Raw genomic sequence first — 60,948 nt, 5'->3', positions numbered from 1 at the left:
ACTGTAAGATTGAGAGAGGGCGACAGTATTTTCTTTAGTATCAAGGGCAACGCGGTTATTTCAAACCTCACAACGAGAACCCTCTTACTAAATCGGACTGTATCTTCCCAGGCGGAAGGGCAGAATCTTCCGTCTCCCTTATGGAATTTTCAGTGCTTTGTAAGATTTTCAGCATTCCCACTGTGTAATGGTGAAAGGCAATAAGACATTCAGAGAAGAATCAGGATTCCGGTGGACTAGCAAGGTCGAAGAAGTGTCCATAAATAACCCCTGCCTGCAGCATCGCAACAACAAAATCACTGTGAAAACGAGGAAAGAAATCACTGGTTACACTGTGTCACCCAGACACAATGATCAACTCAGTTTTGCCCTAAAGAAAAAGAAACTGGGGTGGAGGAAAGAGGACACCATAAATTAGAGAGGAGGGTGCCTGAGGGTTGGCTTGAAAAGGCGGGAGAAAAACAGCCACGCCAGCCCCTCCAGGTGTTGACCCTGGGGCGCAAGGAAAGACCCGGCCAGCACAGGGCCTCTCGGTCTCTGGCCGCCTGGCGCCATCTGGTGGAAATTTTTCCGTGAACGCCTTATACCGCGAGGGGCTTTCGGAACGCGGCAGTTTGTTCAATCCGTCTAAATACTGCAAAAAGAGAATCCTTAAACAGCGTGAGACGAAGGGAGAGTGGAGGGGTGCGGGCCTGGGCAGAGATGGCCGGTCCGCTTCCCCCAGCCCAGCCCCGGGCCACCTCTATGCTCGGGTTCCCCTTGTGTGTGGAGCGGCGCTCGTGCGTGTTATTAACCTTCAGATGTGATCAATCAGGAGGACTCCTTTCCCCATCACCAAGGGAACAGAAGCTAGGGGGGAGCGTATAGTGGGTTGGAAATCGGACCCTTTTCTCTACGGAGGCACTCGGTAGTGTGCGCCGGTGGAGTACTTGGGGAAGCTCCGAGCAGGATGAGAAAACTGAAGTGAAAAAGAGATGGAGTCCTCTACGGGTCTGCGAGTTCTCTTCTCATCTCTGCGTCCTTTGCTTTTACAACGAACCTGGCTCAGTAGAGAGCCAGCAAGGACATGACCCAGGGAGAGGTTTCCGCTCTTGGAGGCATCAGAAAGCTGGGGGAGCCGCGGGGCAAGTAACAGACGCAAAGCTACAGCTCCTGTCTTCTCGAGGATATGGTAATGGGGGAGAGGAAAGGGAGGGAGAAGCACTCAGCGAGGCAGAATTCTTCACAGAATTTCTCTTTTCCTTCTCCTTACCCGACCCTCTGCCTAGCTCAAAAAACAGAGCGTGTTGAGTACGTTCTGGATTACTCATAGGGCTTTTTCTTTTCTTTTTTTCCGGGTGCAAACCCGTGATCTGGGTTTATAATCGCCCTATAAAGCTCCAGAGGCGGTCAGGCACCTGCAAGGAGCCCCGCCGCTCTGCCCACGAGCTGCCCCCGCGAGCAGCGGCCTCGTGATTCCCCTGCTGAGCCGGTCCCCGCCTCCCCACTCCGCCTCCGCCTCCCCCAAAGCCAAGCAGCCGTCTCTTCGGATCGCTCTCCTCTCTTCCAGGAGCTCGCGTGCGGGACGGTGCTAGCAAAAGAGAGGCTGCATCTGGAGGTGACGCCGGGCAGATTACGCCTGAGGCAGAGCCGGGCCGAGCCGGGCAGATCGCTGGGCGCTACGCAGAAGAGCGGCAGGAGCGCGCGGCTTGCTGTCTCCCAGCCTAGGTGGGTAAGCGCGCAACCGCCGGGACCTTCCCAGTGCCCAGTTGTGATTGTTCAGCTGGGTCCTGTTCAGCCGCGGTTTCATGGCCAACCCCCACCCCCAGAGTCTGTCGTCTATACCCTCCTGAACCGAGAGCTTCCCGCCCGCCCCAGTCTTAGCTCCCGGTTCCTGCGCGATGCAGAGACCTCAGCCTTCACAATCATCCTATCCCCATCAGCGAGATTCATGCCCCGAGGACGCACAGAGGCTGAGGCTCACGCAGGAGTGGAGAGAGAGCGATTTTCTCCTCCGCTTCCCGGCTGCGAGCACCGGTCTCACCAACGGGCTCCTGGCCAGCAGCAGCCGAAGGCGCGACTCAGAGCGGTAACCTGTTACTTCCCCAGAAACCGCTGTCTCCCAGCTGCCTACGTTGCTGTGCGAGTGCGCGCGCGGGGCTAGGTGTGGGGGTCCTATGGAGAGTGTGGAGGCGGTGGCCTGCGGGCGCTACTCTGCAGGCTCTTGTATCTACCCAGCTTTGCCCGCACTCTCTCTGTTCCCTGGCCTTCGGAAGCCATCGCACCAATGCTGAGCGCGGAGAAGGGACGCCGCGCACCTATCCTCATCTGCCGCCTCCCGCCCGCTGGGCACAAGTTGGTTTCCCCGGTGATATTCCCCTTTCTTGCCTCCCTCACCCTCCCCAGGTCTGTACAGCGAGAAATCCGGGGTGGAGGGGAAATACAGAAACAAGAATGGAGCCCGGTTCTTGGCTTCGAAATGGCTTAAAGCGGGTGGGGCAAGAGGGAGACGAGCGAGGTTCCGACTCGCTGCTTTCTGGCTGTCTGGAGTACAAGGTGACTGTATATCTTCCCCAGCCAAATCCGAGGGAGACCGTGAAAAGACAAACCCCTTTTTCTCCTCTCACCTTGTCTCACCAAAGTCCCCGTTCCCTGGAGCAGTTAGCCTCCTTCTTTTTAGGGAATTAGCCAGACACAACAACGGGAACCAGACACCGAACCAGACGTGCCCGCCCTGTGCGCCCTCCTCCTGCTCACCAGCCCCCCCACCCGCCCCGCGCCCCTCCCGCCTGCCCGCCAGCCGGCTGCTGAGACCCAATAGGGCTTGTCACGGCTGGGCTGGAAAATCGCGCACTGAGTCTCCCTAGCCCTCCTAGCCCAGCCGCCCGAACCCGCGCGACCTGCACTGGCCTTGGGTTCCCCTAGTCTCAGCGCTGCGCTCCAGGTCGCGCCACCGCGCCGCCAGACTGGAGAGGAGCCCGGGGCTACGTTGCGAGCGCCCGAATCCCAGAGCTCGCGTGCACGTCTCCTCCTCCCCCAGTCCCCAACCTGGCGCTCCCCCAACCCAGCCCGCCAGCTGCCCTTCCTTTCGCCTCTCCCTAGCCCAGACTTAAGCGGGAGCGTCCGCGCCCCCGCCCGCTCAATCGCCTCTCGCGCTCCTGGACCCCGGAAGCCCTCCCCATACAGCTCTCGAATCTCTTTGCAGCCTTTTCTAGTGCCCGACCGGCCGAGGACCCCGGACAGCAGAGGCCTCGGGACGACCGAGCTGATGGCGTCTTCGACCCCTTCTTCGTCCGCAACCTCCTCGAACGCGGGAGCGGACCCCAATACTACCAACCTGCGCCCCACAAGTAGGTCCTGCTCTAGTTTCCTATCAAATGATGGGGGCGCTGGACCTGAGGAGTCTGCGCTGGCGTAAAGGGAAGGGGGAGCGCGGAGATGATGGAGGCTAGAAAGAAATGGGGCCCTGACCCAGGTCTCAACCAGAGGTCGTTCGACTGCCAGGGATGCTAGGTGATTCCAGGGCGCTAAGAGAGTGGGAACCACACAGGGTCGGAGCGGCGGCGATCTTTCGCTACGGGTGAAGGACGCGCGGTGAGTGTTGTGTTGTGTTGTGTTGTGTGTGGTTTCTTTGCTAGGTGAGACGACCGGGGTCGGTGCACGGGGAGATGTGAGGAGCTGGGAGACTCAGCGGGAATAGAGTTTTCTATCTCCAGATTTCGTTGAGCCGAGATCTGACCCCTCCCCCTCCGTCTTTCCCCCTGGAAGTCTATAATCAGCGGAAATTTCGACGTTAATTGCAGCTTTTAGAAAACTCGGGGTCCCTAATTGCTCCAAATTTGCGTCGAGCTATTGACGAGTGAGGGAGAAGCCAGTGGCGAAAAAGGAGCATAAAACGTTCTGAGATTAAGCCTCTACATTTTAGACAATTAATTACATTTCAAAGACCAAAAAAAAAAAAAGTGGGCCACATTCTGAGTGGCAAGAAGTGGGGAACAAGGAGGAGCCCAGAAGGTTTGCCAGGGAAGAAGGACAGAGCAGCCCTCTCTTTTTTCCGGGCCAGGAGACCTGTCAGCAGTGGACACCTCCCAAAGAGTGAAAGGGGGAACGAGATAAAAGGTGGTGGGAAGATTTATGTTTCCCCATCCCTAGCTCGGCGTGGCTCTTCAACCCATTTGTAGAATCTGGGCATAATTCGGATTGATTTCCTACCTCTTTGTAGAGGTGGGAAGATGGAGAAATTGTTTTCCGTTTTCCACTTTAGATTGAAATGGTCTCCCTCCAAATCTATCAGCTCCAGAGAGTAAGGGCCCCAAAATTTTTGTATAAAAAGGGGGCTTAAGGGTGGTACTGTGATTGGAAAGAGGGCTCATTGCTTCGCTTTTATGGCACTTTCTATAAGCTTGAGAAAACATCAATTGTTCTCAACAAGGAAGGTTGGCAGGGGGCGGAGGAGGGAGTGGTCAGGTAAGCCCTTTATCCTACCCATAGGTGCTGCCCTTGGCTTCTTGGCAGAAGACCTCCTCTTAAATTTTTAGACTGCTTTCCAGTTCCCTTTGCAGCTCCGATGCCCCACCCCCAGGGAAGCTACAATTACCCACACAATAAAGAGAGACTCAAGAGAGCCGCCAGCCTTGGTGGCTCATGAGCTGCACACTGGCCACCAGAGCTGCTCGGAGGCCTGAGTGCCTTTGTCTGTTGCTGAGGCACAGATGGATTTCTTTTCCAGTTCTCTCCACATTTCCCGCCCCTTTTCTGCTGCCTTGGCAAGGGTGGGTATCCATAGTGTTCATCCACCCTCGAGTCCTGCACCCCCATCACGCCCCTACTTCCCAGAGGCAGCCCCCAGTGGAGCCCATGTGCCCAAACCTAGGTCCAGACCCAGTAGAGGCACTGACCTGAATTCATTTGTGGCCTGGAGGTCGCGCCCGGAATTCGCCAAGGCAGAGGGAAGATCCTGAAACACAGGTTCTGAGAAGCACCTGTCTTGTTTCCCGCCCCAACAGCCCAGCTGCGGTGAGCATCCCAGGCTGCACTCACTCACCTGGCTCTCTACCCACTCTTGCCTGCCCAGCTGGCTCCGCTTCTCTGCCCCTCCAAGGTCTCCTGGGAAGTGGCTTTGCTTAATTCACACAATTTTACACAACCTCTTACTGCAGCGACCCCGCCTCTTTGCCCTAGACCACTCAGTCTTCCCTACATCAAAGGGGCTCTCTCACTTCCTCTTCCCATCTCACTCCCTTTCTTTCACTGTAATCCCCAACTCTAAAAGGCAGTGCAATGGGTCTGAACTCCAAGCCATAGCTGAGTGACCTTGGAAAACTCTCCTCACCTCTCTGAGCCTCACTGTTATTATTTGTGAAAATGAGTCTTAGATTAACACTCCTCTTGCTTTATAAGATTATGAGGATTAGGTGGGATGAAAGCAGTTTACAGTGAAAGCACTGCACCGGGTGGAAATAGCACTTTACCTTAAAGGTGCTGTTACTGGGGTTTAGCTTTCGCACTGATTTACTGTCTGTTGCAGGAACTCCATCTGTGACACGCTGTCTCTCTGACACGCTGTCTCTCTGACGTTGGGCTAGTTCCTCTCCCCGCTGAGGCTCTGTTGTGCCTCGGGTTTAATGGATGTCATTCTCCTTATCGCAGCCAACATTCGTGCGGGGCTGAAGGCACCGGCCAGGATGGGGTGGGGGATGGGAGGGACTGGAGACGCCTTGCTATGAGGAATCTGAGAATTTCTCGCTAGGCCCACCACACCAGGTCGCACGCGGGCTCCTCAGGCACCCCTGCACTCCTAGATGGAAGTTGAATCCTGAAGGCAGGCTAGACACTGAGGAGTCTGAGAATACGGCAGCTCCTGAGTCCCCGATTTAGACCTCGAGAAAAAGTGTCTGATTCCCTTTACTTCTAGAGATGCCGGAGGGAAGGGTTAATGAGGGGCAGGTTAGGAAGAGGGGGCAGGGATGAAGACCCCAGGCGCACTATTGTCTTACTGACTCCCCAGTCCCACTGAAGAGCAGCCAAGCGAGCCCGATCATCTAGTCAAATACTATTTTTCACCCAATTAATTCCTGAACTCTTCCGCGACCCCATTTCATGCCAGTTTATTTTAAGCTGCCACTCGGCTGGAGACCCGCCAAGAAATTATGAGACGCGTTGGTCCCAGATGTCTCTTGTGTTCCCTTTCCTGGCTGCTGTGGTCGCCCTTCGGGCAGAGACCAAGGGACAGGGCCTGCGGGTGGGTGCTGGCCAACTGAGGAGCCAGCCCTGTCCCACTCCGCGACCCCTCGGCGGCCACCCGACTTGAATGGCTGGGGTCGCTTGGAGGCCCAGCAGAGCGCGGGGCGCGCGGCCTCTCAGAGACACTGTTCCCTATCTGAAGTAGAATCGGAAAGGGACTGTGGTGGGTTCTCTGAGGGCACGAGTCTCCCTGTCAGCCCAAAGGTCAGACTCAGCTCGTTGGGGAAAGAGCTATTTAATGAGGCGCACTGGCAAAGACTTGCCCCCACCCTCCCCAGAACACCTTTGCCTTCGAGCGGGTCCCAGACTGTCCGAGCCTCACTGAACGCACGTCTCTTGCTTTCTAGCGTATGACACCTGGTGCGGCGTGGCCCATGGATGCACCAGAAAACTGGGGCTGAAGATCTGCGGTGAGTGAAAGGGCCCGCTGGGCCCCAAAGGGCTTCGAGGCGAGCTGGCTTGGCGGGTTTGGGAGAGTGGGATGTAAGCGGAAGGGAATCCTGGCTTCTGAATGTTTTCGGAAGTGTCTACAGCCCCGACGCCAGGCGGAGACGCTCCTCTGCGGCTCTTGACCTTCATCTGCCCTCTTCTGACCTGTTCCCAAGGGATCTTTTCCGATAGGGTCCAGGGGTCGGGGCTCCCCTGGCTGGGGACGAGCACAGCGCCCCAGCACTACAGCCTCGCTCGCTCTTCGTGCCCCGCGCTGGGGCAGTTCTGACCGGAGCGCTCGGCCTGTGTGTCGCGAAGGTGGAGTAAAAAGGTCTGGCTTTCCTGGAGAGCAGGCTTAAGACGAGATACATGGCTAAGACGGTGGCTAACGCGTCGTACCTGTTCCGCCTCCACCATTGCGGGTTGAAAGTGGGCTTCTCGGCTGGACATTTTTGCCCCGAGATGTCAAAACGGATTCAGCTTGCGTTCTTTGAGGCCTTGGAGACCAAAAGAAAGGATTGCCAGCAGCCCTAGGTGGCCTGCCTGGAGGAAGTGCGGGCAGTGCAAGCTAGAGGTTTTGCGGAGCTTGCCCTTGAAGGGAGAGGGAAGGGAAAGGGGGCCAAGGGGGCGTGGGGCCGCAAGAGGGAAAGAGGGGGTGTCGGGCACGATTCGTCAGAAAGGAAGGAACAATAGATCTGGGAGCTGGAGGGGAGGAAAGAACAGCTCTCCAGAGACGTGAGGATCCGAAATGAAAACGCCCAATGGGGTGTGCTTTTTTTTTTTTTAAGGAAAAAAAGATTTGTTCGAAGGGACACAGCTGAGTGGCTCCGGCTGAACAATGAGGACTTGCTTTCCTTGCTACATTTCACCGTCTAAAATCTCTAGGCTTATCGGGCCCAGAAAATACGGACGTCCCCGGGCAGGGGCTGGAGAGGCGGGGGAAGATTAACGAGGGGCTTATTCAAAGGCAGTCGCTCAGCTGCTGCGCTCGGGAGATAGCAGCGGCGCAGGCGTGGGCGCGTGCGCCCACCCAGCCCCGCGAGCAAGCCGGCGAGCCCGTGGCCTCTGGGACAGATCTTCCTGGGGCCCTGCATCCTGGGGCCCCAGGGCGGCGGCAGTTGGTGGCCTGAGCAAGAAGACTTATTTAGCAGTTTCTGGGAGAAACCCACTTTCCCCTGCCTGACCGCGCGGCGCCCTCCCTGCGATTCTGGGGCTTCGTCCCCTTGATCCTAGGAGCAGCAATTACGGCGAGGAAGGGTTGCTCAACTCCAGGACCTAGGCGTTCTGCGGGAAAAGCCCAGCCTTGGCTTTGGCCCTCTCCCCTGCACGCGAGTCCTGGGGCCGCGTCCCCGCACGGGGGCACCAGGCGGCGGCCGAGCTTTGTTCTATAAATAACCCCCTCCCCCCGCCGCCATTCCCGACTTAATAGCCCGTTTCGCGCCAGGTCCCTTCGGCGGCCGCGGCGCTTGGCTTCGTCAGCCGTCATTGTCATGCAGCTGGGCAAGCAGAACTGAGCGGGCCCTGGGCGCCCGCCACGGTCGAGGGCGGGGTGCGGGCGGCTGGGGCCGAGAGCTGCTTTCCCCGCGATGCAAGCTTTGCCTGGAGGGCGGCCCTCGTCCATCCTGGTCCTAGCTTCCTGGCCTCGGTCCCGGGCGGTGCCCCCTGTTGCCCCGACTACAGCCCTTCGGAGTCTGGGAGAAAAAAAAATCTAAACGCCGCTTCGGGAGACACACCCGAAGTGCCCCGAAAGGGTAGAGGGGCAGGAGCATCCCTGGATCCGGGATTAGGTGTCCCGGAACTGGGGTCCGCGAACTGGGAAGTAGAGGCTTGCATTAACTTCCTCGGAAGAGGAGCTCTGGCGGAATTTGGGGGCTAGCATCCTCTGGGAGTTTCTTCTGTTTTTACCCTCCTCCCCAACACTAATTTCAAGAAAGTTGCAACCCCTGTAACAGGAGAGGGCTGGCAGTTTGCCCACGGGAAACTGGCTTCTGCTAGTATGCAAGCTTTGGGGGCCACAGGCTAGAAGGCTTTACAATAAGTTGGATTCTGAAAGGCAACACCGAGAGGATTTGTTTTTCCGTACTTTGAGCCAGCTTGGGCTTTCCATTTTAGTCTAGCTCCCGGAGGCAAAGTGCAGTCTTTGGTTTTGACCTGAATCCACAGCCGGTCCCCTCCTCCTCACACAGATACCCACCCCGCTTTCATCCCAGGCCTTTGTGGGCTTGTAAGGTGCCCTCTTGGCCTGACACTATCCAGGTTGGTTTGACCTTTCACCTTAAGATGGTTGAGGGGACTAATGGTCATTTTGTCATTTCCAAATCCATTGCCCTGGGTAACCCCTATTAAACGTTTCAGTGCCTTGCCAAGATTCAACCTCTTTCACTCTCCTATCCCCATCCCCAACCAGAAAAACAAAGCTGCTAGGAAGGCCCTTGGTCTCACTGGTGGGACCCTTAGTTCTGGAGGCAGAATCACCTGGGAGAGCAGTCAGCCAGGAGAAACCCCAGGACTTGCCAAGAGGTGGAAAGCAGGGTGGTTGTAGGTACGATGGTGTGACCTAAATAGAAGGAGATACAGGGAGCCCTGAGTTCTGTTACTGTGCTCTGCTGACTTACTGGTGAGTCCTTGGGGCTCAACCACTTCTTTATGCAGAGCTCCCAAACTGGCTCCCAGTTACAGCCCCTGAGCTGTTTCATTTAGCCCCGTGCAGTGTGTTTACGTGTGTGTCTTATTTTGTGTCAGTCACCAGCTTTTAAACATAGATTTCGAATTCTCTATGCTTATGTTTCTTGAAACTAAAAAAAAAGTGTTTGAGGTGGGGGAGAGATCTGGCAGGGTACTCATATCCCAGAAAAGTCAGGAAAAGAACCCCGTTCTCTGATTTACTGCTGCTAAGTCACTTCAGTCGTGTCCGACTCTGTGTGACCCCATAGACGGCAGCCCACCAGGCTCCCCCGTCCCTGGGATTCTCCAGGCAAGAACACTGGAGTGGGTTGCCATTCCCTTCTCCAATGCATGGAAGTGAAAAGTGAAAGTGAAGTCGCTCAGTCATGTCCTACTCTTAGCGACCCCATGGACTGCAGCCTACCAGGCTCCTCCATCCATGGGATTTTCCAGGCAGGAGTACTGGAGTGGGGTGCCATTGCCTTCTCTGACCCCTTCCTCTAGGGAGATGCAATTCCATGCTATAGCTTGATGGGTGACAGCATGGGCTTGGGCTTCAGGCCTCACTTGCTCCCTTGGCCAGGTAAGCCTTATGCCAGGCTCAGTTCAAAGCCCCACTTGGAAACAACCAGCTTGAACCCAGTGCTTTCTAATTCCTCACACTTCCCCCAACTCATGGGGCTGATTAGGCCTTTGAGTGTGGGGTCGGCTGTGAGGAACCAGCAGCAGAGCCCAGAGAGGCCCCACTGAGGCAAGTGGAAGAGAGCCGAAGCTGCGGTCAGCTTTGATCAGGTTGTAGCACCTCTTTGCCTCCTAAGACTGTTAAGTGACCAGTTGTTCACAGGCTTAAAGTGAGTGAAAATCGTTCAGTTGTGTCTGACTCTTTGTAACCCTGTAGACTATACAGTCCATGGAATTCTCCAGGCCACAATACTGGAGTGGGTATTCCCTTCTCCAGGGATCTTCCCAACCCAGGGATCAAACCCAGGTCTCCTGCATTGCAGGCAGATTCTTTACCTACAGTCTGAGCCACCAGGGAAACCAGGTCCTTATAGCTGAGATATAGAGCAAAAGGGAGTACAGTCTGCATCAGTCTCAGGGGCCTCTGCTTCTAAGACCACTTGCTAGCCAGGGAGGTTGTCAAAGCACTAACCTCAGTGTCCTTGAGGACATTGTCCACCACCTCATCATCCTTGGAGAAGCATACAGTTCCTTCCAGAACCTCTCAGAGCCCAGAGAGGCTGGGGCTATTGACCTTTTTTTGAGGCTCCCAATACTTTAGAAAACATATACCTTCCCAAAGAAGTGTTATTGTGCAAATCATATCCATTAAATGTTTACATTAGCAAATTAATGGCTTTTATCATGGATTATAATGTAGTATTGGCTCAGATGGTAAAGAATCCGCCTGCAATGCAGGAGACCTGGGTTCAGTCCGTGAGTTGGGAGGATCCCCTGGAGAAGGGAATGTCTACCCACTTCAGTATTCTGGCCTGGAGCATTGCATGGACAGAGGAGCCTGGCAGGCTACAATCCATGGGGTCACAAAGAGCCGGACACGACTGAGTGACTTTCACCTTCATAATGTAGTATAAGTTGTGCTATGCATGAGATAATTACAAGATGTATAGAACACACTAGTTCCTAGTGCACTCCAGGAAGTGTGGTTCAGGAATGGGATGCAGGTTTAAAGTTGCGTTGTAATTGTCATCTTCCATTCCTATTAGGACACCTCTGGGAATGCCTGTGTCAAGAAATCCTTGGGAGATAATCCCCAAAGCCCAAATGCAGGTCCTGGTCCTTTCCCAGAGGAAAGGAGATGCTCAGGGGTTTCAAGGCAGAGACTTTTCCAGGGAGTGAGTCAGAGCCAACCAGAAGTCAGAGACCTGGAGAGCGGGAGTTCAGCAAGACGGGACCTCATCTCCATTAGGGCACCTGGACATGGTCTTTTCAGCCTGAGAGATTCCACAGCTGCCAGTTCTGGGCGTAGGGGAGCAGTCTTACCCAGGAGCCAGGTGATCCTGCACCCCTCTGGTAAGTGAATGAGGGCTTCTCGTTTAGGACTCTAAGGGTTCGAAGGAGGAACTCAAAGTAGGAGAAGAGGTGAGGGAGAAGATGCAACCCCTATCTTCATATCTAAGTGTGGAGCTCTATTATAGGGTATCCCCAGCCTTCTGATGTCCTTTGGAGCTTTAGTGATACTTTTAAAAAGTGCTGGGAACAGTTGAAGTCCTGGTACCTCTGCCTTTCTAGTCTTCCCTCCAAAAATAGACCCTGCTCCTGCATGTGGGAGGATTCTAATCACCCCCGCCTTCCCCCTGCATTCCTCCTTCCTCCACCCCTCACCACTGAATTGCAGTCCTGGGGAAGTAAAGCTGAATTTCCCAGAATAACTTGCCTCTCTTCCAACCTCTTGGGACTTTCCTCCAAGCTTGCCTTGTGACATTTGTGGCTCCCCAAGGATCTTGGAATCTACAAATACAGCTTTGGGGTCACCAAGAAACTTAGAACTTTCTTCCTCTTTTCAGGGTGTTGTATTTCTGACTAAGATTGAGACTGAGTTGAAGGAGATGAGGGAAGGAACAGAAGCAGGGATGGGTGGAGGTACTGAGGGAGGAAATAGTGCTCTTGGCTGGCAGAGTCTCCAGCCCTTTCAGTTCAGCCTGCTTCTGGGTTTGCCGCTGCTAATGTTTGCACTGCTCTCCTCAAACAGGAGAGACTTCCATCCCTTCTGAGAGGCAGAGGGGAGGGCTTTGACTCCCCCCTGGACTCAGAGTTCATCTCCATGGAGTTCTTCTCAATGTATTACATTGTTGGTCACCAGCTGCCAAACTGTAAGCTCCTGGAGAAGAGGGGATCTCTCTCATTTATCTTTATTTGTCCACCATCCTAAATGCTTAGCTTAAGTCCTTTTCCACAATAGGTGCTCAATACGTATTTATAGAATTAAATGTCACCAGACATAAAATTTTAGGCTTTCTTGTCTCTTTATCCAATACCTTTATTTAAGAGGGGAGGGAACAGGGAAAGCTGTACTTCAGGTTTGGGTCAAAAAATTAAACTTATATTCAATCCTGGTAGCATTTACCTGGTGTACCCAAGGAAAGCACCTTCCCCAGTGCTCAGTGCTGGTCCTCACCTCCTCCTCCCTCTGGCTGCACAGCCCGTAAACCCAGTACTGGCAGCATCCTCTCTGTTTGCATCCCTTCCCTTAAAACCCCATCCTGGGGCTGGTTACTGGAGTGGAAGCTGTCCAATTGACTTAATTCTGCATTCACTGTCATGTTCAGAGAGGAGAATGGGCTTCACTTACTGTTTTTCTCTCTTGCATGACTGGGTCTGTACCACTGATGACACTTGACACTGCCCCCTCCCCGCCTGAAGGCGAGCAGTGCCAGGGCCCTTACACTGAAAACACAGACACGTGGCTTCTTCTCAGGGGATGCGAGGATCCTGCTTGGAGAGTCAACCTGGGCCGGCAGCTAATCCTGTGAGGCTGGGAGTTCGCTGCCCTTCCTCTGACCCAGCTTCTTGTGCTACAGGCTTCTTGCAGAGGACCAACAGCCTGGAAGAGAAGAGCAGGCTTGTGAGCGCCTTCAAGGAGAGGCAGTCCTCCAAGAACCTGCTTTCCTGTGAAAACAGTGACAAGGATGGCCGCTTCCGCCGCACAGAGACAGACTTCTCCAACCTGTTCGCCCGAGGTACTCCCCACCCCCACCCCAGCCCCAGCGCTAGCCAGTAGGCTCCTTATTGGAGTTTCTTTACTTTCTCCTGAAATTTTGCTGATCTTACCAAAAGAAGTTATTATTCCCTCTGAAGCATCATGAAACTGCTTTCCCAACATCTGATTAGAATATTCTCCCTCCTTCCATACTGTCCAGGTCGCCATCCTTTGAAAGCTGGATGAGGATAATCAGTAAAACAATCAACTCTAAAGATACTTGCAGGGACAAATGTAGATTCATAGAATCTGAAAATCCAGAACAAGCTTACATATAAGAAAATCCAGTGATTCTCTTAATAGCGTTTATGCTGCAAGAGTAGTGGCCACTACAACAACAAAATCGCCCTGTGGAGAGCTGTGTAACTGGGCCTCATGACCAAATTGCTGTCCTAAAGCTCGTTTTTCTTTTGAAGATCTTTCAGTCACTATTGCTGCCCCTACAACAGTCTCAGCAGGTGCTTTCCCAGTCTTTCTCGATGAGCTCAAAGGTAAACCCATCACCACACCCTTCCATGAGCTCCCCACAAGCCGTGGAGGCCAAACCGGAAGAGTAAACAAGACTCACAAAATATGAGGGGGGTAATCTGAAGAATAGACAAAGCCAGTCTGTTCTTGAGCTGTGACTGACAACTTCAGCTTTTCTCCGTGGCTGCCTTGCCTGTATGACTCTGCCTAACAAAAATTGGAACACAGAATCATGTCCTGGCATCCCAAAGGCCGAGCTGCAAAAGATAAGGTCAAGAGACAGGCAGGAGTTCCCTCTCCCACCCTCCTAAGCTTCATCTTCCAGTTCTAGTTTTCAGTCTAAGGACATAAAGAACCACCGTCTTCAGGGAGTCCTCAGCCTCTACCCACAGAAGCCTCACCTTCCATCAGCAATAGATCAAGCACATCATAATAACACCAAACCAAAAGCCCAGTGTCTGAGCCAGATGTACAGAGACATACCTGGTTCTAGGGCAGCAAGACAGAAGCCCTGTACATCACACGCCTGACAGGTGCCCAAATGAATAACAGTGGTATTGAGCAGTGGTAGGCTGCTGATGGCTTCTCAAAGCTCTCTATTTATGAGCATATTAACTGTCAGAAAGTCTGTGAACTCCCAGGGAGTATAAGCAACACTTCTGTGTATGCGATTATGTACATTTTTCTGCAAAGACGGTACAACAGATAATGCACATATGTATCCTGGAAGGAAATTAGGCCTATATAAAGATACCATGGATATTAGGGATTTCTAAGCTGAGGGAATCCAGATAGGAGTCAGGTGATAACCACTCATTGACTTTTCCCCCTCAGATCTGCTTCCGGCTAAGAACGGGGAGGAGCAAACTGTGCAATTCCTGTTGGAGGTGGTGGACATACTCCTCAACTATGTCCGGAAGACGTTCGATCGCTCCACCAAAGTGCTGGACTTCCACCACCCCCACCAGCTGCTGGAAGGCATGGAGGGCTTCAACTTGGAACTCTCTGACCACCCCGAGTCCCTGGAGCAGATCCTGGTTGACTGCAGAGACACCCTGAAATATGGGGTCCGCACAGGTAATGTTGGGGGCCAAGTGGACCTGCAGAAGCACCTTTGCCCTGCGGCAGACCTTTGCCAGTGGTCAGGATGTCAAAGTCATGTTGAAAGAGAAACATAGACCCTGGTGAAGGAAGCAGCAAAGTACTCCCTGACCACAGAACCTCCAGAGGCACCAGCAGTTGGGGGAAGGCCCAACCCTGGCCTTATTATTATTTATTGTTGTAAAAGCCCATCTTTATTTATTGTCGTAAAAATAGACTTAAAGGATACAGATACATGGTGCTGTGTCAAGTTCTATATAGAGTTTCATTGTTGATTTTAGGTTCTTCACAACCTAAAGAGAGCAGAATGGTCCATCCCTCACTTCTTTTCTCTCTTCCATTTTCATCCCTGCCTCATTTCTGATGAATCTTACGCTTGCCTGTCCCTGAAACTGGGGAGTATTGGGCCCACTTCCTTTTCTTTCTATACTAGTTTCCTATGGCTGCTACAAACTGGGTAACTTAAGACAACAGAAATTTATGTTTTCTCACAGTTCTGAAGGTTCACATTCTGAAGGCTAGAAGTTCAAGATCCAGGTGTCTGCAGGGCCATGCTATCCCTGAAGACTCTTGAGTGGGATCCATCCTTACCTCTTCCAGCATCCAGTTGTTGTGGGAATTCCCTGGCATTCCTTGTCTTGTAGATGCATCACTCAGTCTTTGCTTTCACCTTCACATGACATTTTCCATGTGTGTGTCCAGATTTCTGTCTTCTTTGGATTAGGGGCTTCCCCAATCCAGTGTGGCCCCATCTTAACTTGTTTACATCCACAAAGACCCTATTTCCAAATGGAGTCACAGGAATCAGGGGTTAACACTTGAACGTGTCTTTTACGGGACACAGTTCAACTCACCGCACCTTCTATTTTCCAGGCCCCATGGTCACACACTTAGACACTCTTCTCATTCTGTTCCATCCTGTGGAGTTTAGAGGTTCTGAGGCACCAAATGCTGTCTCCAGTGGGGAGCCCTGGAGGATACCCTCTTTCCTCCTTTCTGTGTTATAGGAGCTCTCTCTACTTGGTAATCCTGGCCAAAGTACCTCAGGTTCAAAGACTTTGAGGATCTCTGTCTGGCTCTTTCTAAGCCTAGGAATCAAGCAGTGGTTTCTTCTTCCTACCGTCTTTCCCCACTGCATCCTGGCTTTCCTGAGCTCTTGGGCAAACAGATGGACAGGAATTGGCAGTCGGTGGCATAGTTGTCACCACAGGGAAGTCCCCGGGGCCATGACTGATAGCATCTTGTTCTCTCTCTCTCTCCCCTTTATTATCTTGCTCACTCTTCCTAGTCATTTGAAGATATGACTGGGGAGGGTGTGATAATAGAGCTGAGTAAGACTACTGGATGTTAAAAACAAGGGTTATAATGAAATAACGAGGCTTGCCAAAGAATTCCCAAACAGCTTTTGAAGTCTGCCAACACCACTGGTTATAAGGGTAGCTTCCTTGAATAACTGCAAAATGGCCAAGACTCAATTATATTACAAAGTCTGCGTTTGATTTTTAAAGAAAAGTGTGTTTGTCAGTTCAGTTATATCTCGCCTTGGTCTGATGGCTAATCTGTTCCTGGATATTGTTTCTCTTTTGTCTGAAGGCATTTGTTAGTCTGTGTCCATCTTTTGTCTTTGCTATGCAACATGATTTGGATATATTGTCAACTGGTGTGATTGCATTTATTTATGATTCAAACCTGTATTAAAATGAAATATTTATTTTCAAGTGAGTATTAAATATATACATATGTACACACACACACTTATTTAAATGGACTTCAACAAAATTAGTTATGTTGTAGGAGATACAGATTTTGTTGGCACTGACATAAGTAGAACAAAATGAACTAGTTTAAGCTATTTAGAGTAATCTACATGAATGTCTGGAATCTGGCCTTGAACTTACACTAAGCTTACTATTTATGCTTCTTTTATTTTCTCTAAAGATCAGTATTATTTTTCAAGGACTCTTGGAGTGCAGGGATTGGTATATTCTGCTATAAGAAGTCCTAGTCCAGATGTTCTGAATGAGTCCTCGTCACATGGAGGGAAGGGCAGACTTTCAAAGAGAAGGACTCAGATCAGGAACATTCCAACATTAGCTCTCTGACAGTTATTTCAGAAGCACAAGCAATTTCCGCTGGAAGCACAGCAGTCAGCACATCTTTCTAACACCAGTTCTCTGTCAGACACCCCTAGGTAATCTATTGCAATGGCTCCTTCATGACAGCCAAACCTGCTGTGTGGGGTTGAGTTTTCCCATGAACACCAAATTGGCCAAAATTTGGCAATAATCCTGAATTTGCCGTTGGCGAGAACAAAGCCTGATAAAGCATGTGGTGGGTTGAAAATGGCTTTTAAGTTATATAATAATGTAAATTATTCTACCAACAAGTCAGTGAATGAATGAGGCTGTGTCTGCCCCTGTTTCACAGAGCAGATGCCAGGTCACCTCAGCAACATATGTAGTTTAACAGTCATCCAACTATATGTGGGCAAAATACACCAGTGCCTGACATCATTTTGGACTGACACAGAGGCCCAGAGAGTGATGGCATGCCTTGGCACCAGCCACAGAGCTGGCATCAGCTCTGCACAGGCACAGGCCCCCTCTGAGGCCTGCAGCCTCTTCTTCTCCATGAGTATACCTTGACTTGGGGATTAAAAGCTTGAGATGTTAAATTAAAAATTGAAATATTTATGGAGAAAAATTTGACCACCACATCCAGATTTGTATTTTTTTTTTTTTTTTTAAAACACAGCAGCAGAGCTCATCTGGAAATCAACAAATAAGATACTGGACAGATTTTTCTTTTTATGACATTGGATTTTTAATTTAAAAGCATTATGCTTTAGAAACATGAGTTTGAGAGCCATCTTCAGTGCTAAATGTTGATAAAGTGTGGGTCAACCTCCCCTTCCTTCAGTATTCTTGGGCAACCCTATTAGGCCATTGGGATGGAGGTCCCATCACTGTGGCATAGTGGAGTGGAACTTTTGAATTGAAGACAGAGTGAAAAATCTGAGTATGCCTTGATACTTGTCTGTTACTCACCTCTTTAGGTCATCCACGATTTTTCAACCAGCTCTCCACAGGATTGGATATCATTGGTTTAGCTGGCGAGTGGCTGACATCAACTGCCAATACCAATATGTAAGTCCCACACATTATTTTCATGTAAGCAACCATGTTGTCTGAATATGGCTTGTTGGGGTAAAAGTCCAATTCCAATGGTTCTATAAAAATTTTTATGACACTTGCCTTCGTCATCTTTTCTCTTAAAATCTTAGGTTTATCACAGTTCTGAATTAATGATGGATGGTTGATAAACTATATTTTAATTGAATAATGCAGTTTAATAAGAACATGGTCATAAGAAGTAATAACTCTAACTTTTAAAGTTTAGTGTGAAACTTCATGTTAAAAGACTTAGCATTTCTTAGTGATATGTTTAAAGAAGTCATGTTTTGGGGTACAATCTTGGTCCATTTTCCCACCCAAGGATATTGCTCCTTATCATTTAAGTCATATTTTCTTCAAAATTAAAGGGGACTGTAAAGCCACAAACCAATTTGATCAGCCTATGCTGAACCAGAAATTCTAAAACAATTCATGTAGTGATAGTCCTTTGAAAGGAATTATATATGCATTTGAAAGGAATTGTATATTGCTTTGAAAGGAATTATATCTTCCTTTCAAAATAATTGATTGTTTTTCTGAATGTGAAATTTTTTTCATATTTATTTAAGTAGGCAAAGCCAAAGTCTTCCAAAGCCTTTGCTTCTAAGTTCTTGTAAATGTATTTGAAACTGATCTAAAGTCCTGGTGGGTATGAGGGGTGTGTGTGCAAGTAATATTTGGGTACTCTTCTGGTAATCACCCTACAGTTTATTCTTACATGCACATGCCCTCTCTGAAGACAAGGACAGATTACTAGTTGATGGAAAGTCATCATAACCTACTGAGTACTGTCTTTTCTTTAACTTTATGATAATGTTTACCACTCTCTGTATATCCAGACAATGGTACTACATTCTATGAAAGTATCCAGAGGGAAATAATATGGTTATTGCAACAATTTTTAAGTGACTTTATAAGAGTTATATGGATTTTAATCACTAGAAATATTTGGAAAATAACTATCTACTTTTTAAGTTTGTGGTAAAGTAGGCTTGAAAATTAAATTTAGCTTAAAGAGTGGTATTATTTAAAAAGATAAATTTCATTTGACATCAAGATAGAATGTAAGTTATTAAAGTTCTAGGTATTCTATTTTTCTTAAATAAACTACTACCAGCCACAAAGCCTGAAAGGGCATTTTAAACTTATATTGATTTGTGTGTGTTCCAAAGCTGTTTAATGATGTGACTCAAAATACTTAACTACATTCAGAAAAATTTCTATTAATTAAGGATTCCTTCTTTGTTTATTCATTTAAAACAATGACAAAATTTAAAAAGCAAATGTGATAACCAAGGCCATTAGTGCTAAAAGGCATAAAAGATTAAATTGATTGAAAAGCAAAATGGTTTTCCTGCTCCCTGCTTGTAAATCAAGTTTAACTTCATGGATTGTCCGTGTTGGATCACTGAGGCTCTGGAGAACTGGGAGGAATTCGGGTCAAAGATACAATCACCTGTATGATCTCCTCAACAAAACCTCCTCTTCCAGTCTTTATAATCTTTGTGGTTTGTGAGATAAAAAAACATATCAGCAAACATAGACATCATAATATATTAATTATAACTTGAAAAAGATGCTAATGCTTAATTGAACATCTCACAGTAAGGAATTATTTTAATTAGAAAGTTTAGCTTTTTAAAAGAAACTTAAGTATTTAGAAAATAAATGAGAAAAATAGAGTAAAAGGTATATACACATTAAGGCCCAAGGACCCTTAATTATATATAAGCACCGAATTTTCTCAGTGTCTTTAAATGTGTGTTCTGTAGGCCTCTTGGCTGTGATCTCCTAATATATATATATATATATAGCTCAATCTCAAGGTAAATAAAAGAAATTCACCCTGTTGAACCATTTAGGACCACATATTCTCCTAAAAGGCTTTCCTTTAACCAAGGCGATCTCACAAATTCTTTTTTTTTTTTTTTTTGGTATGTGTTCATAAAATCAAAGTCCCTTACTCTTTCCTTAGCTCAGCCATGAAATGCTAAAATATTGCCCAGCCATCTGAGGTCAAGGCCAGTCCAACTAAATGGCACATAGTAATTGCAGCTGTACTGAACAGTGGATATTTATAAAATATGATCCGATTCCAACAGATCGATCGCAAAGGTTATTTACAATTGTGAAATCGTTTCTGTCAGTTCTCAAGACAAGGCATTGTCTGAAGAAGTAATAACTATTATCTAGAAATTGTTCTAAGCCAGTTCCCCTGGAAGACCATGAAATGTGGCAGCACTGTCAGGAGCTTGTGTAGAAATTGGCTCCCTTGTGACAGTACCTTCTCCAACTGGGAACAGTGTTCAAAATAAGTTTAGGAAAGAATGGCAAAAAGGTCTTTTCTGACTGAGTAGGATTTAATTAGGGATATACTCATTTTTTGATCTGCAATATTCATTGAGTTTGGGTGGCACTGGAAATACAGAATAATAACTACATTCCTCAGTATAGTCTCTTTAAAAGAACCATCCAATGTTTCCATCCCGGTGACAAAGTATAAGGCACCTGATGGTTAGAACAGAAGGAACATTCATGTTTATGCTTTCACACCTTCCTGTGCATTCAGCTTGGAGATATATTCTTCCAAGCAAAGGACTCAGTGAAGATTCAGAGAAAACATCACCAGTGTGTAGTTGGCCACAGCATATACAGCTCTTTTCTTCCAAAACATGGCCACTGGTCACAACTGTGCAGGTAGAGCAGTGCCCGGGTATAAACAACAGCCTGCCTTCAAGGACCTGATGACAATACATAATCCCAGTGGCAAGATCTATCACAGCCCTTTGTTATGAGGTTATGATTTCAAGTCTCTAGCACTTTATTTTCATAAAAATTACACAGATGGAATTTTCTGTGCGGGTTATCCGTCACTTTATACTAGTAGGCAGGTTGTTACAAAGGAGCCTGTAGTGAGTAGTTCCTCGTTTGTCATAGAAAAGCAGCTCTGATGTAAAGGACTTGGAATTCAGGCTGGAAAACACCCTAAACATGAGATCTTGGAACAACTCACTGAATTTCTCTGAACCTCAGTTTCTTCTTCAGAAAAAAAAAGAAGAAGAATTATATCCATCTTACAGAGTAGTTCTGAAGACTAACCAGGATGCCAGGGTTAAGTGCCCAGTGCGTACAAGGTACAATGCACACACCCAGGAAAGGCAGCCACCCCCCAGGTCACTGTTCCACATCTGCAACCCCTCCTCCCTTCAACCTTCCAGCTCTTTTCTTTCTGTCTCTCATCATCTCTGGACATCAGAGGAGCTCACTAAGCTCCCCCTCAGGTGTGTAACCACTTTTAAGGTAACCACTCTATCCAAAAGGAGGATAAAATCCAAGAGGAGTGTCAAGTTAGTGAGTCAACATAGAAAATTATTTCTTCCTCTCATTAAAATAGTTCCTGTCTTAGCAGTCACCAAGATGCAGCGTCCTTGTGCCTTTCTGATCCATACTGAGGCATGTGGCTCTCATCTTCAGTATCCGCACCTTCATGGTGCAAGCTAGCTAGTGGAGTTCTAGCCATCACTTATATGCTCTAGATCTCATAAAGGAGTGCAGGCAGAGGAAGGAAGGACAAAGGAAGGAAAGAAAGAAAAGAGGGAGGAAGGGCAAAAGGGAAACACACTCTTTCCTTCCAAGAACCTTCTCAGAAGCTCCATATGACATTTCTCATAGCATCTCTTTAGCCAGAACTTAATCCCATGGTCACACCTAGAGAAGATAGAAAATAGTCTTTGATCTGAATGAATTGCAACCCCAGATAAAATTGAATGAAGTAAGGGAAATTTTTATATTGGTTAGCAACTGGCAGATTCTGCCACCAGAGAAAATCAGCTTAACAATCAGTTTGCCTTGGTTCAGAGTTAAACCCACTGGGAAGGTGAGTTGAACTACTAAAACAGGCTGACTCACTCCCCTACTCAGAATATAGAAACTCTCCTTTAGTGTCACTCCTGAATGTCAAAATCATACTGTTTTTAAATCCTTACTTTGAATCCTGTGTCCTGTGTTCTTATGCTTCAACCTAGAGCTTTTGGCAGGTTTAGCTTCTTATCCCCTGATTCTGAAATATCATCCTGTACTATGACTTTGGCACCTGACCAGCTTCTTCTGAATCCATATTTGACCTTTGATCTCTTGACTTTATCCACTTTCATCTGTCATTTACGGAAAGGGTTACCAAACCTGGAGTCCTGGCTGCAAGAGCAGAGTCTCTTCCAAGTGTATACACAGTGATGTGTGTATCCTCGTTGCCTTCCTGGAGAGAGGGACTGTAGCTTTCCTGGAAGTCCTAAGAGTATCCATGATCTCAGTTAAGAACCACTGCTCTAGGCTGAACTTCACAGTCTTCTCTGAGGCTTTGGGTGGAAGCAAACTCCCAGTTGTAAACATGGCCCGGATGAGAAAGCAAGTTCAGAGGGAGTGTCAAGAATGGGGACGCCATGTCAGCCCATGTGACAGGCCTGGCTGAGGATCGACAACCATGGGGCAAGCTACCAGCTTCCAGGAGGGGATGTCAGGACTAAGATCATGAATCAGAGTAAGTTTCGGTGTTAGCTGTGGGGTTAAACTAGTCCTTCAGACCCAGGCAAGGGCTGTCAAATAGGATGAAGCTAAGGCCAAGATGCTGGATTCATCCTAGTAAACTTCTTCCTCAAGACTGGGAATGGTGTCTTGTGACAACTTTGTCTCCTCAGTATATAAAAAGCCACTTGGCAGAGAATAGTCATTCATTCATTAACTAGTTATTGAACAGAACTAAGGCTTTTGGAATAAAAAAGGAACCTGGCATAAATAAGGAACCTGAGGTTGATGAGATCAGATGGTCTCATGATCGAACTCTCTAGATTCTTCCTCCTGATCCTGAGAGTAATGGTCATATTCCTGGTAAGACTAGTTCATGCAAATCTGGGGCCTAAATTGATTCAAATCATGAAGTGGACCAACCCTCTGGTCTTCCACACCATCCTTTCTCCCTTCCCCCTGTGGTTCCTGCACTGACTTGGTTCTGGTCCAGCTTTCATCCAGTCCTTGACAAGGTTCTGATATTATGGTATATGATTCCACTGATTCCTTGCCTTACCCTAGAGAGCCTTCTCATTTGGTACTCTGAGACTCCAGCACACAGCTGGCCACCAGTACCTCTTTACCATGCATACATTTTTGCCAACAATTGGTGGCACTGTTTATAACGCATTTGTTCAAGAATGGATAGAACCACATCATGAGTTTGCCCCTTGGTACACTCAGCAGCACAGGCTAAATCAGGAATCCTTCTCTTCTTCTTCCTTTATCAGGCCATCAGACATGAGGGAGTGTTGGTTGCTACGGTGATGGGGCTCAGAGCAGAACCAAAGCATGATTGTGACCTCCAGAGGTGATGGTAACTGAACACATGATTTCCAAGGGTCTTCCTCCTAAATTTCAAGGGTCCTCCCAAGGAAAACAGACATATTCTTTTTGAAAACAGAATTCTTCCTCCAAGAGATATACCCTGAGAATCCTGCAGGATCTTTTTGTCCTCTTTTACCACCATGTGATTAATTGGATTGTTTAATTTTTCTCCATGTTTAAAACTTAGTGTCTTCACCTGTGTCTTTGTACAACCATTGCTATCTCATTCTTGCAAACAGCTTTTCTAAATCATTAAGCTAGCAAAAATTCTCATTAGTCCTCAGCATTGGCATTCAGCCTGAATACCCTAACCAGGGATAAAATATCCCCTTATCATTTGGCTGAGTCCATCTAGGAATCTCTCTTCAGGGAGCATGGCCTGAGCCGAGCCCACAAACTCCAATGCTTAAGAAGGCCAAGCAAAAAGAAGAAAGACAAAAAGCCTCACAGTAAATATCTTTTTTTTTTCTGGCTTAATTTTCTACAGACTGACCTTCTTTGATTTCTTTTAAGCCCTGTGCCTTGGTACCATGATCTTGTTTCAATGACTACTCACTACACTGTGCTTGTGTTTGAATTGCTTTGAGAAGAGCATGGCTTTCTACCTTTAAATAAGAAGTCAAAGCTAACCTACCAGTATATCTGATGCCCTCAGTCAGCTGTGTGCCAGTTGACATTCTTCTTGGTGTTTTGGTAATTGGTCATTAGAAATCATCACTTGTAATTATTCTTGACAGGTATTGACTTCAGAGAGTTATAGAAACCTAACTGTCCTTAGGGATCATCAGTAAAAAACTATGTAGATAATTATATTGAGATCTTTAAAATATGGTCCATATTTCCAATTAGCTTCATGGTTAGCTTTCGGATGTTTACATTGTTCTTAAAAGATAAACTTTGGTTCTGGGTTTTATAGATTCTACAAGTATGAAATTGGCAGTCTCTTTTTTAAAAATGTTGCAAGCAGATTTTATATAGAACTTAGAATATTTTTTCAATTAGCATTTCCATCATCCTATGCTCTTAGAAGTGAAAGGAACCCAGAAAAGTCATTTTATTTCCTTCTATTTCTCTGGGTGGACCACACCTAAGACATTCCTTTCAGATGAAAGTCTATTTTGTTGCTGAAGTATCACAGAGCAGGTATTTCCACCACCTCTCTCAGTAACCCAGGCTGGTTTCTGATATTTTGTGATTAGTGAGTCAATACCCTACTAGGAAATGAATTGTTTTAGTGGTTTTGAACATCTGTTTTTCAAACCTAAGTACAAAACTAAACCAGTGATCTGTGTTCTCCAAATAAGATTTGACTTCTTTATTTGCTTTTTTTTTTCACCACCTTTCCAGGTTTACATATGAAATTGCACCAGTGTTTGTCCTCATGGAGCAAATAACACTTAAGAAGATGAGAGAGATAGTTGGATGGTCAAGTAAAGATGGTGATGGGATATTTTCTCCTGGTAGGTTTCTGTTCTCTTTTCCAGACTCTCCTCAAGGTTTGCAGTATGGATCCTTAGGATCTTTGAGAACACTAAACACAAAGTGAGTTTGTAGGAGAACAATGACCTGAAAAATATGATTTTTCAATAGTTCTGCCTTCTTTGTCAGAGCAAAGGCTAGCAAGAACACTACATTCTTTGTGTTCTAACCAACCAAAGGCTGTTCTAAACCTGTACAAACTGACAAAGGCTGTGTCTAAACCGTGCTAAACAACTCTGGTCTGATGACAGCAGTTTGATTAAGCTGGGGATTAGGGAATCAAGATTATCAGTGGCTTGATCAATTTTGGCCAAAATAGTATATTTACTTTAAATCTGTAGTTCAGTATAGATACAATAAGAATCTTTAAAACAAGGACAGATAATTTTATAAGTAGGAGGGAGTTTGGAGCGGTGTCAGAGACAGCGTGATTGTATATGCTGTGCTTGTGCTTAGTCACTCAGTCGTGTCCGACTGTTTGCGACCCCATGGACTGTAGCCTGCTAGGCTCCTCTGTCCATGGAATTTTCCAGGCAAGAGTACTGGAGTGGATTGCCATTCCCTTCTCCAGGGAAATCTTCCTGACTCAGGAACTGAACCTGGGTCTCCTGCATTGCAGGCAGATTCTCTACCATCTGAGCCACTATGAGGAAAAGAAGAGAAATAAAAATTGCAATTGTCCAGGCAATTCATCCACAGAATTTGCCATTTAATAATAGGTAACTAATGCAAACATGGCTCATCGTTTGTTGTCCAGACATACCTGATGAGCTCAGTTCTCCTTGCATCTTGACTTAAGTAAATATGAGTTTGGTCTTATTTTAATACACTTGGAGTTCTCCTAAATGACTCAATAACTCAGTTGGGCTGTTCTTTCAGGACGGTACCCAGGCAGTGTCACTGCTTCCATAGGCTCTGTTACTCTCTCTTTCTCTGTCTTTCTGGCTCAGAGAAAAGATTCATCTTTGTCCAGTAAATAGTCTGAGCAGAATGTAGGAGCAGGAAGGTTGTAACTCACCTATCTCTGCAGCCGCTGCTGCTGCCATCTCTTACATTGCTGTCTAGGCTTCAGGTGGGACGGGCACCAGAGTAAATGAATCATCTCCAGCCAAATTGCCTTCATGGCTTTGTTAATGAGTGTGATTATTTGTATTTCCAGGCAAAGGGACCAGAGGGAAGCTCTGGCAATAGGGAAGCCAGCAAAACCTATCAGGATATTTTCCTTCCCCTTTCTGACTTCCCTTGTCTCTTAAGATACCACATCAGCCTTTGTTGTTAAAAACAGTAACGAGGGCGTCCCAACAGCTCCTACTGTGTCTTCTTGACGATAGGGGGAGCCATATCCAACATGTACAGCATCATGGCTGCTCGCTTCAAGTACTTCCCGGAAGTTAAGACCAAGGGTATGGCGGCTGTGCCCAAGCTTGTCCTCTTCACCTCAGAACACGTGAGTTGGGTGCACTTGCTCATGGACTGTGGTGTTTTCCAAGGAACTCTCTAACATCTAATGTCCGGCTTCTGTTTGTTGCAGAGTCACTATTCCATAAAGAAAGCTGGGGCTGCACTTGGCTTTGGAACCGACAACGTGATTTTGATAAAGTGCAATGAAAGGTAGGCAGGGGAGAGTGAATATTAGCTTCTTGATGTATTAAATGTGCTCATCTGTTAAATTTGTTTTATTGTGCTTAAGAACTGACTCAGTACAGTGTGCCAAGCTGCTAATGGTCTGTTGAAAATATCCGATTAAATTACTTTTTGCTGCTGCTGAAGTTTTTTTCCATGTGCAATCTCATTGATTCTTCATTTTAATTTCTCTCCTTTTATTATAATTACAGGGGGAAGATAATTCCAGCTGATTTAGAGACAAAAATTCTTGAAGCCAAGCAAAAGGTATGTACTCTATGATGTATCTAAATACTGGTGAATACAGATTTTTAAAAATAATCTTTCTGCCTCTGACAATAAAAGTCTTTGATGATATGAGATAATTTTATTGTGTTTCTAAAATTCTTTTCTCAGATGTTTGCTTATTTTTAGCCTGTGTGATGACTTGGCTTTAAAGCTGTGTCTACAAAGTATCAATTTTTTAATTTTGAAAAATGAGAAATTCAGTCATTAATCCACTGGTTCTATATTCATTGTGCAAAATGATTAGTTTGATGTACTTCAATAAATCCATTATCCAAGTCTCACAAAGATACAGCCTAATTGAGGTTTTTTTACATGCTATTTGTTAGGTGTAATCTCATTTTAACAAATATTATTTAAGGTTAGGATTCTATTTAGCAAATTGCTTCCATGCTCTGGCAGATGGCCCATGATAATTGGTGAATTCAGCCTCAATAAGTTCTATTAAACAGAAAAATCACACAGAACAGATATATCACTAGGCACTGCCAGGCAGCTGTCAGGCCATTTACCAACTCTTAGTTGTTTTGGTTACATTCTTGTACCTCTTTCTCTAACTGTGGTTGTTTGCCTGGGTCTCAGCAGAGGCATTCGGAGAAGGTGATGGCACCCCACTCCAGTACTCTTGTCTGGAAAATCCCATGGATGGAGGAGCCTGGCAGGCTCCAGTCCATGGGGTCGCGAAGAGTCGGACACGACTGAGCGACTTCACTTTCACTTTTCACTTTCATGCACTGGAGAAGGAAATGGCAATCCACTCCAGTGTTCTTGCCTGGAGAATCCCAGGGACGGGGGAGCCTGGTGGGCTGCCGTCTCTGGGGTCGCACAGAGTCGGACACGACTGAAGTGACTTAGCAGCAGCAGCAGCAGCAGCAGAGGAAATAGAAATGTCGCGAGGACTGAGCAAAGGGAGAGGAGGATCTCCTAGGATTCACAGACTTTCCCAAGCCTGTCTGAGTGCTATTACTCTGCTTTCTCATTTATTTCTTGTTCACACCAAAATTTTACTGTATCTATCCTTAAGGAAATAGTGCATAGATCTGTTTTCAATAACCAAACAATGCTTCCATACTATTATTACATCAATACACTTAGAACAGCACAGGTTCTAAAATGTAGTATTGTCCAGATGGCATTCAGATACCCGCCATCACTCCAGACATTTATTGTGACTTTTTCTTGTTTTATTGTTTGCCATAGAACTTGTCACTCTTAAACATACTATTTATTTTTCTTATTTAAATTTGTTGATTGTCAGTCACTCACCATTAAAGTGCAGACTCCACGAAGACAGAAGTCTTTGTCTTTTGTGCTCACTGCTGTGTTCCCAGCATCCTCAGCAGGGCCTGGCACATGAATGTCACTAAAAATATTGGTTGAATAAATGAAGGAATGAGTGAATGCATCAACGGAGAGTAGTCCCACATATAGTATCAGATACACACCAGCTTAGCTGATCTCTGTTGGAAATGAATGCTACTGCAGTTCGTTGTGTGGAAAGGAGGGAGGTTAGAAAGACTAATCAGCCTGTCCTTCTTATAGGGTTACGTCCCTCTCTACGTCAATGCAACTGCTGGCACCACTGTTTATGGCGCTTTTGATCCAATACAGGAGATTGCAGATATATGTGAGAAATACAACCTTTGGCTGCATGTCGATGTAAGTGCTGTAACTCAGAGTGGCCTGGGCCCTTCGAGGGGTGGAAGCAGCTCTGCTTTATGATTTTCCTCCAGCTTCTCCCATAGCCTCTCTCCCCACCACATTTCTTTTGTCCCCAGCAGGCTGTTCATGACAGGCGTACACCCAGGCCTGTCTGTGCCCTGGGCTTATTCAGTCCTTCCTGGCCAATTTCTGTCTTCTATGGTTCAACCTACAAGTTCAACTCTATCACTTTCCTAGAAAGCTTCTGAACAAATGGCTGTAGAGTAAAATACAACTGATTTCAAAGGGGAAAAAAATGTAAGATACAATGTGTAGAAATTGGCCATGAATCTGAATATGGACACTCAGCTGTCTGCCTTCAGTCCAACCATCTATGACACTTTTCTTAAAAAGAAAGGAAGGAACGAAAAGAAAAGACAGGCATATCTGGTACATGTAGGAAAAATAAGGCTGTATATGGAAGGTGGTATCAATTAAGAGATTTTGTTCCATTTCCTAGGAGCATAAGAGGTAGATTTTCACATGTGTGACTGTGTTTTTTTTTTTTTTCTCTCTCTCTCTCCATTCTCTCATGGGTTTAACTTCTTACAAGTGGACAATGGGATTATCTGCCCTGATATTGGACAAGTGATTACAAAGTCTGTTCTTATGTCACATGGTGTCCCAGGCTATTTGATCAACATGCATCAGGGAACCCGCAAAAATGTCCTGCTCTTGAAGGAGCAGTTGCGGAAAATCCAAGCCCACCAGGGCTGCTGCCTTCCAAGGTTTTCAGAAGCCCTTAGAGTTCTACTCTGGGTAGACTCAGATGGCAACCTCTAGTCCTGTGTGTTCCTGCTCCCAGAGCCCCCCAGGGGGTCATCTCAAGTGTCCCTGGCTTTCTAGAGCACTTTAGGCCTTGGATCTCAGCTCCACAGGTTCAGCCCCATTTATCTGTATTACTTGCATGGCGACCCTGACATTAATCTGGAGGAACTTTTGAAGAAGATGTGATAAATGATGAATAAGTACAATTGCCCTTGGTGGAACAGTCTGTGTGGGTTCTGTTTGTCAGAGGAGCTCATGTTTTTCACCATTTACATTCTCATCATGTTTTGCTAGAGGTGTGGTGTGACCGGGCTCAGACTCATCAGTGTTGCTCAGTGTCCCTTTCCCTCTCTTTTCTCTGTCCTCACAGGCTGCCTGGGGTGGCGGGCTGCTCATGTCCCAGAAGCACCGCCATAAGCTCAGTGGCATCGAGAGGTAAGGGCTGAGCACAGGGCCTCCTCCATCCAGGCCATGCAGCACATGGTGTGCTGGGTCCACTGATGTGTCTGCCCTGATTCCCAACATCTTATTCTGTTGAAGCTCACTTTTGTTCAGCAGGCACTGATTGAGCACTTACTGTATGCCAGGCACTGGGGAATCAAAGATGATGGATTTCCTAGTCAAATGAGTTTTCGCCTCAGTGAGCTCACAGTTTAGTAAAAGAGAAAGACAAACAAAGAGTTACCACACCCTGTGATAAGCTCAACAGCAGACTGATTGCAAGGTGCCTGAGCAGGAGAGACGAGAGACTTACCAGGGTGGGCATTTGGAGGCTAAATGAGAGTTCGTTGAGGGCACATGAAGAGGTGCTGATTTAGTTCATTCTTCTTTCTCACTAAGCTTACATTTCCCACTAAACTGAGGATAGGGCAGGACACTCAGCATGCCTTACTTACTTATTTTCTTGTTTAACATTCACATTCAGTGGGTGTTCTAAGCCAAATATGATTTTGACCTAACTCCTAAATATTGACCTGAAATGAACTCACATAGATTCAATGATTCGTTCAGCAACTATTTACCGAGCACCTGTCATGAACCAGGTACCTGTCTTCAGCCCAACCACCAGGCATTCTTCTAAAAATGTGTACCTGGCACATTAAAAAAAATAAGGCAATATATGGAAGGTGGTGTCAATGAAAAGATTTCCCCTCCTGAATCTTACTGCCCAGTGGCCTGGACATAAACAAGGAGGTGTTTCATCTGCCGAGGTGTGGTATTTTATACAGGATAGTCAGAGGCCCTTCTAGGGTGGTAGCGTTTCAGCAGATTCTGGGATAAATGGAGATAGAAAGACAATACAGGAAGAATGTTCCAGGTGGTAGGAAGGGCAAATACAAAGGCCCTGAAGAAGGATGTTCATGACAAGCTGGAGGAAGGACCATCATCGAGGCCACTGTGGCTGGAGCAATGAGAGAGCAGCAAGAGCAGATGAGGGTGGAGAGGCGGACCGGCAGCAGACGTCAGAGAGGCGCTCCAGGGGGCCAAGTGTTCTTACCTCTCCTGTGCCTCACCCCCTGCCTTTCAGCTTGGAGGGGCCAATATCTGAGTGAGTGGATGAAGCGTAACTTGCTGAAGCATAGTTATATGAGCCTTAACTTGGAGGACAAGATCTTATATGTAGATGGGCCGGTCCAACTGTACTTTAAATTTCTCAGGCAATTTCCATTTTCCATCTGTGAGTCAAGCGAAAACTTGAAACATTTTGCACTAGACTTTTCCTTTTCTAACATTTTAAAGCACGTATGTCTTCTGAAAGAAACTGAATCTACATCATATGTTACTACTTTCCACTTGTAGCACCGAAGAATGATTTACGTCAGTCCCTTAGGACATTCAAAAAAAATGTCAGATATTTTGTGAGATCTGTGTATAATTGTTTAATGGTTCAGTGCATGATAACTGTGAGAAACTGGATTAAATTCATTACCTTGTAAAATATGGCTTCATGCTGATGCTTTTTAATGAGATAACATTGAGTCACCTTACAACTTTTCATAAGTCTCTTTCATAAAGATTTTCTTTATTCATGTGGTGGAAGGTACTTCAAGCCTTTCCCCTCTTTGAACAACAGTATAGACTCCATAGTCAAGTATACACTACATTGTTTTCCCTCTATTGGATCTAAGCAAGATGAAGAGGTTAAAAATTCTCATCAGGAATTTAGCTCCAGGGAGAGCAGAGGCAGTGTAATTCCAAGCCAATTGCTATGTCTGGGGAAAACATTCTTCACAGGTATTAAAGCACAGAGCCCAGCTGTGGGCTAGGCCATTGGGAAGGAGTTACCCAAGTTTTAATCGTCATACATTACACTTGTTTGTTTCTATAATGTCCTAGCTAGTGCGCTCCTTAACCATTTAATTGTGTCTGACGGAGTGATGCGGTTGCTAGGAGACCATGCTTGTTAAACTACCACTGCAGACTAAACAGGCAAGATTATGTTTATTTAGCATTTAAACAATGCTACTAAGTAGTCCAAGTCCAGAATTGTCCAGCTGATCCTTGCTTTTGTGTGTCAGCCTTCATACTACCTTATAAGCAAGTAGGTCAGCATCACCAGTCCGATTTATAAGAAAAGGAAGGCAGAAAGAACCTGAATCTGTTGCCTAGAGGCAGGCAGTCTAGTAGAGAGGTTATGAACAGTAGACTGACAGTTAGACTCCCTGAATTTGAATCTTGACTCCAACACTTCCCAGCTGTGTGACTTTGGGTGATATATTGAACCCTCTTGTGCCTCACTCTCTGCATCTAAAATAGAGGTGGCAGTAGTCGTTATATGATAGGGTTGTTGTAAGAATTAAGTATTTCAGGCATGGTTATTAGCACTGTATCTACTAACTCATTTTACTAACTTTATTCAATTCGTTGCGGTAGATGTTATTCTCCCCACTTTACAGTCAGGAAAACTGAGGCACAAAGGAGTTGTGTAACTTCCCCAAACCAGCAAATGTCAGAGCCAGGTTTCAGACCTGGGTAATCTGGCTTCAAAGCTTGAGTTTATAACCATGACACCACACTGTTAAAATGCCTGTAATGCTCTTGGTATACTAGGAAACATAATAAATGCTCTTCATAAATGTTAGCTAGTATTAATAGCAGTTTTTTAGAAGAGGCAGTCTGCTACTTAGTACTCTGAGTCTGCCCACAAAGTATTTATTTACCACTTATTGATCAGTTTAGGGGGCTTCCCTTGTGGCTCAGTTGGTAAAGAATCTGCCTGCAATGCAGAAGACCTGGGTTTGATCCCTGGGTTGGGAAGATCCCCTAGAGAAGGGAAAGGCTATGCACTCCAGTATGAGGTCAGTTTAGGGGACTGGGCATTGAAAACGTGCATTGACTTGAGTTGTGGGGGGTGATGGTTTCCTCAAGCGGACAGTTGCCGCTTGTTGACCCCTGCACCTTCTCCTCAGAGTGTCATATGCTTCTTTCAGGGCCAACTCTGTCACCTGGAACCCTCACAAGATGATGGGTGTGCTGCTGCAGTGCTCTGCCATTCTTGTAAAAGAAAAGGTCTGTCCTTCCCCTAGAGATGAGCTAGTGGCCTGCACACCTTTTAGAAGGCATGAGAAGGGGAACGCTTGGAGGTCTTCTTACAGTACCTGTTGAGGAACTCACAAGGCTGACAGCCTGGCTAGGCCTGCCACAGCTATTGTTTCCCTCCTGTGTCTGTTAGGCTTCAGCTAACCCAGCACCTTCACTTGGCTCTTGCTCTGCACTATTCCTTCTTCCTTGTTCAGTGCTCAAGGCCCTGCCAGTGGAGGAAACCACAAGGGCATTATTTCATCCCACATTCCTTCTCTCAAAAGTGAGAGTGATTGGCTGAGCTGCCGCCTCTCACCTTAGGATGAAAAGAGGTGGTGGGGACATACTTCAGGTTCTGAGCGTGAGTCTGTGGCCCCAAGAGCTGAAACAAATTACTCAGAACCACAACTACAAATGTCAACTCAGGGCAACAAGGAACGTTGACCAAAAAGCTGTGAGTTAGTAGCCTGTTCTCTTCTTTAAGAATCTAATAATGGAACCCTGCCCTGGAGAGTTTTGTTCCTTCAGGAAAACTTTTGCACACTGAAGCATTCACAAAGCCTGTCTCTGTCCTGTGGCAGCCACAAATGCAGATGCTCCTTACTCCACTCCTAAGTAGAGTGCCTGTTAACTTCATAGATGATCTGGGAATGGACTGGAACACCTTTTAGGGGGCACTTTGGGAAGGAAGATTCTTCTACACATGAGACCGTCCCACCCTCTATAGGAAGTTTATATCCCCAACTCCTGCCAACTGAATGTCATAGCACTTCCCAGTCTGTGAAATAACCTGAAACAGTCACACACATTTCCAAATGCCCCTTAGAGGGACAATAGGGTGGGCCCTCATGGTTGGCATCTGAGACAAAAGATAGTTTTCCAAGTAGAGTGACAGAGGAGAAGGGGCAAAGGTTCTTCCAATGGTGGTTTTAGAGAAGGACATCAGGACAAGTGCAAGTCCTCATGAGATATTAGAAGAAAGGTCGTATGTGACCCCAAGTCCAGCATGCCTTGTTTCCAAGCCATCCACACTTCTGTCCTGAGAATACAGATTTCCATGTGTTGATTTTCATGGCAGGGTATCCTCCAAGGATGCAACCAGATGTGTGCGGGATACCTCTTCCAGCCGGACAAGCAGTATGATGTCTCCTATGACACTGGGGACAAGGCCATTCAGTGTGGCCGCCACGTAGACATCTTCAAGTTCTGGCTGATGTGGAAAGCAAAGGTACGAAGAGTGGCCTTCAGCAAATAGAGCAGAAGTGTAATGTGCACGGGCTGGCTGGCAAAAGAGAGGCAAAGCTGTATCACAGATAATTCATTATGTGTGTAATCAATATCTAGATAATTGAGTTAACTGTATTTTCTTTGCTGGTGAATGAAATAACTTTATCCCTTATGTCAAATTCTCTCTCTTTCCATTCAGTTTCAATTTGAATTAGCATGACATTTTCTTTAACTTTCTCTTATAAGCACTAAAAATTTTGCCAAGGGCTTCCACAGCAGTTCTTAGGGATACTGAAATTATTTAGTGCAGATGTTGAGAAAGAGATAAAGATAAAATTATTGCATTTTTCTGTGCAGAACCCTGAGTTGTTTTATGAGGTCTCGAATGATGGGATGTATATGCCAGTTTTAAGTTCTATATAAATAACAACCTATTTCATACCCTCTTCTAGAAAATGCATACTTGATTCTAAGAAATCCTAAACCGAAGCATGCTGTGTCTGTATTCATCAGTCTTTACGGCTGCTTTCCTATGTCTAGAAGAAAAAAAGCAAGCATTTGGAATTTCCCTCAAATTTTGGATGAGGAAAAGGAATACTATGTGACTATTTGTTTCAAAAGTATTTTTATGTAGTCAAGTAAAGGCAATTTTGATTTCACAGCTTTAGATCACCACCATCATTTTTCTTTATCTACTGTAAATTAATTTTAGTAAGTTTCAAGATTAGGTCTACTGATACCAAAACAACAAAGTTTTCCAGCCAAACATCTAGTTAAATGTTCTTCTGTAGGAAGAATTTGATGGATTATTAGTGTTTTTCCTCACTAAGTCATTTTGTCTTGATATAGAAATAGTCTGAATTTGATTTCTACCACAAAGTAATCACAGGTATTTTAAGCATATAAATAGCCATGAATTGTAGGAAAAGAAAGAGCCCTATGATTCAGAAATATAATAACCACATGGCCTGTCTCAGTAATTTGTGCCTTGGTTTTGCCTAACAATAACCCCTTGAACCATCTGCCGGAAGTTTGGCTCACAGTGACTGGGTTACCAAGGTGGGATCCTGGTGTGGGCTTCATTCCCAAGAGGAAGGCAGACTGGCCCAGGCACGTGCTCCGCGATGACTGCTGCTTTGCCAGTGTTGGCTTGGCCCGGGTGCATTAGCAAGCCACAAGCCTTGTGCATCTGCTCTCCTTGTTGACGCCGACCCACTCAACACCCCCCGCGCTGCTGTCACTAATCAGCCACGCTAGCTCTGGAAACTCAAGCTCAGTCAGTCTGTCAATACTTGGAGCTACTGCCGTCTCAGGGCATGTCCTAAGACCACTGCTTCCCCTTCTGCCTGCCTGCCTTCACCACAAAGGGGTAATACGATGTTATGTGGAGGGGAGCCTGTCTGGGAGTGAGGGGGATGTGTTTGGTTGGGACTTCCTTCTGGGGAAGGTAGGTTCCAAAGTACTATTTCTCCAACTCTCTGAAGAACCAGTTGGGTTTTTCTTTAACCTGTCATAGACCAATACAATAAAGATGAATTGCTAGAAAAATGAAATAGAAAGCCATATGAAATATAAACATCAATTTTATTTTATTTTTTTTGTGAACAAGTTATGAAAATTTTATTGAGTGGTGTGTTGATCATTTTTTAACCTTTTAGTGTCTATGTTTTCATGAAGTAATTTTTATTTTATTTTATTTTTTAACTTTACAATATTGTATTGGTTTTGCCATATATCAAAATGAATCCGCCACAGGTATACATGTGTTCCCGGAAGTTTGGCTCACAGTGAATTGGTTACCAAGGTGGGATCCTGGTGAGGGAGCAGGGAGGAGGGTTCAGGAGGGGGAACACATGTAAACATCAATTTTAAAAATGAGATTCAGTAGATGTAAAATTACTCTGTCAAACGGCCATAGAAGTTTCTTATTGCTTAATCTCAGTTTCTCAACTCATCTCATCGTGGACTGGTTACAGTGTATGTCCGTAGACGACAGTTTGGGTGGCAGCAGCCTAAGGCAGACCAAAAATGGGCTTCAGGCTCAGGCTGTGAATTACTAGCAAGAATCTAAAAGCCCTGTTGAGGATAACTGCCCAGAGACTAGAATGCCTTCAAAAGAGATTTGGCACATGTTATCACATACAGAGCTGTGAGAAAGCCACACACATTCAATGAGATGGTTCTTGCTAACCATCTCCAAGAATACTCTTCTGTATATTTCTGATAGATAAAGACAGCAAAGCCCTCTCAATGCCATCACAGGGAAATGCAAATTCTCACCAACAAATATGACTTTCTTTCTTTTTTTTTTTTTTTAAAAAACAGGGTACAGTGGGCTTTGAAAATCAGATCAACAAATGCTTGGAACTGGCTGAATACCTCTATGCCAAGATTAAAAACAGAGAAGAATTTGAGATGGTTTTTGATGGTGAGGTAAGCTGTCTGGACTAGCTATATCAAATATCTATTGAGGGAAGATTACAGAGGGAAGCTTCTGAAGCTGTAGTGTCCCACATTACCAGAAGCTGCTTCTGAATTTTCATTCTATGCACTCTCGTTTACTTCCCTCTGTGTTCACAAATGTTTCTTCCAGTAGCATTGGGACAACTTTTCCCCTTCGCCTCTTCCAGAAAGGTGTAGTTCTCAGCCAGTCCTTTGTAGACCAGAGGGCTTTCCTTGGCAGGTCTGAATCCTGTATCATTCTTGGAACTTAGAGTGGTGTTGTACCTCCGTGAGAAAGTGTTCTTCAGTTCCAAGAAGCTTGTGGGATGGGTATACCGATCCCAGACCCTTGTCTCCCAAGACTGGTCCTAAAATGAAGTTGTACTTTACATAGATTCGTTATGAGGAGAGCAAGATAAAATGCTCTCTGCCCTGAGTTCAGATCCACACTGCATGCAGTCAGGTGCTTGTTATTCTGCTGTTGGCTGAGTGCCTGTTGTGTGTCTTGCCCCAGACTGGGAGCTTGGTTGTAGAGTAGTGACCAAAACAGGTACCATCTCTCCCCTATTGGAGTTCACAGCTGAATAAAGAAAGCTGGAATAGGAGCCAGTGCTGAATAGAAGAAATTACACTCATAATCCAGTGTAATAAAACACTGCCTGCATTCAACTCAGTCTATTTATCAGGCACCTAAACTACTAGTAACACTCTGGAGAGTCGCCAAGTGAACAAGAAAGAGCCCTAAGCTGTTCAAATCCATCATACAGTGCTCGTGCGTTTCACCTCTGGGGCCTCACGCTCATCACTTACACTATTTTAAATGTTCCACTAGCAGGTTAAGACGAATGTGATGTCTCCAACCCATGAAAGGTAGGCACAGTGATGGCAGACAGCAATTAGGAAGGAAACTGGAAAACTGTAGCAAGAATGCAGAAGGACTCAAAAAGCATGAGGGTCCTTAGGGAAGGACCACTGAACAATCCAGTACATCTCAGTAAGCCCTGTCTTACAGTTTAGAACCAGTATCAATGTTCATTATGATAATCCTGAGTAATCAGGAGAAGGTTTAGTATTGATAGAATAAAGTCAAAACATTCAGGACCAAAAATATTAACAATGCTTTGAGCATCTTCTATATATGAGGCACTACAAGATGGCAAGATGGATAATACCCTTTATTGAAATGATCCAAATGTAGTTTTTTTAAATATTTCGGTGTTCAAAGGTGGGTAACTTTAATCATCGAGAAAATTGGTTATGGGAAATAGCTCTCTTCCCAGATATGATGGGATAAACCGGGCTTTGTTCTCCCAAGTATAGAAGTAACATGAAGCCTTTTTGAGGGATGGGGTGGGGAGTTAGAACAGCTTTCTCTCAAGTTCTCTTAATTTTCTGTTTTGTTTTTTGCATGCTTGTTTGTGAAAATCGCTACAGCCTGAGCATACGAACGTCTGTTTCTGGTATATTCCACAAAGCCTCAGGGGTGTTCCAGATAGCCCCGAACGACGGGAAAAGCTACACAGGGTATGGAATCTCTCCTTGTCTCTTCTAACCCTCTGCAGTTTCTCTGGCTGGTCAGAACATCCTCATTCTAGGGGTCTGTCTGAACAGAAAGAAATGAAAGCTAAAGGTTTGGGATGATACAGAGACATCTTGTTATATTCTTCTCCTTGGGTCTGAATTGTCCCCACTGTGGTTCAGATGCAGTGGGAATTTCTAGGGAATGCATCCCTACATTAGGTTGGTGTTTGTCATCAGAGGGGTTATGTGCTGTGCAGTTGAATAATATACATATTCCTTGAAACTTCCATACCAAACCATGTCTATTAAAATATCTTTTACTAAGTTTGAGTCAACTCTAATGCTGATTCATTCTAGTTACTGGTTTCTATATCTAGTTTATATGTTACTTATAGTTGTTTGTATTTAACTTATATACTATTTCACTCATCTAATCATTCAACAGATATTTGGTGAGCAGAGTTCATGTGCCAGACAATATCCCAGGTGCTGGATTACTGTATGGAAGTCTTAATTTGTATTGTTGCCCCTGTGAATTTTTCATTTTTGTTTTTTTGACTTTATTATCATTGTCCTGTGTCTGACTTTTGAAATTCAGTTGCACAATGCTTTCTGTAGGAATGTATGATTGGGTAGACTTAAATAGTCATTAGTGGCCATCATCAAAAAACCTACAAATAATAAGTGCTGGAGAGGGTGTGAACAAAAGGGAATCTTCCTATACTGTTTGTGGAAATGTAAATTGGTGCAGCCACTATGGAGAACGGTATGAAAGTTAGCTATGAAAAGAATAAAATAATGCCATTTGCAGCAGCATGGATGAACCTAGAGATTATCATACTAAGTGAGGTAAGTCAAACAGAGAAAGGCAAATATCCCATGATATCACTTATATGTAGAATCTAAAAAATTATATAAATGAACTTACAAAATAGAAGCAGACTCACAAGCATAAAAAACAAACTTATGGTTACCAGAGAGGAAAGAGGGTAGGCGGAAAAGACAAACGAGGAGTTTAGGATTAGCAGATACACACTACTATATATAAAATAAACACAAGATCCTGCTGTATAGCACAGGGAGCTATATTCAATAGCTTGTAATAATCTATAATGAAGAAGAGTCTGAAAAATAACGTGTGTGTGTGTATACCTGAATCACTTTTCTGTCCACCTGAAACTATCACAGTTTTATAAATCAACTGTTTATGTCAATTTAAAAATTAGTCATTAGATACTAGCCATTGAAGAAACTTGGGTGTAAAATACTTCTTTGCCTTTGTGTGAGTGTAAATACATGATGAAAAGCAGGTTGCTCTTTTTTTGCAACTAAGAAATGGGTTGTATTATGAAAAAGAGCATGGTGTTCGTATCGACCTTGAGTTTTGTCTTGTGTTTTCCCTTACAAGGTGGCCCCAAAGATCAAAGCCCTGATGATGGAATCTGGCACAACCATGGTTGGCTACCAGCCTCAGGGGGACAAGGCCAACTTCTTCCGGATGGTCATCTCCAACCCAGCCGCTACCCAATCTGATATTGACTTCCTCATTGAGGAGATAGAGAGGCTGGGCCAGGATCTGTAACTGCCACCCACAGTACATCAGTTTCTGGGACTTCCCTTTCCCCTCCGCACTCTAGAACAAACCTCTATACGTTGCTGAAACACATAGGCCATTTCATTGAGGGAAAACAGAATATCTTGAAGAATACTGTTAAAACCTTCCTTAAGCTTATTAGAGTTAGCCGGAAATAATGTTCTTTTTCAAAAGTTGCACATTAGGAACACAGTATATATGTACAGTTATATATACCTCTCTCTATAAATACACGTCTGTCTAGTGAGTGTGGTAATAGATCACAGCATGTCTCCCGCTCCAAGAGAATCCATTTTACCTTCTTCCTCAGTAACTGAGGGGCCAAACATGCTGCAAACCAGCTTGCCCAGCCGCCCCAGAAAAGATGTTTTTTCAAAATGCTGTGTGTTGGGGACCAAGGAAAATGCTGTTGGCAGGTGTTGACCTCACCGTCAGTATTTCTCCCGTCTGAAGTCATGATGGATGAGAAAAAGAGCCACTGGGTGACAAGCGTCCCGCCCTCCCCGTTAGGATCCTGTTAGGGGGAAACAGTAGCAGAGTCGTTGTTCCAGGTGTGCTATTGCTGTATATTTCTAGTTTAATTTGTGTAGGTTGTGCATATTTCTGTTGTTTGTCCTTAGGAGGGGGAGGGGAAGAATATATGTAATGATCTCAATGACTGTTTGTAGGTAAATGAAATATTTGCTTATTTATATTCAGAGATTTACCATGTTAAAGAGGTGTCTTGTATTTTCTTCTCATTTGTAATGTATCTTATTTATATATTAATGCAGTAAGTTCTGAAAATTGTTTATGGTATTTTCGTGCACTTGTGAGCCAAAGAGAAAAGACTGAAATTAGTAAGACTTGTATTATATTAGAGTGCCCTTAAAATAATGATTTAAGCATAACTTTACCATCTATAAAAGAATTCTGATACTGTACATAACATCCTATATATGGAAATCCCGAGACTTACATAGCATCTGCTCTTCTATTGCTCTGTCTGGCTGTATGTTGGGTGTTCTCTATGCTTTTCTAGTAACTGTTGGATAATAACTAGGTCTTCTGTAATTTTGTAGTAGTTCATGACCAATCTCTGTGACTCCCTTAGCACAAACCTAAGGCAATGTTTCCGAAGACTCTGAAGATCTCAAACTGACCAGGCTCACAACTGTTTTTGAAGAAAGGAAATTCACACTGTGCATTTTAGAGTATGCAAGAAGACTATAAATAAATAAAAATATTCTCTGTGGAGAATTTGAACAGATTTTTCTTTCAGTATGTGTTTCATGCAGAAGAGAGAGGTTTCCAGTTATGGTTGCTGGGATCACCGTAGCCCATTAATGCTCACCAGCTGACTTCAGGTGATGGTCAATACCTTTATTAGGTTGGGACTCAATCCACAGTCTTAAGATTCCCAAGCCCCTTATCTAAAAATCATTGGGATTCTAATTAAATAAAATTTGTGGTTCACACTCGGAAAAAGAAAAATCATTCCTATTTTTCATTTTCCTATGTGTATCTTGGAGTTCCATTCATTCATTCAACAAATTTTTATTTTTCTGTTACAGGCACTGTTCTAGAACTAGGATTGCAGAAGTGTGCATGGCTGAAAAATTTTGCTTCTCATGGGCATCTTCCACCACTTGGTATCTACAGTATCTGAATACCTCTAAGAGCACAGAATTGTGCCTTCCAGCTGCGTATGCTTGTACAGTGGGCCCAGTTCACTTCCTCAAGAAATATATTTTGGTGCTGGGTCATTATGAAATAGAGACCATTCTCTATGAATATTCTGTTAAGCCATGATAATACCATCTCACTCATTTGGAATATAAGGAGTTCCCTATCTGGCGCTTGTAGGGATTAAATGTCATTTTTAATAGCATGTCAACTGCACAAGTAACCATTGTATTAAACAAACTAGACTCCATAGGAAAGTGATCTTAAAGTCACTTTTTTCCTCTAACTGTTCCTTCATATCCCCTCCGAAGGAGGGGTTGATTGTTTCCATGCCTCTATTTGAGTTCAGGCTAATCACATAGCTTTCCTGGCCTCTCAGGCACAGAACAGCCTCATTTTAGAAACTGAATGTCCAACTCTGTGTAATAAGCAGGACCTCAAATTGGTATCCAGTATAGAGTTCCTCCCTTGATCCTGCTGGTACTGTTTCAGGCTGCAATCCACTGGGGGTGGTGGGTACGTTGTGTGTCCAGTGTGGCAAGGCTGATGGTCAAGATACAGTCAACTTCTTTTTTTACTCTTTTCAGCTACTGTATTTTCCCATCTACAGTCAGATCTAGGGAGAGAAGGGGTCAGAGTAACAAAGGCACAATTTTAGATAATTGTTAAATTGTCAGTTGGCCTCCAGGCCCCTGGTCTATGACATTTTTTTTCTCATGGGACAATATTTTGAGAAGAAATTTTTAAATTAAGATATAATTAAGATACTGTAAGATTCACTCTTTATAGTGTAATATGAATTTTGACAAACCCATTCAATAATGTAACTATCACAATACCTAGAACAGTTCCATCACACCCATACATTGTCCCACATCCTTTTGTGAGCAGCACCTTCTCCAACCCCTAATTCTTGGCAACCTCTGATTTGTCTGTGTCTAGAGTTTTGTTTCAGAGACGGCCATGGCACCCCACTCCAGCACTCTTGCCTGGAAAATCCCATGGACGGAGGAGCCTGGTAGGCTGCAGTCCATGGCGTCGCTAAGAGTCGGACATGACTGAGCGACTTCACTTTCACTTCATTTTCATGCATTGGAGAAGGAAATGGCAACCCACTCCAGTGTTCTTGCCTGGAGAACCCCAGGGACGGAGGAGCCTGGTGGGCTGCCATCTATGAGGTCTCACAGAGTCGGACACGACTGAAGTGACTTAGCAGCAGCAGCAGCAGAATTTTGTTTCTCCCATTTTGTAAATAGAATCATATAATATGTAACCTTTGGGTCTGGCTTCTTTCTCTTAACGTCATGCATTTGGAATTCATCCATGTTGTTGTCGGTATCATTTGTTCATTCCTTTTAGTACTGCGTAGTATTCCATTTGTATGAATGTACAGTTTATCTGTTCTCTCATATAAGGAAATTTGGGTTGTTTGCAGCCTGGGGCAATTAAAGCCACTATAAACAGTAGGGTACAGATTTTTGTGTGAACATAGGTTATCATTTAACTTGGGTAAATAACTAGGTGTAGGATTGCTTAATCCTATGGCAAGAGTATGTTTATGAGGTAACTAGTTCCAAAGTGGCTGTACCATTTTGTATTCTCACTAGCATTGTAGAAATTTTCTAGTTGCTCTATATTTTGCTGACATCTGGTGTTGTTGATTTTTAAAAATTTTAACCATTCTTTTGTTGTTGCTACAGTTTTATTGAAATATAATTCATATGCCATGTAATTCACTCATTTTAAAGTATATAATTCCCTGGCTTGTAAACTATTCACACAGCTCTAAAGCCATCACTCCAGTCAAATTTAGAACATTTTAATCATCCCACAAAGAAACCTCATACCCATCAGCAGACATTCCTCATTCCCATATACGTATCCTCTCCAGCCACTGGACTCCACTATCCGGCTTTTTGTCTATTCTAGACATCACATATAAGTGAAATCACACAGTATGTGTAGTCTTTTGTGACCAAATGTGACTTCAGGTGTTTTCAAGGTTTATCCATGATAAAGCATTCATCATTACTTCTTTCCTTTTATTGCTGAATAATATCCTATCACACGGATACACTACTTTTTTTTTTTTTAATCTCTTCATCAGTTAACAGACATTAGGGTTGTTTCCACTTTTTGACTATTATAAATAATACTAGGCTTTGCGGTTTGGCTCAGATGGTAAAGCATCTGCCTGCAATGCGGGAGACCCGGGTTCAATCCTTGGGTTGGGAAGATCCCCTGGAGAAGGAAATGGCAACCCACTCTAGTACTTTTGCGTGGAAAATTCCATGGATGTAAGAGCCTGGCAGGCTACAGTCCATGGGGTTGCAAAGAGTCGGACACGACTGAGAGACTTCACTTTCACTTTCACTATGAATATTTGTGTACTGGTTTTTGTACTGACATTATGTTTTGTATTGTTTTTACACTAATAGTGGTATCTTGCTTTGGTTTTAATTTGCTTTTTTATGGGGCACTTTTGAAAGATCCCACTGGAGTCCTTCTACCTCATCGCACATGAGGCATCAAAGTCTCTCCTCCTGTAACCACTTAGGACTCAGCCTCTCAGCCCTGGGTCCTTGGCCATCCACCCTGTCCAGACCCTATATTGGTACCCCGTCTCTAGATAGTACTCTTCGGTGGAATCTCTTTTATTTAAAATCAATTATGTGGGTTACATAAGGAGAGCTTTTAAAATATACACATACAGGATAAAGAACGACTATCACAAAATACTTGAGTATTCCCTGCTCAGCCCAGGAAATAGAACATCATCAGAACCTTAAGAGCTCTCCAACTCCATAATGAACTCTTCCATAACTAGATGCTCTCCTTTCCCCAAGAACTAGATTCATTATTCTGAATTCTGTGTTAATCACTCTCTTGTTTTTCTATATAGTTTTAATATGTATATATAAATCATTATTGTTTAGTTTTACTTGGCTTTGCACTATATATAAATGAAATATTACAGAATATATACACTTATGACTTATCCATCTGTTCAACATTATGATTTTGTAGGGCCAGTGCTCACCCATAAAGAGCCTAAAGGCACCCCTTCCTTCAGGGATAGACTTCCCTGTGCGAGTGTTTTCAGCTTGGCATGTGGTGCGCATAATAGATTCTAGCACCTACTGAGCCTACTCCACAGCCTGCAAGCACAGCCTTGTGTGGCAGCCTCATGTTTTTGAGATTCACTTTTGATGATGTGATAATCCATTCATTTTTATGGTTGTAATGCTGTTTCACTGGTATGAATATACTTAAGTTGGTTTATTTCTTCTAGGAGGGTAGTATATGATTTTTCCCCCAGTTTTTGCCTTTAGGGACAATGTTGCTATGGGTAGTCTTGTTTTTGTTTTTTCTTCAGTTTAAAAAAAAAATTATTGATGAATAGTTGATTTACAATGTTGTATTAATTTCTACTGTACAGCAAAGTGATACACGTATGTCCATATACATATATATGTATGTATATATATGTATGTGTATATATGTATATACATATATATGCATATATGCATATTCTTTGTCATTATGGCTTATCACAGGATATTGAATATAGTTCCCTATGCTACACAGTAGGACCTTGTCATTTATCCATTCTATATCTAATAGTTTGTATCTGTCAACCCCAACCTCCCACTCCACACTCCCCTCAATCTCCTTCCCCTTGGCAACACAAATCTGTTCTCTGTGTCGGTGAGACTGTTTCTGTTTTATACATAAGTTCATCTGTGTCATATTTAAGGTTCCACATATAAGTGGTATTTTATGTATTTGTCTTTCTCTTTCTGACTTACTTCACTTTGCATGATTATCTCTAGGTCCATCCATGTTAGCAAATGGCATTTTTTCATTCTTTTTATGGGTGAGTAGTATTCTATTGTGTGTGTGTATATATAGATATATTTATATTTATATATAAACAAAATATGGTGTGTATATATATATAAAAATATATATACTCTGTTTATTGTATATCCTGTGTTTATATATAGACTTTGATATATTTTGCTTATCCATTCCTCTGTTGATGGATGTTTAGGTTGTTTCTGTGTCTTGGCTATTGTGAATAGGGCTGCTGTGAACATTGCGGAGCATGTATCTTTTTGAATCATAGTTTTCTCTGGATATAGCCCAAGAGTAAGATCGAAGGATCATATGGCAACTCTACTTTTAGTTTTTTGAGGAACCGCCATACTATTTTCCACAAGGAGCATTCTTTGCACTTGTTTCCTGGTGTTCATGTGCAAAATCTTTTCTAAGGCTTAATGCTTAGAGGTGAAATTGCTGGATCATAGAATACTTGTTGAACTTAACTGAGTAAAGCAGAGTGGGCAAACCAAGTTGCACTTGCACCAGCAGCGCTCATTGTCCATACCTCACCATCACTTGCCTACATTTTTCGCCAGTCTAGTGGGTATGAAATTGTATCTCCTTGTGGTTTTAATTTGTCCTTCCCTAATTACCAATGAGGTTGGTATCTTTTCACATTTTATGAACCATTTGTGTTCTCTCTTCTTTGAAATGCCTAAATCACACTCTTTGTCCAATTTTAAATTTAAATGTTGGCCTTTCTCATATAGTCTTTAGAAGCTTTCTATATATTCCAGTCACTAATTCCTTTTGATTGTATGTTTAATAAATATCTTCTCCTAATTTGGGGCTTGACTTTTCACTTAACTAATGGTCTTTTTTTGAAAACATGCATTTAATGTAGTTGGATTTAGCAACATATTTCTTTACAGTTTTTGGTTTTTTGTCTGTCTTCTTTAAGAAATTCTTCCCTATACCAAAGTCATAAAGATATTCTCATGTATATATTGACTTCTAAGTTTTATGGCTTTATACCTTTCACATTTAAGTCTTCAATCCACCTAGAATTGATTTTTGTATTTAGCTCTTCCTCAAGAGTGAAAGAGCTATTATTAGCCCTTTTCTCTTCCATATAAATTTAGAATTAATTCATCAAGTTCCACCAAAATGTCTTGTTGGGATTTTCATTGGAGTTTCATTGAATCTGTGAATCAATTTTAAGAATATTAACATATTTTCAATATTGAATATAATAACCTTAAACAAAGTTTATATCTCCATTTAACTAGGTCAGCTTTAATGTCTTTCAGTAAAGTTTCATAATGGACATGCACAGCTTTTGATAGATCTATTCCTATGTGCTTTATATTATAGTTATTTTAATGGCATCTTTTTAAAACTACATTTTCTAACTCATTGTTGCTGATGTATAGAAATGTAACTCCTCAGTAATGATTTTGCCTCCAGAAAACTTTCTAAAACTCAATTAATTTTGGTTCTTCAGTGTTTTCCAAATACAGAAATATACCATCTATGGATAATGAGAGCTTTGTTTATTCCTTTTATTCCTTCTCTCTTTTTTTTTTTATTGGAGGATAATTGCTTTACAATATTGTGTTGGCCTCTGCCATACATCAACATGAATCAGCGACGGGTCTCCACATGTCCCCTTCCTCCTGAATCTCCCTCCCATCTCCCACTCCATCCTATCCCTCTAGATTGTCACAGAACACTGGGTTGAGCTTCCTCTGTCACACAGCAAATTCCCACTTGCCATCTCTTTCACATATGGCAATGTACATGTTTTTGCGCTATTCTCTCAATTGCTCCCACTCTGTCCTTCCCCCACTGTGTCCCCAGTCTGTTCTCTCTGTTCATGTCTCCATTGTTGCCCTGCAGAAATAAGCTCATCAGTACCCATCTTTCTAGATTCCGTACACGCATGTTAATATATAATATTATCTTCCTCTTCCTGACTGTTTATTCCTTTTTGATCCTTATACTTTTGATCCTTTTGACCCTCATACCTTTCCCCCCTTCCCTTTGGTATACTACACTGCCAGAATATCTAGTACAATGAGGAAATGAAGGGTTGGTAGCAGGCATCTTGCCTTATTCCAGATGTCGGAGGGAATGTTTTCAGCAGACACCATGAAGTTTTATGTTTCTTTATTGAAACATAATTTTGGTTCTTCAGTGTTTTCCAAATACAGAAATATACCATCTATGGATAATGATAGCTTTGTTTATTGGGTTAAAGAAGTTTAAGATACACTTTATTGGGTTAAAGAAGTTTCCTTTTATTCCTAGTTTGCTAAGAGTTTCTATAATAAATGAATATTCAGTTTGTGTTATTATTCATAAAATACTAAAGTTTTCCATATCTTCTTGTGTCTATTTTTGCAAGTTGCATTTTTTTCAGGAATTTATACATATTTTGAAGTTTTCAAGTTATTATAAAGTTGTCCACGATATTTTCTTTTTTAAAAAATATGTTGCATCTATACTTATAGTCTCCATTTTTCCCCAGAGGAGTAATTTGTATCTTCTTTGTTTTTAATTGATTAATCTTAGCAGAAGTTTGTCAGTTTCATTAAGCTGTTCAGAAAAATATTTGTTTTGGTCAATACTCTCAATCATTTAACTGCTTTTTACATCATTAATTTCTGCTTCTGTGTTTATTACTTCCTTTCTTCTACTTTTTTAAGGTTTATCTGCTGTTTGTTTTTCTAACTTCTCAAATTCTGTGCTTTTGTTCTTTTCTAATGGAAGCATCTAAGGATATATATTTTCCCACAAGCATCCTCTCTCATCTATATACTATAAGCTTTGGCACACAATAATGTTATCATCCAATTCTAAATATATTGTATTTGTCTATTTTTCCTTGTAGTTTCACTTATGCTCTGTTATTGGATATAAACAAATTTCTAATTGCCATATTTTTCTGGTGATCTAAAACTTTTATTATTATGCAGTGACACACTTTTTTTTTTTCCTTTTCATCTATTTGTCTGATATTAATACAGATACACCGCACTCTTTAGTCTTTGCCTAATATATATTTTCTCTTCTTTGAACTATAATATTTCTGTGTCCTTATGTTTTAGATGTGTCTCATATAAACAGCTAGGTTTCAACACCTTTTCCATCTGAGCAGCTTTGTCTTTTAACTGAAAGATTTTATTGATTGTGATTAGTGAATATTTAGATTTAATTCTACCACCTTATTTTGTGCTATCCATTTGTTTCACCTTTTCTGTTCTTTTTTCTCTTTTTTTGTAAAAGATTTGGATTGAGGTTTGTTTTTTGTTTCTGTTATTTTTCAGTTTTAACTTATGAGAGTATAACTGCTCATAAATTATACTCCCTATGTCTACCCTAAAGATATTGGCATGCATGTCACTTCAAAAGTTAATAATTTTACCCTTCTCATGAATTACAAAAGAACCTTAGATACTTTTGCTCTGATCATCCTCTTCCTGATACATATACCATTGTTATCCAGTATTTTAGATCTCTTTTTTAACTTTATAATTTATACATTATTAATAGTTGTATTCAATCGATGTTTGCTTAGATACCCCTGCGTGTTTACCAGCCCCCTAGGCATGATTCCTTTTACATCCCAGACCTTCCATTTGTGGCATTTTCTTTCTCCTTGATCTGCATGTGTTTGAACTTTTCTTTATTGAAGCTTATTAATAACCCCTCTCTGAGAATAGACTCTCTAACTTTGGTTCCTGGACATCATTTGTGAGGCTGGTTTGAAAGCATAGTTATTTAAGCTATTTGCTGCCTTGAAGCTGAAAAAGGTAACTCTTAGATAAGGCAGACTTTGTTAAACAGGAAATGTTCCCGTCACATCAAGGGACCCTTCTTCTAGGCATGATGGGGATTCTGTTGTCTCACAGATAAAAGAAACTAGATACATGCATCAAATTTACCTGCAAGAATCTTAGAATCCTTTAATCTGACCAAATGACACAAAGCAATTTAACAAAGGGAATTTCACTTTATTTTTGGTTGAAGGTTAGAATTTCTTATAATACAAAGTTTGCTTTACTATTCCAATAAAACCACTTCAAAACTCCTTCTGATTCCCTCAGTGTCCATAGTGGACATATGTGTTTTTACCTGTCGGACATCTAATCTTGCTTCTTCTGATCATAACATTCCAATTTTGCTTTGAGAGAATATCCTTTCTTCATTCTTGCCCCAGGTAATTGGAGAAATAAGCCCACCCTCTGATTCCAGAGCTGGTCTTCTGAGTTAAGTGTGGCCAATCAGTGTACACTCCTGGCTACAGGGATGGCCTTTTGACCCGGGACAGGCTGACAGGTGAGGTGATGAAGCTCTAGTCAACAAGAACTCTACCAGCGAAGTAACATGTGAGAAGTCTAAGCAATCTTGGCCTTGGCACAACAGAGGGAACAGAGGCCCCATGTGAAAGCTTAGACTATGTTCATCCAAGCCCACCACCTTTCCAGAGAGGAAGGGATGCAGGGTTGTGAGCTGAGACCCAACACCCCAGAGCAGTAGGAGCCTGGAGGTTGACAGGGAAGAGGCCTTCCAGAGGAGATGCAAGCTCCTCCACACTGCTGCTGCTGTTTGGTCACTGAGTCGTGTCTGACTCTTGAGACGCTATGGACTGTAACCCGCCAGGGTTCTCTGTCCATGGGAGCTCCCAGGCAAGAATACTGGAGTGGGTTGCCATTTCCTCCTCCAGGAGATCTTCCAGACCCAGGGATGGAACCCGAGGAGAGGGCAAAAGGAAGAGGAACCAGCGGTTCTCTGCTCTGCCCCTCCCACTCAGATCGGTGAGCCTCCAGGTAGGCCACCAAAGTGGGAGAGGACAGCTTTGAAAGGCTGGATTGTCTTAATAATCAAGAATGACAAGGAAGTAACAGAATCTAAACTATTGCCAAGGACCCCCTACATAGTGAGAAAGTTTCAGTTTGTGGGGCTAGAGATTGGAAGATAAATAAAGCGGGTTCGTGTTTTACCCCAGAGTTAAGATTGTCAAAAATGTTCACTACTAATTTACAATAATGGCAGAATAAGTACCAAGAATCGTATTTTCTCCTGAGAGTAGGCGAGCTGCCCTGCCCTTTCCTGGAAGGAAAACAACAAAATATCTGGAGAGAAGGGACAAGAAAGAAGGGGGAGGGGTGGATGGGGGAAGAAAGGTTAGAGGGAGAGAAGAGATTTAAAAAGTAACATCTGTGGCTAAACTTAGTCCTGAGCCTTGGAGAAAATAAGGTGAAAGGAAGGAATGGGACGGGGTGAGGGTTACGGGTGCTCAGCTGGCTCCAATTACAACCTAATAGAGAACGAAACTGATTGGGCAGTCGTTTCAGGCTTAATAAAAGAACAGCCTTCTTGCGTTAATCTAGTCCCGGCAGTCAGAGAAGCTGAGTCCTCCCGGAAGGCAGACGTAGAAAGGTGCCTTGTGTTAATGTTATTTTTAGGTTGGAGGTGGCGATGGTGGTGGTGGAAAAAAAGAAAAGCAAAAGAACACTTCCTTTGTGCTGTTTAACAGAAAAGCTCTCCTTCTCGCCTCAAGCTCAGTAGACGCTACCTAGTGGGCAAATGGCAGACTCGCACTCAGCCGGCAACCGTGGCCAGCCCAGGTTTGATATTTCCTGTTTACCTTGCTTCACCTACGAAATCCAGAGGTGTAAATGGTGTGTTCGCCTCTCAAAAGCTGCCCCTTACTTGGGTAGAGGCAGCAGATGATTCAGGCTAGCAGAAAGTGGCCCAAGAGAGCCAGAGAGCCCTGAGAGCTGGGGTAGACACAGGGGCCTCGGTGGCTGCCAGACTCAAGACAGGACTTGGGAGCCAGAGAGGCTGAAGACTGGCCAGGGCTTACAGCTAGCTGTGGGCAGCAGGAAGCTGAGGGTCCGGAACCTGGGGTGCCTGCTGAGGCAGGTTGGAACTCATTGGTCCTCAAGACAGAGATCTGACATTTAGAAGGTCATTGTTATTCAAGGCAGTGGCACCAGCCAGCAGAAATACAGTGAAGAGATTCATTCTAGCCAGGGACCGTCAGTTCTCTGGCCCATTCTGTAGTTTATACCACTGCGTGTGCATCCTGGGCCTGGAGAGAACTTCTGGGGCCCGTAGGAGCATGGGCTTAAGGAACGTTTCAACCAGTGTGAATTGAGGTGTCTTTTTCCTGAGTTGTAGTTGACATACGACATATTAGTTTCAGGTGTACAACGTAATGATTCAAAATTTGGATTTATTGTGAAACAATCACTGCAATACGTTTAGTTAACTTGCATCATCATAGATAGTTTAAAAAAACTGATAAGGACTTTTAAGATCTACTCGCTTAGCAGCTTGCAAATAGCACAGTATTATTAACTATAGTTGCCATGTTGTACGTTATATCCTCATGACTTTTCTAGAACTGGAAGTTTGTACATGTGACCCCATTTACCCATTTTTCTCACTCCCCAACCCCCAACTCTAGCAACCACCAATCTGTCCTCTGCAGCTGTGAGGTTAGGAATTTTTGTTTTTGCTTTTTAGAGTCCACATATAAGTGAGATAATATGATGTTTGTCTTTCTCTAACTGACTTCACTTAGCATAGTGCCCTCATGTTGCATAATGTCCATCCATGTAGTTGCAGATGGTAAGATTTTCTTTTTTATTGCTAAATAATAGTCTATTATATATATATAGTATATGTGTGTGTGTGTGTATATATATATATATATATCACATTTTCTGTATCTACTCATCCATCAATGGACATGTAAGTTGCTTCCATGTCTTGGCTGTTGTAATGCTGCAATGAACATGGGAGTGTATTTATCTTTTTGAGTTAGTTTTATTTTCTTCAGGTAAATACTCAGAAGTGGAATTGCTGGATCATATGGTAGTTGTATTTTTAAATTTTTGAGGAACCTCCATACTGCCTTCCATAGTGGCGTGCAGCCACTATTTACATTTTATTTACATTCCCACCAGTAGTACGCAAGAGTTCCCTTTTTGTCATTTCCCCACCAATACTTGTTACTTTTATCTCTGATGAAAACCATTCTAACAGGTATGAGGCAATAGCTCATTGTGATCTTGATTTGCATTTCCCTAATGATGAGTGATGTTAAGGGTATTTTCATGTGTTAACTGATCATCTGTGTATCTTCTTTGGAAAAATGTCTATTCAGATTTTCTGCCCATTTTTTAATTGAATTGCTTGCTTTTCTGCACTTGAGTTGTATGCCTTCTTTATATTTTTTGGATATTAATTCCTTATCGGATATATTATTTGCAAATATTTTCTCCCACTCAGTAGGGTTCTTGTTCACTTTGTTGATGGTTCCCTTTATTGCACAGAAGCTTCTCGTTTGATATAGTCCCATTTACTTATTTTCCCAAATATTTTGTTGCCTTTGCTTTTGGTGTCAGATCCCCAAAATCCTCACCAAACCAGTGTCAAAGAGTTTGCCACCTATATTTTCATCCAGGAGTTTTATGGTTTCTGGTCTTATATTTGAGTATTGATTCCATTTTTTTTAAATTCCATTTTGAGTTAATTTTTGGGTATGGTCTAAGATAGTGGTCCAGTTTCATTTGAATTGAGTTTCTGGTGCTCACAATCAAAAGAATCCTAACTAATACATCTACTCAGTCTTATTGCAAAGGACTTCGGAGAGGGCCAGTGGTCAGAAATAAAGTGGCAGTAAGGCAGCAGTAAACATGATCTATATCTACCTGCCCACATCCCCTTCTCAGGGACAGTCCTGTCTAGACTATCTTGATGAAGATGTGGATCTAAGCATGTTGTTCCAACCCTGAGCTGTCCAGGACCAGGTGCTTGATCCTAGGACAGTCAAGATAGGTTAGGTTATGCTACCTTAAGGAATAACACCCACATTATTAGTGGCTTAAAAGAACATGGAACAGAGGGAGGAACATGGGCTTATTTCCTGATCACACTCCCTGTCCATAACATGTCATGTTATGTTGTCCTCAATCCAGGAGAGGTTGAAGGGGTAGTCACTTATTTTAGAGCATTGCTGGTCACTGCAAAACAAAAAATGAAACAAAAGCAAGAAAATGGCTGACATAATACAAGGGATTGAATTGTCAGATCAAACATAGAGGGATCATTGATCCTACATGATACTAAAATGTATTAATAATTCAAAAGATACAGGCGATTCTAAGATATAAGTGAACATGGAGGAATTTGGGACTATCACTACAGTTCTCCCTTTCTTTCTGGGTTAGAGGATATTCTTGTTTAGATTTAAAATCTAAATCTAGGTTTTAAGAAGGGCACCACTTGGGAAAAAGGAGCCTTTCAACTAAGAAATATCTCCAACTTATACTCCAGTCATGACATAGCTGATAGACAGTTTTCCACTGGGCCATGCCCCATGAATGCATATATTCCAGATTTGTTGATGATAAGCAACCAAACAGACCAAGTACCTCTTGTTAATAACATTCTATACATGAAGACTCTCCATTATCTGCCATTAGGAGGTGTGTATAGCACACTAATAAGGAATAATTTCTTTGAATTGCCCCCTGCTACATGTTGGTATCCCCAGAAGGAGAATAGATTCAAGCCAGCTGGTAATCTTTTCCTTTGTGGTGATAAATCATGCTTTGATTTTTAAAAAGTTTCCATCTGCGTATTAAGCATATCAGTTGTATTTGCATTTCAGTGGCCAAAGCAGGTCACGTGGCCGGAATCAAGGGGGTGGAAAGTATAATCCTTCCTTGGGGAAGGAAACCAGATATTGCTAAACAGTGATACAGTCTACCCACAGGCAGCCAGTGCAGATCAGGAAGGGGGACCCTGATGTACAGCTTTCCCCTGTGGCTCAGACAGTAAAGAATCTGTCTGTAATGCGGGAGGCCTGGGTTTAATCCCTGGGTTGGGAAGATGCCCTGGAAGAGGGCATGGCAACCCACTCCAGTATTCTTGCCTGGAGAATCCGTATGGACAGAGGAGCCTGGCAGGCGACAGTCCATGGGATCACAAAGAGTCAGACACAACTGAGTGACTAAGCACACACAAGGTATCGCTAACTGCTGTAACAGATAACTCTCAATTTCAGTTACTTAACACAAAGAATACTTATTCCTCTTTCTGAAAAAAAAATTTTATGACGTGTGGCTGACTTACAGTGCTGTGTTAATTATTTCTCTTTCATATTACAATTCTACATGATGTGTAGTAGGCAGCTTTCTACATGGTAACTCAGAATCCCAGGCTCCTTCCATATAATTACCCTCTCTGGTAGCCTCAGAGTTCTCTTCTAACTGGTTCACAGGAAAAAGGAGTGGGGTTGCTGGATCATAATAGTGATATTGAGCATCTTTTCTTGTGCCTATTAGCCATTTGTATTTCTTCTTCGGAGAAATGTCTATTTAGGTCTTCTGCCCATTTTTCAGTTTGGTTATTTGTTTTTCTGTTGTTGAGTTGTGTATGCTGTTTGTATATTTTGGAAATTAAACCCTTGTACACATCGTCTGCAAGGCTGACCATTTTATAGGCTGACCTTTCGTTTTGGGGGTTTTCATTTTGTTTTAAGGTTTCCCTTGCTGTGCAAAGCCTTGTAAGTTTGTTAGGTGCCATTTGTATATTTATGTTTTTACTTATTTTGCCTTGGGAGACTGAACAAGTCCTAATATTCTTTTTTTTTTTTAAAGTATACTTGATTCATAACATTTGCCAATCTCTGTTGTATAGCAGAGTGACTCAGTTATAGACATATAGACATTCTTTTTTAATATTCTTTACCACTGTGGTTTATCACAGGATATTTAAGTAACTATCCTATTGTATAGCACAGGAGAGTGTATTAAGTATCCTGTCTGAAACCATAATGGAAAAGAATATTAAAAAAAGAATATATGTATATAACTGAGTCACTTTGCTATATAGCAGAGATTGGCACAACACTGTAAATCTATTATACCTCAAAAAAAAAGGATATTATGATTTGTTCAGCCTCCCAAGGCAATTACTGTAGGACCTCACTGTTTATCCATCTTATATGTAATAGTTTGCATCTGCTAATCCCAAACTCCCAGACTCTCCCTTGCCCACCCCTTCATTTTGTAGTTGGCTCATTTGTGCAATGTTTTAGGTTCCACATATAAGTGATATCATGTAGTATTTGTGTTTTTCTAACTTATTTCATCAGTATGATAATCTCTAGTTGCATCCATGTTGCTGCAAATGACATTTTGTTCTTTATGGCTGAGTAGTATTCTGTTGTATATATGTACCTCATCTTTATTATCCATTCATCTGTTGATGGACATTTAGGTTGTTTTTATGTTTTGGCTTTGTGAGTAGCGCTGCTATGAACATTCAATTCAGTCCAGTTGCTCAGTCATGTCCGACTCCTTGCGACCCCATGGACTGCAGCACGCCAGGCCTCCCTGTCCATCACCAACTCCCAGAGTTCACTCAAACTCATGTCCATTGAGTCGGTGATGCCACCAACCATCTCATCCTCTGTCGTCCCCTTCTCCTCCCACCTTCAATCTTTCCCAGCATCAGAGTCTTTTCAAATGAGTCAGTTCTTCACATCAGGTGGCCAAAGTATTGGAGTTTCAGCTTCAACATCAGTCCTTCCAGTGAATACTCAGGACTGATCTCCTTTAGCATGGACTGGTTGGATCTCCTTGCAGTCCAGGGGACTCTCAAGAGTCTTCTCCAACACCACAGTTCAAAAGCATCAATTCTTCGATGCTCAGCTTTCTTTATGGTCCAACTCTCACACCCATACATAACTACTGGAAAAACCATAGCTTTGACGAGATGGACCTTTGTTGGCAAAGTAATGTCTCTGCTTTTTAATATGCTGTCTAGGTTGGTCATTGCTTTTCTTCCAAGAAGCAAGCGTCTTTTAATTTCATGGCTGCAGTCACCATCTGCAGTCATTTTGGAGCCCCCAAAAATAAAGTCTGCCACTGTTTCCACTGTTTCCCTATTTCCCATGAAGTGATTGGACCAGATGCCGTGATCTTAGTTTTCTGAATGTTAAGTTTTAAGCCAACTTTTTTACTCTCCTCTTTCACTTTCATCAAGAGGCTTTTTAGTTCCTCACTTTCTACCATAAGGGTGGTGTCATCTGCATATCTGAGGTTATTGATATTTCTCCCGGCAATCTTGATTCCAGCTTGTGCTTCATCCAGCCTGGTGTTTCTCATGATGTACTCTACATATAAGTTCAATAAGCAGGGTGACAGTATACAGCCTTGATGTACTCCTTTTCCTATTTGAAACCAGTCTGTTGTTGCATGTCTGGTTCCTGCATACAGATTTCTCAAGAGGCAGGTCAGGTGGTCTGGTATTCCCATCTCTTTCAGAATTTTCCACAGTTTGTGGTGATCCACACAGTCAAAGGCTTTGGCATAGTCAAGAAAGCAGAAACAGATGTTTTCTCTGGAACTCTCATAGGGGTGCTTCTATCTTTTATAACAGTTTGTCCAGCTGTATTCCCGGTAGTGGGATTGCTGGACCATATGGTCTTTCTGTTTTTAGTTTTCTGAGGAACCTTCACACTGTTGTCCATAGTGGCTGCCCAAATTTATATTCCCACCAACAGTGTAGGCGAGATCCCTTTTCTCCACACCCTCTCCAGCATTTATTATTTATAGATGTTAATGGTGGCCATTCTGACCGGTGTGAGGCGGTACCTCACTGTAGTTTTGATCTGCGTTTCTCTAATAATAGTGATGTTGAGCATCTTTCCATGTGCCTACTGGCCATCTGTGTGTCTACTTTGGAAAAATGTCTCTTAAGACCTTCTGCCTGTTTTCTGATTGGGTTGTTTTTGTTGATGTTGTTGTTGTTGTCCTAATATTCTAAATGGACATCTGTTGATGTCTTCGATAACCCCCTGCCCTGGAAAATGATACTGGATCAATGTCTCTTGTTTCATTCATGGACTTTCAGCATGAGGTTTGAGAAGGTGGGAAACAACAAATAGTTGTAGTTTTGAAGTTTTCATTTTTACTTTGCTCCCTGCTAGTACCTTGAAACAGATGGATCCATTCAAATGAAAATGAAGTTTAAAAGTGATTTTTATTAAAATTAACATTCAGTTTAAGCTCTCCTTTATTCATTCCACAAATAATTATGGGAATTCCCTGTAAATAGGTTGTATATGTGACATAATTCATAGTCGTTTGTGCTCTACCAGTTACACTGAAATTATAACAGAAGTTACTGCAGAACCTCAGTAATCATTATGATGTAATTTGCAGTTTTCAGATTTGGGAGCCTTTTGGAAGCTGAAAGTAACTAGCCAATTGTTTTTGAAGAGTACAGTAATGACTGTTATTACTGAGAAGTTGAATGAAGCTCCTTTTATGCCCTAAAGATTACTTGATAATTATACTTGATGGTGTCATTAAAAAAAAAAGTAACCAGCACATAAATAGATAGCAAACTATAATAACCGTCCAATAATGTGGGCCAATATCGTTGGCTGTGAAAATTAACACGCTCTTGCATTGCTCTTTATTTCTCTAATGGGAACACCTGCCTATACAAGCACACTTAATTAGATGCATTGCCTTGACTCTTGAATGGCATTAGACAATCAGTGAAATTAAAGGGAAGATTTCTGAGATTTTGTTTATCGTGTGAAAGCACAATAGGCCACCAAGACTCAATTAATGTGTCAGCTTCCCTTACCTCACCCGAAACAAACCTGGCTCTATCCTCCCTTCACAGCTCCTTGAATATGGAGCCCACACCTACCACCATTTCCTTTCAGTCATCTGACCTGGACTGGAATGTATTACTACGGCCCACATCTCAGAAAATCCTGACTTTCTATAGATGAAGCCCATTAAAAGATTTTTAGCTTGTAAGTACCCAAAGCCAGTATTTTTCCTCTGTTTTTTCTCCTTTAAAACTAAGCTGTAGTAGATTTTCCTCATTTTTTATTTGGGATATAATATGTTTTTATTGTATATATTTTTTCCATTTTTTGATTGACATGTAGCTGATTTGCAGTATTTCATATGTACAACAAAAAGACTCAGTTATACACATATATATTTATTCTTTTTTAGACTATTTCCCATGATAGGTTATTATAAGATATTGAATATAGTTCCCTATGCTATACAGTAGGACCTTGTTGTTTATTTTGTTCCCAGACATTTTTTATGCAGGAAAACATTTTTCTCATCCAAAACTGGCTCTGGGTTGAAGTGTTAGGGATTCAAAGCTTGCTTTCAGTCCCATTCACTTTCTTTCCTGCCTTCCCACTCCTCTCACCTTAATACATTCAGGGCACATCTGAGCAAAGCTTGCTTTTATGATCGTCTCTGGTGCCAGGCCCTGTGCTATCTTTACTAGTGATAATTGTCCTGTAAAATTTACTTCTAGGGAGTGAATAAAAGATTCTCTCCCAATCTTCAAATACCTCAATCAGGGTGAAGTCACATAGCTTCTGAAATCTGATGTCAAGTTACTTTTTTGCAACTCTGGTATAGCCAGTGAAACTGCCCACCATCCTCACTTCCCTGCTGGAAGAATGGAAGTTCCTGCCTGAAAACACCCCAGTGACAGCATTCAGGTTGAGTCTTTGGTGCCCTCATTTTCCACAGCAGCTATTCCAAAATAAAAGCTCCTGCCTTTCACTGATAGGTTGCCCTGGGAACCACTTTAGTACATCTATTACAATTTTTGTTCATGTGCTGTGTGGCTACTGGTATTGGCTCCCATTTCTAGTTTTAATAAGACTTATACTAGCTAGCTCACTGAAACAGCCCTCTTACATTTTTTATTCAACTGATTAACTCCAACTGTTTTATGACTAAACCATTTTATTTAACATTCTCCAAAAGTACCCAATAAAATGCCTCATGAGTCCTTTTGGGGGGCCTTTTTAATGAGCAAGAGCTATTATACCTTTCAAATTTCTTGTGATCAAACTCATCTACTTTTAGAAGGCTCCAGTTGAAGGAAACACTGTCTGTAGAAAATCTCCTGCCTGTGTGGGATGACATGACAGAAAGGCTGAGGCTTCACACTACTAGGGTGCCACCCAGCTCTCCTTCTCTCAGGAAACTCTTTCACCCCCTTTCACAGAGCTGAGTACTGGCAGCCGTGTTTATACTACAAGTTCCCCACTATCTGTCACAGCTGCCTGGGCCTGAGGGGAGCATCTAACCAAAGTCAGACCAATCCAGATCTCTGTCCCAGGAATTTGGAACTCAGCCTGAGCACTTAGTTGGTCTGTGTATGTTTTGCAATCTCAAGAGCAGGGGCTGGGGTGGGAAGTGCATGCTACCTGCCACCTTGTAGACAACGGAAGCAGGAAAGCCAATCTGAAGAGAAAGGGGAATGAAGTGAACAGGGCGTTCCAACCCTTGAGCTCATCTCTGGCTGATGCTCTGCTTCACTTCCCTAGGGTTCCATGAACTCCCCCTGCAGCCTTATAACAAAGCCCTAAGTTCTGCTTCAACTGGCCTCTTATCATAGTGTAGGTGGTACTTTTAAAAATGCCTCCACAACTTCTTTGCTATTCCTCCCTTCTCATGGTGAAGGATAAATTTCCTCCCCTGAAATGTGGGCTGCAAAATAGTGACTCACTTCTAACAGAGAGAATGGGGTGGAATGGAGAGTGTAAGACTTCCGAAACCAAGTCACACAAGGCCTTGCCACACACTTTGCTGTCTTGCGTCTCGATCACTCTGGAGGATCCAGGAGCCAAGTCTTGAGGACACTCAAGCAGCTCATGGAGGGGCTCAAATTGAGAGGCACTGAGGCCTCCCACTCTCAACTAGCTCTTCTCACCTGCCATCTAAGTGAGCCACTTTGGAAGTGGATCTTCTAGCCCCAGTCAATTCTTGGCCAATGCTTCAAATAAAAACTCATGAGATTCCCTAGCCAGAACTGTCCAGCTAAGCTTCTTCCAAATCTTTGACCCACAGAAACCATAAGGATGTGAGTGTTTATTGTTTTAAGCCAGTAAGGTTGGGGTAAATTGTATGCAGCAGCCTTCAAGGCCCCACACTATTTGGGATCCCTCTCAAACCTCTTTTCTGGCCCCTGCTGACCTTGCTTTCTATGCTCTAACCACATATCCTCCTTACAACCTTCACCCTAGTATTTCCATTGCCTGAAGTCCTCTTCGCACAAAAACACTTTCTCATCTTTTAGGTCTTAGCTTAAATGACAATGCCTCCAAGAAACCTTACTGAGACCTTATCCAAATTATCCTTCTATCCCATTCCCTCACAATATTCTGTTCTCTGTGTTCATAGATGTTTACTATAACTTATGTATTTATTTGATTTGGAGTTTTCTTGTTGATATTTGTCTTTCCACTGTAAGAGGGCCAAGCACACAGTAGACTCTCAGCAGTATTTGTGAAATAAATACTGTAAGTGAAATGGGTTCCATTAGCTATGACTAGAGAAGGAAATGCCAACCCACTCCAGTATTCTTGCCCGGAGAATTCCATGGACAGAGGACCCTGGTGACCCATGGGGTCGCAAGAGTCAGACATGACTTAGCAACTAAACCACCACAAGGAGGCCTTACTAGTGGCCCAACAGATAAACCCTGGGCCAGGGGACCCAGATTCTGTTTCCTTGTTTTCAAAAAGCCAAATGCCCTATCCAGGCTGTTTTTTAAATTTTCTCTCTCCCAAGATATCTTTAGGATAGGTAGATATCACCTAAGAGGGCCCACAAGCCCAAGGAGTTACTTGTCAGAGGCCAAACAGATAAAAAGCCTTGGACAGACTGGCAAGATTCTTTCTGAGAATCAAAAGCACCAGCCCTGACAGGATGCTCTGGCAGCTCCCTCTTTCCGCCATAGACTCAGCAAATCTGGCTTTCCAGCCATTTTCAGAGCAACAGGTCTGACGCTCATCCCAGTGTCAGAATGATCTCGATTTCTGCACCTGGCATGAGGCTCCCTAGCTCTTCCCTCTCCTGCTTTGCTCCCTGAGGCCACCGGAGGGCGCTCTTCCCTCATCCCTCTCATTCCAGCCCCTCCCGGCCAGGTCACGCAGAGCCTCCCCAGGGGCCTCACTCTCCTGTGTTCTCAGACTCAGTAGTGCCAATAGCACTGGCCCACAGACTCCCATCTCAAGTCTCTTATTTACCTAATAGGAT

The 60,948-nt window shown here is 43.5% G+C and overlaps 1 protein-coding gene across 3 annotated transcripts; it reads left to right on the top strand.

Moving 5' to 3' along the window:
* The first annotated feature begins 691 nt into the window (after nucleotides 1-691).
* GAD1 (glutamate decarboxylase 1) lies at nucleotides 692-40,792 on the top strand. Of its 3 annotated transcripts, XM_027557992.1 has the most exons (18): nucleotides 692-1,171; nucleotides 1,550-1,707; nucleotides 3,185-3,329; nucleotides 6,570-6,632; nucleotides 12,858-13,016; nucleotides 14,339-14,581; nucleotides 17,661-17,751; nucleotides 24,517-24,629; nucleotides 25,980-26,095; nucleotides 26,180-26,259; nucleotides 26,484-26,538; nucleotides 28,099-28,215; nucleotides 29,396-29,460; nucleotides 32,457-32,535; nucleotides 33,626-33,775; nucleotides 36,100-36,207; nucleotides 37,651-37,740; nucleotides 39,146-40,792. In XM_027557992.1, exons 3-18 carry the CDS (start codon nucleotides 3,248-3,250, stop codon nucleotides 39,317-39,319), a joined length of 1,785 nt encoding a protein of 594 aa, XP_027413793.1. In that variant the 5' UTR covers nucleotides 692-1,171; nucleotides 1,550-1,707; nucleotides 3,185-3,247; the 3' UTR covers nucleotides 39,320-40,792. The 3 variants fall into 3 exon arrangements, with proteins under 3 accessions (XP_027413793.1, XP_027413788.1, XP_027413778.1); XM_027557987.1 differs by lacking the exon at nucleotides 692-1,171 and having other exon boundaries at nucleotides 1,392-1,707; XM_027557977.1 differs by lacking the exons at nucleotides 692-1,171; nucleotides 1,550-1,707 and adding an exon at nucleotides 2,044-2,068.
* The last annotated feature ends 20,156 nt before the right edge of the window (nucleotides 40,793-60,948 follow it).

Source organism: Bos indicus x Bos taurus, chromosome 2, assembly GCF_003369695.1.
Source record: "Bos indicus x Bos taurus breed Angus x Brahman F1 hybrid chromosome 2, Bos_hybrid_MaternalHap_v2.0, whole genome shotgun sequence".
NCBI lineage: Eukaryota > Metazoa > Chordata > Mammalia > Artiodactyla > Bovidae > Bos > Bos indicus x Bos taurus.
The sequence above is the reverse complement of the archived record's forward strand: the minus strand, read 5'-3'. Positions and strand labels throughout refer to the sequence as shown.

What these genes read in the sequence shown, in the direction of transcription:
- GAD1 (XM_027557992.1), top strand. Translation starts at nt 3,248, where the DNA reads ATGGCGTCTTCGACCCCTTCTTCGTCCGCAACCTCCTCGAACGCGGGA. An exon ending in AAGCTCAGTGGCATCGAGAG is followed by an intron (nt 29,461 to 32,456) that starts GTAAGGGCTGAG and finishes TGCTTCTTTCAG; the next exon opens with GGCCAACTCTGTCACCTGGA. An exon ending in AGATGGTTTTTGATGGTGAG is followed by an intron (nt 36,208 to 37,650) that starts GTAAGCTGTCTG and finishes AAATCGCTACAG; the next exon opens with CCTGAGCATACGAACGTCTG.